The sequence below is a fragment of the Musca domestica genome, unplaced genomic scaffold, assembly GCF_030504385.1.
Source record: "Musca domestica strain aabys unplaced genomic scaffold, Musca_domestica.polishedcontigs.V.1.1 62, whole genome shotgun sequence".
NCBI lineage: Eukaryota > Metazoa > Arthropoda > Insecta > Diptera > Muscidae > Musca > Musca domestica.
Genome location: NW_026712369.1, coordinates 2,191,901 through 2,263,989, shown reverse-complemented (window position 1 = coordinate 2,263,989; position 72,089 = coordinate 2,191,901). Strand labels below are relative to the sequence as shown.

The window sequence follows — 72,089 nt, the reverse complement described above, 5'->3', positions numbered from 1 at the left end:
GAGCTCTATGTGATATTGAAAAGAAATAAAATTAAATTTATTTTCAGTAGTAGTATTAGCAGTATTTCTTTGAGTTTATACATTATTCTCCTACATAGCATTATTTTAGAAGGATAACGTCAAATACAAAAATGTTCTTCATCAAATTTCATTATGAGTCAAAGAAAAGAGTCAAAGAAAAGAAATCTATATTTCCACTGAATATTTCCAAAAAAAACGAAAATATTCACTAAAAGAATTTTTTATTGGACTTTTTTCGAGTTTAAGCCTTAAAGCAATATAAAATTTCGTTTTTGGCTCAAGGTGTCAACAAAAGAAATATTCTACACAAAATTTCACTATAAATCTCAGAACAAACTATATATCCAGGTATAATAGGTCTTGAGAGAATGAGATTTGAAAATTAATGAAAATTATGGCTTTGCTTTTTTACTCTTAATTTAAAACGTTTCCAATCCAAGTAAAAAATCTCCATCTGAACTTCATTTTTTGGGGAAAGTATCAAAGGAAGAATTATTCTCGATCAAAATTCATAAGGGGTCTCTGAACAAAAGAAATTTATATATTCAATATACACAATGGAAAATTATAACCAATTTTGATTTATTAAAAACAAACATATTTTGGATTTTAGTCAAATACTACTACTTCTGGTCAATTTATGCAAAATTCGTTTACAAAACGCCATTTAAGAAGGAAAACGTCAAAGACAAAAATATTCTTTATCAAATTTCAATATATGTCACTAAAGAAGAGAAATCTCTATTTCTACCGCACCTATAACAAATTTCATCAATTTTCAAAAAAAAAATATTTCCTCATTTTTTGGACATTTCTTCTGTCTTTTTTTGAATTGAAGCCTGAAAGTAATGTAAAATGTCGTTTTAGGCGAAATTTCTCAAGAGAAGAAATATTTTACACAACATTTCACTATAAGTCTCAGAATAATTCAAATCTCTAGGAAGAATAGTTTTTAAAGAAAATGACATTCAAAATTTATGTACTTAATGTGAAAATTGTGTATTTGCTTTTTTACTGTTAAATTAACACGTTTAAAATCCGAGTCAAAATGTCTTTCGAACCTCATTTTTTGGGGAAAGTACCAAAGAAAGAATTATTCTAGATCAAATTTCATTTGGCGTCTCCGAAGAAATGAAATTCAAATATTTAATATGTTCAATAGATAAATATCATCAATTATACTTATATGTTTTTTTCCGTCGCATTTGGGATTTTGACCGAATACTACTACTTTTTGTGAATTTATGCAAAATTCTTTTACAAAACATAATTTTAGAAGTATGACGTCAAAGACAAAAATATTCGTCATCAAATTTCACTATAAGTCACCAAAGAAAATAAATCCCTATTTCTAACGCATATATTAAAAAATGGCATCAATTAACAAAAAGTCGACAATATTTCCAATGTATTTTTTACGAATTTTACCTTGGACTTTTTTCGAATTGAGACCTGAAAGTGATGTAAAATTTCGTTTTAGGCGAAATTTGTCAAGAGAAGAAATATTCTACACAAAATTTCACTATCAATTCCAGAACAAAGTATATACCTGGTTATAATACGTTTTAAGAAAATTAGATTTAATTTTTATGTACTGATGGTGTACATTACGATTTTTATTTTTAATTTAACACATTTCCAATCCAAGTCCGAATCTCCCTTTAAACATGATTTTTTGGGGAAAATGTTAAAGGAAGAATTTTTCTAGATCAAATTTCATTGGGAGTCTCAGAAGAAACGAAATTCATATATTTAATATTTTCCATAGAAAAATATCATCAATTTTACTCATATTTATATTTTTTTGCCAAATTTGGTATTTTGACCGAATACTGCTACTTTCTGTCAATTTATGCAAAATTATTTTACAAAACATAATCTTAGAAGGATAACGTCAAAGACAACAATATTCTTCATCAAATTTCACTATAAGTCACCAGAGAAAAGAAATCTCTATTTCCACAGCATATATTAAAAGAAATTTCATCAATTTTCAAAAAAAAAAAAATTTCCTAATTTTTTAGACATTATTTTTCGGTCTTTTTTTGAGTTGAAGCCTGAAAGTAATATAAAATTACATTCTAGGCAGAAGTTCTCAGAAAAAGAAATTCATATATTTAATATCTTTCATAGAAAAATATAATAACTTTGGCTTATATTTTTTTTGTCAAATTTGAGATTTTGGCCGAATTTTACTATTTCTTGTCAATTTATGCAAAATTCTTTTACAAAATATCATTTTAGAAGGATGACGTCAAAGACAAAAATATTCTTCATCAGATTTCACTTTAAGTCACCACAGAAAAGAAATCCCTATTTCTACCGCAAATGTTAAAAAAACAAATCAATATTCCAAAAAAAATCTAAAATGTGTCCTTAATTTGTAAAACCTTTTCCCTCGATTTTTTTTTTCGAGTTGGTGCCTGAAAGTAATATAAAATTTCATTCTAGGTGAAGTTGTCAAAAGAAGAAATATTCTACACAACATTTCACTATAAGTCTCAGAATAAGCCATATCCCTAGGTAGAATAGTTTTTATCGAAAATTACATTCAAAATGTAAAGGTGTACGTTATATGCTTCATATTTTTCTATTAATTTAACACGTTTCCAATAAAGGTCAAAATCTCCCTTTCAACATGATTTTTTGTAGAAAGTGTCAAAGGATAAATTATTCTAGATCACATTTCAATAGGAGTCTCCGAAGAAACGAAATTCGTATATTCAAGATATACCGTGAAAAAGAGTAATCAATTTTTGTTTATAAAAAAAAAAAAAAAAACATTTTCTTCATATTTGGGATTTTGTCCGAATACTACTATTTCTTGTCAATTTATGCAAAATTCTTTAATAAAACATCATTTCAGAAGGATACCGTCAAAGAGAAAAATATTCTTCATCAAATTTCACTATAAGTCACTAAATAAAAGAAATCCCTATTTCTACCGAATATATTTAAAAAATGGCATCAATTAAAAAAATCGAAAATACTTTCTAAGTTTCTTTTATAAATTTTCCCTTGAACTTTTTTCGATTTGAGGCCTGAAAATAATGTAAAATTTCGTTTTAGGCAAAATTTATCAAGAGAAGAAATATTCTACACAAAATTTCACTGTAAGTTTCAGAATGAAGTATATACCTGAGTATAATAGGTTTGGAGAAAATTAGATATAATTTGTATGTACTGAAAGTGTACATTATGCTTTCAATTTTTTGACTGTTAATCTAACACGTTTCCAATCCAAGTCAAAATCTCCCTTTAAACATGATTTTTTGGGGAAAGTGTCAAAAGAAGAATTATTCTAGATCAAATTTCATTGGGAGTCTCCGAAGAAATGAAATTCCTATATTTAATATGTTCCATAGAAAAATATCACCAATTTTACTCATATAAATATTTTTTTTTAAAAATTTGGGATTTTGGCCGAATACTACTACTTCTTGTCAATTTATGCAAAATTATTTAATAAAACATCATTTCAGAAGGATACCGTCAAAGAAAAAAATATTCTTCATCAAATTTCACTAGTAGTTACCAAGGAAAAGAAATCGATATGTCCACAGTATATATAAAAAAATTGGAATTAAAAAAAAAACCGAAAATATTTCCTTAACTTTTGATAAACTTTTCTGCGGGTTTTTTTCGATTTGAGGCCTGAAAGTAATGTAAAGTTTCGTTCTAGGCTGATGTTGTCAAAAGAAGAAATATTCTACACAAAAATTCACTATCAATTTCAGAATAAAATATTTACCTGGGTATAATAGGTTTTGAGAAAGTTAGATTTAAATGTTATGTACTGAAGGTGTACATTATGTTTTCAATTTGTTGACTGTTAATCTAACACGTTTCCAATCCAAGTCCAAATCTCTCTTTAAAAATGATTTTTTGGGGAAAGTGTTAAAGGAAGAATTATTCTAAATCAAATTTCATTGGGAGCCTCCAAAGAAACGAAATTCATATATATTTTAAAATATCATAAATATTGCTTTTTTGGCCAAATTTGGTACTTTGGCCGAACATTACTACTTCTTGTCAATTTATGCAAAATTCTTTAACAAAACCTATTTTTAGAAGAATAACGCTAAAGACAAAAATATTTTTCATCAAATTTTACTAGTAGTCACCAAAGAAAAGAAATCGATATATCCACTCTGCATATAAAAAAATTGAAATCAATGTTCCAAAAAAAAAAAAAAGAAAATATTTCCTTAAATTTTTAATAAATTTTTCCGTGGGCTTTTTTCGATTTGAGGCCTGAAAGTAATGTAAAATTTCGTTTTAGGCAAAATTTATCAAGAGATGAAATATTCTACACAAAATTTCACCATCAATTTCAGAACAAAGTATCTACCTGGATATAATAGGTTCTGAGAAAATTAGATTTAATTTTTATGTACTAAAGGTGTACATTACGTTTTCCATTTTTTGAATGTTAATCTAACACATTTCCAATCCAAGTCCAAATCTCTCTTTAAACATGATTTTTTTGGGGTAAGTGTCAAAGGAAGAATTATTCTAGATCAAATTTCATTGAAAGTCTACGAAGAAATGAAATTCATATATTTAATATTTTTCAAAGAAAAATATAATAACTTTGGCTTTTAATTTTTTTTTTTTCGTCAAATTTGGGATTTTGGCCGAATACTAATACTTCTTGCCAATTTATGCAAAATTCTTTTACAAGCCATAATTTTAGAAGGATAACGTCAAAGACAAAAATATTCTTCATCAAATTCCACTACAAGTTGCTGAAGAAGAGAAATCTCTATTTCCACTTTATATATGAAAAAATTGGAATCAATGGTCCAAAAAAAAAAAAATATTTCCTTAAATTTTTGATAAATTTTTCCGCGGACTTTTTTCGATTTGAGCCCTGAAAGTAATATAAAATTTCATTCTAGGCGGAAGTTGCCAAAAGAAGAAATAGTCTATACAAAATTTCACCATCAATTTCAGAATAAAGTATGTACCTGGGTATAATAGGTTTTGAGAAAATTAGATTTAATTTTTATGTACTGCAGGAGTAAATTATGTTTTCAATTGTTTGACTGTCTATCTAACACATATCCAGTCCAAGTCAAAATCTCTCTTTAAACATGATATTTTGGGGAAAGTATCAAAGGAAGAATTATTCTAGATCAAATTTCATTGGGAGTCTCCGAAGAAATGAAATTCATATATTTAATATGTTCGATAGAAAAATATCATCAATTTTGCTTATATGTTTTTTTCGTCAAATTTGGAATTTTGGCCGAATACTACTACTTTTTGTGAATTTATGCAAAATTATTTAATAAAACATCATTTCAGAAGGATACCGTCAAAGAAAAAAATATTCTTCATCAAATTTCACTAGTAGTTACCAAGGAAAAGAAATCGATATGTCCACAGTATATATAAAAAAATTGGAATTAATATTCCAAAAAAAAAAAAACCGAAAATATTTCCTTAACTTTTGATAAACTTTTCTGCGGGCTTTTTTCGATTTGAGGCCTGAAAGTAATGTAAAGTTTCGTTCTAGGCTGATGTTGTCAAAAGAAGAAATATTCTACACAAAAATTCACTATCAATTTCAGAATAAAATATTTACCTGGGTATAATAGGTTTTGAGAAAGTTAGATTTAAATGTTATGTACTGAAGGTGTACATTATGTTTTCAATTTGTTGACTGTTAATCTAACACGTTTCCAATCCAAGTCCAAATCTCTCTTTAAAAATGATTTTTTGGGGAAAGTGTTAAAGGAAGAATTATTCTAAATCAAATTTCATTGGGAGCCTCCAAAGAAACGAAATTCATATATATTTTAAAATATCATAAATATTGCTTTTTTGGCCAAATTTGGTACTTTGGCCGAACATTACTACTTCTTGTCAATTTATGCAAAATTCTTTAACAAAACCTATTTTTAGAAGAATAACGCTAAAGACAAAAATATTTTTCATCAAATTTTACTAGTAGTCACCAAAGAAAAGAAATCGATATATCCACTCTGCATATAAAAAAATTGAAATCAATGTTCCAAAAAAAAAAAAAAAGAAAATATTTCCTTAAATTTTTAATAAATTTTTCCGTGGGCTTTTTTCGATTTGAGGCCTGAAAGTAATGTAAAATTTCGTTTTAGGCAAAATTTATCAAGAGATGAAATATTCTACACAAAATTTCACCATCAATTTCAGAACAAAGTATCTACCTGGATATAATAGGTTCTGAGAAAATTAGATTTAATTTTTATGTACTAAAGGTGTACATTACGTTTTCCATTTTTTGAATGTTAATCTAACACATTTCCAATCCAAGTCCAAATCTCTCTTTAAACATGATTTTTTTGGGGTAAGTGTCAAAGGAAGAATTATTCTAGATCAAATTTCATTGAAAGTCTACGAAGAAATGAAATTCATATATTTAATATTTTTCAAAGAAAAATATAATAACTTTGGCTTTTAATTTTTTTTTTTTCGTCAAATTTGGGATTTTGGCCGAATACTAATACTTCTTGCCAATTTATGCAAAATTCTTTTACAAGCCATAATTTTAGAAGGATAACGTCAAAGACAAAAATATTCTTCATCAAATTCCACTACAAGTTGCTGAAGAAGAGAAATCTCTATTTCCACTTTATATATGAAAAAATTGGAATCAATGGTCCAAAAAAAAAAAATATTTCCTTAAATTTTTGATAAATTTTTCCGCGGACTTTTTTCGATTTGAGCCCTGAAAGTAATATAAAATTTCATTCTAGGCGGAAGTTGCCAAAAGAAGAAATAGTCTATACAAAATTTCACCATCAATTTCAGAATAAAGTATGTACCTGGGTATAATAGGTTTTGAGAAAATTAGATTTAATTTTTATGTACTGCAGGAGTAAATTATGTTTTCAATTGTTTGACTGTCTATCTAACACATATCCAGTCCAAGTCAAAATCTCTCTTTAAACATGATATTTTGGGGAAGGTATCAAAGGAAGAATTATTCTAGATCAAATTTCATTGGGAGTCTCCGAAGAAATGAAATTCATATATTTAATATGTTCGATAGAAAAATATCATCAATTTTGCTTATATGTTTTTTTCGTCAAATTTGGAATTTTGGCCGAATACTACTACTTTTTGTGAATTTATGCAAAATTCTTTTACAAAACCTAATTTTAGAAGGATAACGTCAAGGACAAAAATATTCTTCATTATATTTCACTATAAGTCAGCGAAGAAAAGAAATCCTTATTTCTACCGCATATATTAAAAAATGGCATCAAAAAATCGAAAATATTCCATAATGCTTTTTTTTTATCAAATTTTCCTCGGACTTTTTTCGAGTTGACGCATAAAAGTAATATAAAATTTCATTTTAGGCGGAAGTTGTCAAAAGAAGAAATATTCTACACAAAACTCCACTATCAATTTCAGAATAAAATATATAACTGGGTATAACAGGTTTTGAGAAAATTACATTTAAAATTTATAACTAAAGGTGTACATTATATGTTTCATTATTTGACTGCTAACTTCAAATGTTTCAAATCCAAGTCAGAATCTCCCTTTAAACATAATTTTTTGGGGAAAGTGTCAAAGGAAGAATTATTTTAGATCAGATTTCATTGGGAGTCTCCGAAGAAATGAAATTCATATATTTAATATGTTCCATAGAAAAATATCATCAATTTTACTTATATTTTTGCCAAGGTTGGGACTTTGTCCGAACACTACTACTTCTTTTAAATTTATAAAAAAATCTTTTACAAAACATAATTTTAGAAGAATAACCTCAAAGACAAAAATATTCTTAATCAAATTTCACTATAAGTCACCAAAGAAAAGAAATCGATATGTCCACTGTATATATAAAAAAAATTGGAATCAATATTCCAAAAAAGAAATATAAAATATTTCCTTAAATTTTTGATAAATTTTTCCGCGGGCTTTTTTCGATTTGCGGCCTGAAAGTAATATAACATTTCATTTTAGGCGAAATTTATCAAGAGAAGAAATATTCTACACAAAATTTCACGATAAGTTTCAGAATAAGCCATATATCCAGGTAGAATAGTTTTTAAGGAAATTACATTCAAAATTTATGAACTAAATGTGAAAGTTATGTGTTTGCTTTTGTACTATTAATTTAACACATTTCCAATCCAAGTCCGAATCTCCCTTAAAACATGATTTTTTGGGGAAAGTGTCAAAGTAAGAATTATTCTGGATCAAATTTCATTAGGGGTCTCTGAACAAAAGAAATTTGTATATTCAAGACGTACCATGAAAAAAAATATTAATTTTGGTTAATAAAAAACCCTAGTTTTCAAAAATTTTGCACTTTTTCCCACATTTTTCTTTTTTGCTGCAATTTTTTTTTTTAATTTTTGTTTGAAAATTTCAATACGTATTCCTGGAGCACCATCCAAGCCCATATTTCAAAATAAAATGAGGAAATATAATTTTTCATATTTTTTTCAACTGACAGTTACTAGAGAACATTTCAAGATCATTTGCCTCGAATAATCTTACAAATCAAACATTGCACGAATCGGCGATGACGGAGGGACTACGAATGCATTCTCTATTTGATGAGGGGCTTATCAATGCTCTACATGAATGTGATTTGAAATGTGTAGATTTTTCTGTACTTTTTTTATTATTATTTTATTAACAACAACAAAAAAAGCCGTTTAACGCTAGTTCTTATCAGTTAACTAACAAAAACAACACAGATAATTTTGTCTGTCCATCAAGAAAAAATAAAAAAAAATTTGTAATCATTCAAAAAAAAAAAAAAAAAAAAACTATTACAAATTCTTATGTTTTTATTTACAAATAATTTTTTTTCAAATCATTTACCCCAAAAATTGTACTTTGTACTGGTACAATAATTGGGGGTTGGGGGTGTTTAATGTCTGGAGTCCCAATTTTTTTCCTTCACTTGATTCGTTCATGATGATGTTGATGATGATGAGATTTCGTTGGGTGACAAAACAAAAATCTTAGACATCGTTGTCGTTTCGGGATTATCAGACTTAGACTCGTCTCCGTAGTTGCTGTAGTTAGTTGAGTACATGGCTGTAGTTTTTTGTTTTATTCCAGAAATATCAACAGACGAAGGTACCCATTATTGGACGGGTCCAATAAAAATACATAATTGTAGTTTTGTTGATAAGATTTGGGTTCAACAGCAACAACAACAAAAATTGTTCGTTGTTGGTGGTATTGTTCAGAGCCGAATGTTGGCTGTTGTGTGGACAAAGTTTAATGGGAAATTTCGAGTGTTATCGTAGAGTTGCCCAGACGGTGAGAATTTGGGTGGGTTTATATGGATTACCTTTGAGGTTTGAGTTTTATAAATAATTTTTGTTCGATATCTGAAATTTTTAAACAATTAATGAAATTAGGAAAATTATTAAAAATGAAAGTCGTTATTATTTTCAATGCGTCATGTACTGTCTGGCAACAGCCCCAGCAAATAATTTTCGAATGGGTTCATATTTATGTGGAAAAATTTAGGAAGGTCAGATTATGGAATAAACTTCCCACCGCTTCTAGCCTTTACAGGGCGAGATGAAAAAAATTGCAACAAAGTCAAACGCCATCATTTTTACATTTTTTGCTAAATTTTATTGAATGCAAGCAAAAAATGTTGGAAATAGCATCACATTTTAGAATAAGTTTAGATTTGTTCGAATTGGCCACCTCTGGCACAGATTATGGCCTTCAAACGGCCAATGAAACCGTCACACGCTGCCCGAATGTTGCTCTGCGGTATTTTGACCAATTCCCGGCGATGCTCTTGCTTGAGGTGATCGACACTTTGGTATTTTTTAGTACCAACCTTGCTTTCCAAAATACTCCAGACACAATAGTCCAACGGCTTGGTATCCGGAGATTTAGGGGGACATTGGAAATGAAGCGAGGAATCTTATTTTGGAACCTTAATTTGTAGGAGTACGAATGATACGAAAATTTGTATACAGCAAAAAGTTTTTTTTTTAGAAAATTCGTACGGAAAGTACCAATAATAGTACTTTCAGCTCTATGTGATGAGAAAGAGGGAGGCTTCTATTTTTATTTATTTTATTTTTAGGCTTCTATATATAGGTCCACGATATCGTATATCCCCCTTCCGATATTTGGTATTTTGATGACTTTAGCGACATTTTCAATCGGAATTGATTCAAATTTCGTACTTGAAGTTCCTAGTAGGTACTACCATCTATGACTGAAAATTACTTCTGCAGGTTTATGTCTTCTTATTGGATTTTTGATGATTTTCCAAGAACAACCCCTGTCTATATAGGTCCAAGATATCGCATACCCCCAAACCCCCCGATATTCGGTTATTTGATAATTTTAGCGACAGTATTCACCGGAATTTTTTCAAATTTTGTATTTGAAGTTCGTAATGGGTACTTCAACCTATGACGGAAAATTCCTATACAGGTCCACGTCTTTATAAAGACCACATATAACGGCACCTACCTTTATTCGTCATTTTGATGGCATTAGCGACATTATTCATCGGGATTGTTTCAAATTTCGTATTTGAACTTCGTAATGTGTACTACAGCCGATGACAAAAAATAACTTATGAAGGACCACGTCTTCGTATAACCCCTTTGAGCGGTATCTTTCGACGGAAGTTTTTCCTTCCTTTTAAATGGTGAAGGGTATAAAAAGTTGCCTTTTCACTTTTTTTTTTAATATTTACATTTTCCCTCCAAATAGTGGAAGTGTGTGTGTTTTTTGCTTATATGAATTCCTGTCGTTTGAGTAAGATTCAGACTTTTGATGTATTCTGGGAATAGAATTTTATTCTCTACTAGTCCAGCCAAAGTCCACCTGAAATTTTTAAAAATTTATATTCGTTTCAACAGTTCATGTTTGGCCCTTTTGGATACTCAAAATAAACAATTTGTTAAATTTGGCGAAATTTTGTGATGAAAACGTCATACATCGTACTAAATTTGTAGACTTCTAAGGTTTTATATATTATTCAAGTTGTGCCTTTTTCGGAAAGAAAAATAGAAAAAATGTTTTTGTTTTTGGTTTAAAATTACCAAAAAGTCTTCAAAATATCACATATCGATCCATATTCTTTTTTTCTGCTCAAATCTCTTTCAATGTTTACATATGTAAACCCTAGAAACCAACAGTGACCTCAATGTCAAAATTCAAAACTTAAGCTTTATCCATTCCCCCATTACCATTTAGTACGCATATCCAAAATAATCTACATCTCTCATTCCTAGACACCAGCAGTGATCGAAATATAATACCTTATAGTACTTTCCCAACAATTATAGCACGCATTTACAGAACCACCAGACCTCAGAACCAAATGCTAACAGAGATCTCAGTAACAATTTTCGGGATTCCAGATCTATTCATTCTCTCAATACCAAATTTAGTTACATTTAGTACTTTTCGTATAATTTTAAAACTCATTCTCAAAACCTTATCCATATCTCAATCCTAGACACCAACAGTTGTCGCAATATATCATTTCATGGTTTCAGCTCTGTACCTTCACCCAATATCTTTATCCCAGTATCTTTTAGCACTTTTCTTACAAATGCATCCTTTCTGCATTTCGCCAAATCTCAATCTCTCAGAATTTTATTTCTATACCTTCACCCATTACCAAATACAGTACCATTCAGCATTTTTCGTACGATTTTAGTACACATTTACGAAACCAACATAAAAAAAACATATAAAAATATAAATAGTCTTGTTTTGCCTTTTAGTGCCTCTAGTACAAATTTCCAATTCTCAGAATTAAAGCTGTACAATTATAGAATTTGAGACGAAATTTAAAAGTTGACACATTTGTGGCACTTTTTGGTACCAAGAAAGTACTTTTCTCAAATAACGACATTCGAAGGAAATTTTTCTTTCGTCACTCAAACTTAAATCTTAATTTTCATAATGTTGACACAAACCGTACAATATTTAGTACAAATGTTCGCACGAACATAATTTCCCAATATGAACTTTTAAGTTTCCAGCTCTAAAATTGGAAGATTATATCTATAGACGTGTAAAATTTAGTCCAGACAACACAGCTTTTAGTGCCTTTCTTATTACGAATATTTAAATTTTACGAATCTATTCCTGATAGATTGGTACGGCCGAAACGTGCCTCATCGAAAGAACGATTTTAGACCCTAGCGCTGTTCGTCCGTCCGTCTGTCTGCCTGGCTTGTTCGCACGATAAAACTCGAAGGAGTATCCGAGTATTTTTCAAACTTTTCAAACTGGGTACATCGTAATATTGTACTCGAACTTAGATCGAGTTCGGAGATGGGCAATATCGGCTTACGCCTTCTGGTAACTCCACCACAAAAGGTCAAAATTTTCACTGCAGGGCAAGAGAAACAATATTCCGATTTTCTTCCAACTTTGCAAATCCTAATATTTACGTCAGTGCTATGTTAGGTGATAAAATGGACAATATCGGCCCAATCTATCAAGCACCTCCACCACAAAGGGTCAACATTTTAAAGAATTACAACTTTCATAAAATGTGATGTAAGAGTCCGATTGTCTTCAAAGTTCACAGATCCCAATATTTATATTAACCCAAGGTATGGTGTTAAGATGGAATATATCGGTCCACGCCTTCTGGTACCGCCCACACAAATGATCGAGATTTTCAAAAAAGTATATATTTTTTGCACAGATAGAGAAGCGATAATCCGATTTTGCTCCACATTTGCAAATCCTAATATTTGCATCAGTGCTAAGTAAGGTGCGAAAATGGACAATATCGGTCCACTCTATCAAGCACCTCCACCACAAAGGGTATGAAATGTGATGTAGGAGCCCGATTGTCTTCAAATTTCACACATCCTAATATTTTTTATAAACCCAAGGTTTGGTATTAAGACAGAATATATCGGTCCACTCCTTCTATAACCTCCCCCACAAGAGGTCGAAATTTTGAATATCCATTAAGGTCATAAAACGCGAAATTAACATCCGATTTCCATTCAGACTTGGCATATCTGAATACTTCTATCAACACAGGATCTGTTATAAAGGCGGTGGAAATCTGGCCATTCCTTCTGGTACCTCCCCCACAAAGGGTCAAAGTTTTGAATAACCAAAACGTTCATAAAATCCAAAGTAAGCATCAGGTTCTCCTTATATTCAACACATACAAACATTTTTTCTAACACAAAATCTGTTGTGGCGATGCTATATATCTACGAATCCCTTCTGGTACCTCACCCACAAAGGGTCTAGATTTTCAATCTTTTATTTGTCATAAATTGCGAAACAACTCAGCGATTCCTTCCAAGTCTCTATATCGAGTTATATGTCTCTCAACCAGAAACCTAAGGAGGAATTGGAATTTATGATTTTCCATAAATTAAAAATAAATGTTATATTTTCTTATTATTTTGGCCATACCACTATATTAAGATGTATTAGATGAAGTATGAAAATGGAAGACTTAGGTCGACTATATCTGGCAACTTATGCACACTTTAACATTTTCTAAAAATTAACGTATATGTCATGTAAAGTGAAGGAAGTTATCAATATAGTACAAACCTGGCACGTCGCAATATTTATATCATATTTATTTAGGTCCGATATGAAATGTCCAATATTGGCCCATTCTTTAGGAACCTACTCCACAGAGGGTCGATAATTTGAATAATCATAACAGAAGTCAAATTATATGTAAATAATCGAACATTATCTGAGGGTATACATTTTCGGCAAAACCGACGGATACTTTTTAACTTGTTTTTTTTTTTTTAATTTTATAAAAATGTAAATATAAATATATATAAATGATGGCAACCCTGCATAATTGGTGACAACTTTTCAATTTTTCTTGCAAGTGCTTGCTTTCATTTGCGCGTATTATTTTTGTTAATCTAATCTTGTTTACTTTCATTCTCTTTTGACCAAAGCAATTGTGCTCTTTGGAAAACACACACACACACACTCTCTCTCTTTCTCTTTGGCTTATCTCTTATCATCGGCTCTACCTTAATATTTTCCGTGGCGATTTAGCCAGTGTTGCCGTTTGAAATTTTTATTTCAGCCCAAATTTTTTCTAAAAACCGCCCAAAATCGACCATATCCGCCCAAACTGTAAAAAGTTGAATAATTTATATGTAGTTTGTATTTAAGTAAATTTTATTGAAAAATGTTCACTATACATAAAAAAGGTACTCAAGTTTTATTACATTCAATGTATTAAATACATTAGAGAAAATAAAAATTTGATTGTTATTTTACTTCAAGATTTTTTTATACCCTCCACCATACTATGGAGGGTATATTAACTTTGTCATTCCGTTTGTAACTCCTCGAAATACTCATATCAGACCCAACAAAGTATATATATTCTTGATCAGCGTAAAATTCTAAGTCGATTTAGCGATGTCCGTCTGTCTGCCTGTTGTAATCACGCTATCTTTCGAATGAATTGAGATAGATGGCTTAAATTTTGCACACATGTTTATTTTCCAGTAGGCAGGTTAAGTTTGTAAATGGGCCATGTAGGTCCACGTTTTCATATAGCCCCCATATAACGGTACCTCCCGATATTCGGTATTTTGATGATTTTAGCGACATTATTCACGGGAATTGTTTCAAATTTGGCATTTGAAGTTCAAAATGGATACTACACCATAAGACGGAAAATTGTCTGTGCAGGTCCACGTCTTCGTATAGCCCCCATATAACGGTACCTCCCGATATTCGGTATCTTGATGATTTTAGCGACATAATTCACGGGAATTGTTTCAAATTTGGTATTTGAAGTTCAAAATGGATACTACACCCTAAGACAGAAAATTTTCTGTGCAGGTCCACGTCTTCATATAGCCCCCATATAACGGGACCTCCCTATATTCGGTATTTTGATGATTTTAGCAACATTATTCACCGGAATTGTTTCAAGATTGGTATTTGAAGTTCGTTATGGGAACTACAGTCTGTGACAGAAAATTGTCTGTGCGGGTCCAGGTCTTCGTATAGGCCCCATATATTCGGTATTTTGACGATTTTAGGTACAATACCCAACGAAATTGTTTGAGATGTATTTTAGTTCGTAGTATTTTAAGTTCGTAATGGATGCTACAGCCTGTTACAAAAAATTGTCTATGCTGGTCCAGGTCTTCGCACAACTCCGATATAACGGCACCTCCTTATATACGATATTTTGATGATTTTAGCTACATTATTCACCGTTTATTTCAAGTTTCGAATTTGAATATGGTAATGGCTTATGACAAACAATGCCTATGTAAGTCCACGTCGTATAGACCCCAATATAACGGCTATATTCGGTATTTGTAAAATTTTAAAAGAATTTTTTAAGGATTTTATTTTTTAAAAATTTCCAAATTCGTTGCAAATGGTGGAGGGTATTAAAAGTTCGGCCCGGCCGAACTTACTGCTTTTTAACTTGTTATATATTATATATATATATATATATATATATATATATACATATATATATATATATATATATATATATATATATATATATATATATATATATATAATATATATATATATATATATATATATATATATATATATATATATATATATATATATATATATATATATATTTGAAAAAGTAACATAATACAAGAATTCAATGTATTAAATACATTAATTATTATTCAGGTTTTTATACCCTACAACACTATGTGTTGGGTGTATTATAACTTTGATTGGGCCAAAAATTGTGTAACACCACGAAATATTGTTTTTCCACATAGGAAAGTATATATGGATCTTCCTATCTCGCCGAGCTGAGTCGATCTAGCTATGTATGTCCGTCCGTCCGTCTGTCCATGTTAATTTGCAATCACTCTACAGGTCGCAATTATAGACCATTCGAAGCGAAAGTTAGCATGAGGCTAGAGCTTTGGGCTGGGCAGAAGCCTTCCAATGTTGATGGTCATCAGGTAATATTTAGTGGTTTAGTAGCATTTGTGATAAATAAAAGTCAATTTTTCCATTAAAACCCCGAATATTTTTACTGCCGGCGAAATCACAAATAGACGAACAGGTCAATTCTGACCGTTAAGTAGATGCCGATAGTAAAAATATTGGTTATATATAGCGTTATTTAGCGTTATTATTTATATACAGATTGCAATTATCGTTCGATGCTCACGAAATTTTTCACAAAGGTAGGGTTAGGCTCAGAAGGGCTTAGCCTTTTGTTTTCAAAGATGTCCGCAATATATTTAGGGGTTGAAATGGACCAGCAACTCAAAATGTTCCTGATTTTGCAGCCGTTATAAAGGTCCCAAATATAAACCTAAGGACACGAAATCTCGCATGAAGTTAGAGCTTAGGACAGCGGGTAGAATGGACCACTACTTTTGTGTAAAAAATACCAACATTACTTACAGGCGATACACAATAGGCGAACTTCTGGGTTTTTTATGCTGATTTCGTTGAAATATCGTAGACAAGCAAATCATATAGATGAGTCTAAATTTGGAGATACAGAGGGGCCTCTTGCTTTTGGAGATGATCGCAAAATATTTATTTAAAATTGAAGCCAATCGACACGCCTGAGAAGATAGTTAAGTACAGGGAAGAATTCTGCCAATTTGGATGACCATTGGAATATATAAAATGGACCACAAAAACTAACAGCACGACGGAGTGCATAAATATTGGGAAAATATCCCTGGTCAAAATGCTAAGGGTAATATGCTGGAGTGCTCCGTGACATAATTTCAAAAGCGAAATCTTCCAAAATGGATTTGGACATGAGCGGGCTTCTAACATATTGTAGTGTTGTAGGGTATCACATGGTCGGCCCCGCACGACTATAGCCTAATGTATTATATATATATATTATTAAAAAACTTAACAAAAATCTATAAAATAAAAAACGATTCATCTCAATAAAAAATATAAAATTCAGTTAGTAATAAAAAATCTAAATTACGTAAAAATAAACAATGAAAAAGAAATTTGTACCCAATATGGAAAAAATCCGCCCAAAATCCGCCCAAACCACAAAATGTATCTTTTTTCCGCCCAAATTTGGACGGAAACGCCCAAAACGGCAACACTGGATTTAGCTGTAAATAAAAAGCAAAACATTGTGTTTTGTTGTTGTCACTTGGACGAGCGACTGAGGCAGACATCGCACTTGGTGGCTCCCACAAACAGCAACAACAACAACAACACATCGACAGCAGCAACTCAAAAGAAAAGATCCTCAACGGCAGTGTTGTTGCTGCTTTGGCTGATTGCTTAGTCGACAACGTTGTTACAACAAGGCCCGCTCTGCTTTGCCTGTCGCCGCGGCTGTTGTTGCTGCCTAGCACACTTTTGTTCAGCCACTGACCTGTTTGAGGTGTCAGTCTTTTCATTAGCTCTGAGGCGTGTTGATCGTGAGTCGATGGTGGTAGCAGTGTTAGCTCCCAATTCAGTTTGAAAACGTGGATTGTGTTCACAAGGAAAAAATAGAAAAAAAAAAACAGAAGTGCATTCAAAACTGAAGAGCCGTTCTTCAAGTTTTCTTTGTAATAATTTAAAAAAATATATATAGTGCTTAAAAAGGTAAACATAAATAAATAATATTAATAAACAGAAATTAAAAAAAAAATAGTAAAAAATAAATAAAAGTGCAAAGATGACAGACAAAATGGAAAAAGGTCAAAGGACGAAACCAGTGATAAATACCCTTCAAATTATTGTTGGTAATAAACAAAAGACACGTGAAAAAGTCAATGAACTTTTTAATAAAAACCGTTTTGATTTTTTTTTTTTGGAAACAAAACTGAGAACAAACATGCAAAGCAAGAAACAAATATATTTTTTTGGAAAAATGTGTGACAAAAGTGTTTGGTGAAATTTGAATCGAATTTTGGGTCTTACCTTTGGTAAAATATTAAGGCAATTTATATCAATTCAAAAAGCTGGAAAAAGAAAAATATTATTTAAAAATAACCAGAAATTAATACCAATAATGAAAAATAATTTAAAATATTGAGGTGAAAATATGTACTGTCTTCAGGACTAAACTACTTTTATAACCTTGGACTAAACAAAATTATTAAATATCGGCATGTTATTCCAAAGCGCATTATTTTAAATAAATGGATTTTGAACAAAATATTCAGCTAAATTTACGACTCATAGAGTTAAATAATTCTTTGGAGACTTTGGAGACAGGACATTAAAATAACCCTACCTAATTTCAATAAAGGACGAACCCTATTGAAATCGGAGATAATCAGTCAAAATTTAGATATAGCTCCCATATATATCTTCGTACGATTTGGCTTTTATTGTGCACCAAACGTGTAATATCAGCCCGAATTGTGTGGAATTTTTCATATACACCCAAATTAGGCCTGAAAAAAGTATACCAAATTTGATCGAAATCGGTTCAGATATAGCTATAGCTCCCATATATATTGTTCATACGATTTGTTATTTTTGTCCTCCGCAGCTGTAATATGCACTCCGTGACAACGGTATTCGGGGAAATATATGAAATGCAGCTCAGAAATACCTTTGCTAAATTTTATCGAGATCGGTTCAGATTTGGATATAGCTCCCATATATAACTTCGTCCGATTTACCTTTTATTGTGCATCAAACGTCTAATATTTTCCCAAGTGGGATGGAATTTGGCACATACGACCGAATTGAGTCTAGAAGGTAGTATGCCAAATTTGGTGAAGATCGGTTCAGATATAGCTATAGCTTCCATATATATTGTTCATCTGATTTGTTATATTTGTTACCCCAAACGTAATATGCACTCCGTGACAACGATATTCAGGGAAATACAGCTCAGAAATATCTTTGCCAAATTTTATCGAGATCGGTTCAGATTTGGATATAGCTCCCATACATATTTTTATCCGATTTTAAATTATTTGTGCACCAAATGGGCAACATAAGTCCGAATTTAGAGTCAGAATAGAAGCCTATTGTTTTTGTAGATGATCGCAAAATATTTAGGGGATGAAATGGACCAAAAACAGAAGAATTTCGTGATTTTGCAACTGCTCTATATGTCGCAATTATAGACCAATTCACACGGAATTTAGCATGGGGCTAGAGTTTAAGCCTGGGCAGAAGCCTAACATTTTGTTTGGTCATCGGACAATATTTAGCGGGTAAAATAGACCACAACTTTTATGTGAAAAAAATACGACAATTTTCACAAAACCGCGAATATTTTCGATCGCAGCGAAATCACATATACTCTAAAATATGTCTTCTGATCGTTGTAGTGATACGCATGCCAAGATATTGTCTATGCAGGTCCACGTCGTCGTATAGACCCTAATATACGGGCTACATTCGGAATTTTTAAGATTTTCAGAGAATTTTTAACGGATTTTATTTTTTTTAAATTGCCAAATTTGTACCAGGTTAGGGTATTCAAAGTTCGGACCGGCCCGGAACTTACAGCTTTTTTACTTGTTTCATATCAGATTTTATGTTTATAGAAATATTGGGATGTACGAAATGTAAGGGCCATAGAAAATTTTATTGTAGATATGATTATTCAATTTTATATCCATTTTGGCGAAGTTACCAGAGGCAATGGGCCGATATATCTTATCTCCACACTAGATCTTGTGTTGGTCGAGATGTTATGATCTGCCAAGTTTAAAAAGAATCGGATAATTATTTCGGCATTTTATGAGTTTTGACCTGTTGTAGAGAGGTAACTGAGGGAGTAGGTTCATATCTAAAATTTTCACACCTGATCTTGTGTTGACAGACATATTGGGACATGTCGAGTTTGAAAATAATTGAATGCTCGTATGCCGTTTTATGAGCTTTATGGTTATTCAAAATGTTGGCCCTCTGTGGGAGAGGTACCACAAGGAGTGGACCCATGTATTCCATCATCACCACAAATCTTGTGTTTATAAAAATATTGGCATGTGTGAAATTCGAAGGCAATCGGACTCTTACATCACATTTTATAAGAGTTATAATTATTCCAAATTTTGACCCTTTGTGGGGGAGGTACTTCATGGAGTGGGTCGATATTGTCTATTTTCCCACCTGACGTAGCACTGATGCAAATATTAGCATTTGCAAAGTTTGTACAAGATCGAATGATACTTCCTCTTTTCAAGAGAAAATAATTTATTTTCTTTGAAAATGTTTACCTTTTGATGGGGAGGTACCAGAAGGAGTGGATCTATATTGCCCATCTCCGAACTCGATCTAAATTTGATAGTAATATTTCGATGCAACAAGTTTGGACCAAATCGGATACTCCTTTCGAGAGTTATCGTGCACCCCAGCCAGACAGACGGATGGACGGACATTGCTATATCGACTCCAAATGACCTGATACGGGTTTGGTCCAAAGAGACCTATGGTCTAAAACCTGTATTACGATGAGGCACGTTTTGGCCGTATGAAATGATCTATAACCTCCCCAGGGTATAATTACGAAAAATACATACTAGTACGAAATTGGGTATTTAGGAAGGAATAGAACTGGAAATCTTATATTAGTGTGTATTGAAATGTAAATTGTGGCCGCTTATTTAATAAATTCTCCTTGGGGTAAAAAAATCTCTTAATATGAGTTCCTAATTCCGCATATGAAGCACCTGGTACTTGTTATTTTAAAATAAATATATTTTAATTGCAAATATTAATTAATTGCAACAGCTAACAATCAGAGAACAAACTTGCAATGGTTTACAAGAGTTCATATCAAATTATAGGCGTATAGGGTATCATTTGGTCGGCTCCGCCCACTATGCAGATTTTGTCGACCAGTTTCTTTCTTTTTCTCGCCGTTGTTTTTCTTATTGTCATTTTAATGTTAAATGTTTTAACGGTTCACATGCCTTTGGGCTAATTATTATAATTACAAATCGACGTACGCACGCAATGGTCACACCGGCCTTTGTCCAGCTCTCAATCAGATCGTACGATTTTGAAGTGATAAACTATGTACTTTGTTTTGATTCAATTGCCACATTTCCTCAGAGTTCATCAGTTATTATCACTGTGATTGCAATCTCTCAGTCTCAAATCTATCAAATTGTCGTGTCGTTGAAGAGATAAGTACATACATACATACATACATTCATATATGTGTGCGAAATATAAGCTGTCAATACAAATGCAGTTTCATGAAACAATAAAAATGTATACCATAATATTATTTATTTATAAAAAAAATTATTAATGACATATGATTGTGAAATTTAAAATTTTGAAAAATAAAACATAACAATTGTCTTGAGGCTGGAAAATGAAAAAAATCCGCTCTACACAGACACGTGGCGTGACGCAGGCAATAATAATTTTTATTTCGTATTTTTCTTAGGGAATTTCCTTTTTATGCCCTACACCATATAGTGGTAAGGGTATTATGTCTTTGGGCATTTTTATGTAACATGGAGAAGGAAGCGAGTTGGACCCATGGTTACTTTTGAGAATCTTCATAGAATCACTTTCTGAATCGATTTAGGCATGTCCGTCCGTCCGTCTGGGCGTCTGTCCATGTATTTTTGTGTACGAAATGCAGGTCGCATTTATTATCCGATTGAGCTGAAATTTTCCAAAAAATATTTGTTTGCCCCCAGGTCGAACCCTATTGAAATTGGTGAGAATTTGTTCAAACTAAGAAATAGCTGCCACATATATCTTCAACCGATTTCGGGTTAATTGTGTACCAAATGGCCAATATAAGTCCAAATGACCTGAACTTTGGCAAATCCGACAGAATTCATACTAGAAAGAAATACTTCAAATTTGTTGAAAATCGGTTCAGATATAGCTATAGCTCCCATATATATGATTCATCCGATTTGAGGTTTTGAGTTCCTCACATGCGAAATATGCACTCCACAACCATAATCTTTGGTACCAGATATCAGATACAGCTCAGAAATAAGCTTTTTAAATTTTGTCAACATCGGTTCAGATTTAGATAGAGCTCTCATATATACCATTATCCCATTATCCGATTTCAGGGTTTTTTGTACACCAAATGGCTAATATCAGTCCAAATGACCTACATTTTGGTACATGCGACCGAATTCAGTCTTGAAGCAGGTACATGAAATTTGGTGAAAATCGGTTCAGATATAGCTATAGCTCCCATATATACGCTTCATCCGATTTGGGGTTTTAGGTTCCTCACATGCGTAATATGCATTCCACATGATTGATATTTGGTACCAGATATAAGATACATCTCAGAATTAGGTGCCCAAAATTTTGTCAAGATCGGTTCAGATTTGGATATAGCTCCCACATATATCTTTTGCCGATTTCAGGTTTTTGTGCACCAAACGGTCAATATCAGTCCAAATGATCTGAATTTTGGCACATACGACCGAATTCAGTCTAGAAGCAGGTACATCAAATTTGGTGAAATTCTGTTCAGATATAGCTATAGCTCACATATATATGCTTCATCCGATTTGGGGTTTTAGGTTCCTCACATGCGTAATATGCACTAAAGAAGATTGATATTTGGTACCAGATATCAAATGCAGCTCAGAAATAATCTTTTTTAATTTTGTCAAGATCGGTTCAGATTTGGATATAACTCTCATATATACCATTATCCGATTTTAGGGTTTTTTGTACACCAAATGGCTAATATCAGTCCAAATGACCTACATTTTGGTACATGCGACCGCAATCAATCTAGAAGCAGGTACATCAAATTTGGTGAAAATCGGTTCAGATATAGCTATGGCTCCCATATATATGCTTCACCCGATTTGGGGTTTTAGGTCCCTCACATGCGTAATATGCACTCCACAAGGTTGCAATTTGGTACCACATGTCAGATACAGTCCAGAAGTGCCTCGTCAAATTGTATCAAAATCTGTTCAGATTTAAGTATAGTTCCCACATACATCTTCGACCGATTTCGGGTTTATTATGCACCAAATGGCCAATATCAGTAAAAATGAGCTGAATTTCGGCACATCCGACCGAAATTTGGTGAAAATTGGTTCAGACGTAGCTATAGCCGCAAGTATATGTTTCATCCGATTTTGCGTGCGGGCTACACACGGCTGTAGTATCCATTACGAACTTCAAATACCACTTTTGAAACAATTCCGGTGAATAATGTTGCTTAAATTACCAAAATACCGAATATCGGGAGGTGTCGTTATAAGATGGCTATACGAAGACGTGGACCTGCACAGACAATTTTCTGATAATGGCTGTAGTATCCATTATGAACTTAAAATACCAAATTTTAAATTATCCCGGTGAATAATGTTGCTTAAATCACGAAAATACCGAATATCGGGAGGTACCATTATATGAGGTCTATACGAAGACGTGGACCTGCTCCGACAATTTTCGGTCTTAGGCTGTAGTATCCATTACGAACTTCAAATACCAAATTTGAAACAATTCCTGATCATAAAGTCGCTTAAATCGCCAGAATATCGAAATTAGGGAGGTACCATTATATGGTGGCTATACCAAAATGTGGACCTACATTTTCAATACCAAAAGTTCTGCAGATATAGTATACATTTGAGTAAAATTTTATCAAGCTACTTCATTTCGTTCGGGAGCTAGAGTGATTTCCACAGACGGACGGACGGACATCGCTAAATCGATATAGAATTCTATGCTGATCAATAAAATATATGTATTCCTTGTGGGGTCTAAAATGTATATTTCGAGGTGTTACAAACGGAATGACAAACCAAATATACCCTCCATACTATGATGGAGGGTATAAAAATTTTGTATTTCTCGAATTGAGACTCTTCACCTCGATCACCCCAATTCACCACATTTCACTTCAAGGCCTCCGTCTGTGTTTTGTCAACAAATTGTTTACATGGTGCACCACCCACACACAGCCAATACACCCTACCACCAAAATAATCTATTATCTCACTTTTTACATATCTTTATCCTATCTTTTAATTTTGTAAATGCCCTCGATAGTTCCTACTACTGTCGGCCAATTGGACTTTGTTCTAAATCGTGTGCATGCTGTAGGTACGTGTGTGTGTGTTTTCTTATTTTAAAAATAATATTGAGATGTTTCGCACGAAATTTGATTTCTAGTCAATCTTCAAAAAAAAAAAAAAAAAAAAAAAAACAGAAAACAACAACAAAACCCAACAGCAAAACTATTTAGGAAAATATGCTGACGTTTCAAATATGTTGCTGTTGTTGTTTTTTTTTTTTTTTTCAAATTGTCACGTCAACATACACTGCCAAACAAAGGAACGAGATTTTGAAAATTAAATACAACGGAATAAGAAATCGAAATTCATTTGAAAAAAAATTGCTTCTAGATCAGGAAATGAAAATTGGTTGGCGATATTACATTGCATTGCAAATTTCTGTTTAACTGGAGGACATTACTTTAGTGAAGACCCTCTTCCACAATGATTTTAGCTTTTCAAGGCAAGACACAGATTCGTGAAATATTACATAAAACATATTCTGCATCTAGTAAGAGATATGGAGGTGGTTTTGAAAATGTGAACTATATTTGTACGAAAAGTACTGAATGGTACTATTTTTGGTATTGGGTGAAAGGATAGGGCAGCAATCCCCAAAATTTATATCGAGGTCTCTGTTGGTGTCTATGGTTAGGACTTAGAGGTGTTTTTGAAAATGTGTACTATATTTGTACAAAAAGTACTAAATCTGGTATTTGGTTAAGGAAAGGAGCTGAAATCCCTACATTTGATCTTGAGGTCTTTGTTGGTATCTGGGATTGAGATATGGAGGTTTGGGAAATGTGTACTATAATTGTACGAAAATTACTAAATGATACTAATTTGGACCACTGTTGGCGTCATCGATAAATGTTACTAAATATGGTATTGGGTGAAGGAATAGAGCTGAAATTTGTAAAATCCACTTCTTCTGATATTGCACCCCTTGAGTATCCATTACGGGCCGTAAAAATCCACGCCTTTTGCCGTAATAGAACCCTCTAAAAATTCCTTAGAAAATCTACGCCTTTTGCTGTGATGTTCCCTTCAAAAATTCCTTAGAAAATCTACGCCTTTTGCTGTGATGTTCCCTCCAATAATTCCTTAAAAAATCCACGCCTTTTGCTTGATAGTTCCCTCCAAAATTTCCTTAAAAAATCCACGCTTTTTGCTGTCCCTTTCAAACATTCCTTAAAAAATCCAGTCTTTGGATGTTGCAGTCCTTTCCAAAAATTCCTTAAAAAATTCCACGCCTTGGGATGATGGAAGTCTCTTCAAAAATTCCTTAAAAAATTCCACGCCTTGGGATGATGGAAGTCTCTTCAAAAATTCCTTAAAAAATTCCACGCCTTGGGATGATGGAAGTCTCTTCCAAAATTCCTTAAAAAATCCACGCCTTTGAATATTGCAGTCCTCTCCAAAAATTCCTTAAAAAATCTAAACCTTAGGATGTTGCAGTCCTCTCCAAAAATTCCTTAAAAAATCCACGCCTTTGGATGTTGCAGTCCCCTCCAAAAATTCTTAAAAAATTCACGCCTTTGGATGATGGAAGTCTCTCCAAAACTTCCTTAAAAAAATCCTCGCCTTTTGCTATGATAGTCCCCTAAAAAATCCACGCCTCCTCACCAAAAAATCCCTTAAAAAATCCACGCCTACTCTCCAAAAAAAATCCTTAAAAACCTGTGCCTCCTCACCAAAAAATCGCTTGAAAATCTAAGCATCCCCTCCCAAAATTTCTTAAAAAATCCAAGCCTCCTCTCCAAAAATATCTTAAAAAAGACACGCTCCCCTTCCAACATTTCTTAAAAAATCCACGCCTTTGGAAGTAGCAGTCCTCTCTAAAAATTCCTTAAAAAATCCAAGCCTTTTGCTGTAATAGTCCCCCCAAAAATTCCTTAAAAAATCCACGACTTTTGAAATTTTACTCAAATGTGTGTTTCGTCTGCAGGACTTTTGGTATTGAAAATGGACGTTTAGGTATAGTCCCCATAAAACTATACCTCCCTATATTCTGTATTTTGATTAATTTAGCGACATTATTCACCTGAATTGTTTCAAATTTCGTATTTCAAGCTTATTATGAATACTACAGCCTGTGACAGGCCCAGTTCTTGGTATAGCCCCCATATAACGGTTCCTGCCTATTTTCGGTATATTTATGATTTTTCGGGATTTGTTTTTAAATTTCGTATTTGAAGTTTGTAATGGGTACTACAGCCTATGACTGAAAGTTGCCTATGCAGGTCCAGGTCTTTCTGTAGCCCCAATATAACGGTACCTCCCTATATTCGGTATTTTGCAGATTTCAGCGACATTATTTACCGCATCTTTTTCAAATTTCTATGCTGGTCAAGGTCTTCGTATAGACCCCCTGTAGCTCCCTTTATTCGGTATTTCTATGATTTTGCGCCATTAATCACCGGAATTGTTTCAAATTTCATACTTTCACTTCCTAATGTATACTACAGCCTGTGACAGAACATTTCGTATGCAGGTCCATGTTCTCGTATACTCACCTGATTTTTTTCAAATTTCGTATTGTAAATTCGCAATGGACACTACAGCCTGTGACAGGTCCAGTTCTTCGTATAGGCCCCATATATCGGTACCTCCCTATATTCGGTATTTAGAAGATTTCTGCGACATTATTCACCGGAATTGTTTTAAATTTTATATTTGACGTTCGTAATGAGTACTACAGACCATGACTAAAAATTACTTATGCAGGACCACGTCTTCGTATAGCCCCCTATATAAAGGGGTTTCATTTGAGAGGTATTTTTCAACAGATATTTCTTTTGAAAATTTGCAAGTTCCTTCCAAATTGTTGAGGATACTAAACATTTCGGCCCGGTCGAACTTAGTTGCTTTTTTACTTGATGCTTGTTATTATTACTACTTCTATTTAGTTTTGGAGCCATATTTCGATTTTTTTTATTTTTTTGTTTTTTTTTTTTTTTAATTTTTAATGAAGTCGAACTTAGCTTTTTTTACTTATTGCTTGTCATTATTACTACTTCTATTTTTAGAGCCATACTTCGATTTTTTTTATTTTTCTTTTTTTTTATTTTTTGTTTTTGTTTTTTTTTTTAATTTTTTAATAAAGTCTATTGCATTGTGGGTTTGTTTTCATGGTCAATTTTATGGATGTTGGCCAATAGCTCGATTTGATGGTATTACTCTCTTGCGGCCACTTTCAATAACCAACAACCTGCTGAAAACTATGGCATCGCATCAACAACTCCATAACGGGCCACAAACACTTGTTTTGGCCAACTTAAACGATGATTGTAGTTGGAGGGAGAGCAAGCCAACCGAAAAAAAGAAAAAAAATATTTTCACAGAAAGTTTAATTTAATGTTTTTTTTTGGTCGTTGTTGCTGCTGTTCATTACTTTCATTTGTTGCTGCCGTTGATTCTTTAGATCACGCCATTGAAGCAACAACTACAAACAACAAACTCTAAAGACGCTGGGTATTTGTTTTTAAACTCAAAACAAAAACAAAATAAACTATAAAAATAAAAAAACAAATTTATTCACAAAAAAAAAAAAAAAAAAAAAAAAAAAATAGTGAAAGAGCAATGAGTACAGAAAAACTGAACATAATTTGAAATCGTGACCAGTGTTGCTGGTGTCTGACGACAAGATTAAACCGGGCTCAATAGACTTTTAAACATTTCAACTTTTTGGAATTCTAAATTCTATTTTTAGAATTTGTTTTCCTAAAGTTCTATTCAAATGATAAGCCATGCTTATGGTACGAGGGTTGTTATTCCGAATTTATTTTCAATTTAAATATTTTATGACTTATACCCATTTGCATTGTAGCCACTTTCAAGAGCTTTAATATTTCAATTGTGATGACATTGCATTAAAGACAAAATTATTTTTTTCCTGCTCTCCGATAAAAAATACTGCTTATCTAAGCAATCGGACAAGCTCTCCAATGACTTTAGGATTTTTTTTTTTTTCAAAAATTTTCTATTTCATATTTAATTTTAAATAAGTTTTGAAATTATTTAGAAAAACATACTTAACAAAAACCAGTAGGGAAATGTTAAAAGTCGGGCGGGGCCGACCATATGATACCCTACATCACTTTGCGTATTTAGCAGAGCTTCCGGAACAAAAAAGTTTATATTGGGAATTTATGTAAAGTAGATCATACCAGCTATGAACCTTATTTGAAAGGGTATCATGGCTTTAGAAAAGTCTCAATTTGGGAACTATATCCAAATCTGAATCGATTTTCAACAAATCGGACAGAGGCTTCTTTTGAACCTCTAGTGCCAAATAACATTGCGGTATAGGGCATGACATGACTTCGATAAGGATTATATGAAACAAGTAAAAAAAGATTAAGTTCGGCCGGTCCGAACTTTTAATACCCTCCACCTTAGGGTAATGGAAACATTAGAACCTGTTATGACCCACAAATACCAATTCTCAAAAATCAAATCCGTGCAAAAATGTGGCAAAAATCATCAAAATACCGAATATCGGGAGGTACCGTTATATGGGGGCTCTGCCAAAACGTGGACTTATACATGCAATGTTTCGCCACCGGAGCTAGAACCTGTTATGACCTACAAATACCAATTCTCAGACAAATCCGTGAAAAAATGCGGCAAACATCAACAAAATACCGAATATCGGGAGGTACCGTTATATGGGGACTATACCAAAACGTGGACCTATACATACAATGTTTTGCCAACGGAGATAGAACCTATTATGACCTACAAATACCAATTTTCAGACAAATCCGTAAAAAAGTGTGACAAAAAACATCAAAATATCGAATATCGGGAGGTACCGTTATATGGGGGCTATACCGAAACGTGGACCTATACATACAATGTTTTGCCAACGGAGCTAGAACCCATTATGACCTGCAACTACCAATTTTCAGACAAATCCGTGATAAAATGTGGCAAAAATCATCCAAATACCGAATATCGGGAGGTACCGTTATATGGGGGCTATACCAAAACGTGGACCTATACATACAATGTTTTGCCACACGCACAGGGACCCGTTATGACCTACAAATACCAATTCTCAGACAAATCCGTGAAAAAATGTGGCAAAAATCATCCAAATACCGAATATCGGGAGGTACCGTTATATGGGGACTATACCAAAACGTGGACCGATATATCTCATTTTCAATACCAACCATCATAGAAACAATACAAATTATTCTGCTAAATTTTGACGCTCTACGTCAAATAATGTGGCCTGTATCGGCATTTCAACAGGCAGACAGACGGACAGACAGACAGACGAACTTAGAATTTTATGCCGATTATGAATATATACATTATGGGGTCTACGACGAATATTAAGACATGTTACAAACGGAATGACAAAGTTATTCCTTTCCAAGGTGGAGGGTAAATAAAAATATTTTTTGGGGCAATATATATACCGGACAGAGATTCACCAAGGGGAAATTTTTCGGAAAAATAACCTCAAAATGGTATGAAGATATATAACGAAGCTATATAAAAATCTGACCTGATCTCGATAAAATTTGGCAGATGAATTTTCGAGCACTATCTGATGGCCGGTATCAAATATAATTGTTGTGAAGGGCATATTACGCATGTGAGGGACTTAAAACCCCAAATCGGATGAAGTATATATATGGGAGCTATAGCTATATCTGAATCGATTTTCACCAAATTTGATGTACTTACTTCTATAGTGAATTGGGTCGGATGTGCCAAAATTCAGGTCATTTGGAGGGATGTTGGCCATTTGGTGCACAAAAAAACCTGAAATCGAATAATGATATATATAGGAGCTATATCTAAATCTGAACCGATCTTGACAAAATTTTAAACACTTATTCCGGAGTTGTATCTGATATCTGGTTCCAAATATCATTCTTGTGGAGGGCATATTACGCCTGTTAGGGACTTAAAACTCCAAATCGGATGAAACATATCTATGGGAGCTATAGCTATATCTGAACCGATTTTCACCAAATTTGATGTACTTACTTCTAGACTTAATTCGGTCGGATGTGCCAAAATTCAGGTCATTTGGTCATAAAGATATATATATATGGGAGCTATATCCAAATCTGAGCCGATTTTCTAAGACAACGTGGATTTTTTAAAAGTTATTTTTAGCGACTATAAGGCAACGTGCATTTTTTAAAAATATAGTTTTTAACAACTTTTAGGCAACGTGGATTTTTTTTAAAAATATCTTCAGCGACTATAAGGTAACGTGGATTTTTTAAAAATTTTTTTCAGCGACTACAAGGCAACGTGGATTTTTTAAAAATTATTTTCAGCGACTATAAGGCAACGTGAATTTTTTTAAAAATATCTTTAGCGACTATAAGGTAACGTGGATTTTTAAAAAATATATATTTTATCGACGTGGATTTTTTAAAAATTATTTTCAGCGACTATAAGGCAACGTGAATTTTTTTAAAAATATCTTTAGCGACTATAAGGTAACGTGGATTTTTAAAAAATATATATTTTATCGACTTTTTTTTTAAATATCTTCAGCGACTTTCAGGCAACGTGGATCTTTTTTAAAAATATATTTTTTAGCAACTTTTAGGCAACGTGGATTTTTTTAAAAATATCTTCAGCGACTTTCAGGCAACGTGGATTTTTTTTAAAAATATCTTCAGCGACTTTCAGGCAACGTAGATTTTTTAAAAATTATTTTCAGCGACTATAAGGCAACGTAGATTTTTTAAAAATTATTTTCATCGACTATAAGGCAACGTAGATTTTTTAAAAATTATTTTCAGCGACTATAAGGCAACGTAGATTTTTTAAAAATTATTTTCAGCGACTATAAGGCAACGTAGATTTTTTAAAAATTATTTTCAGCGACTATAAGGCAACGTAGATTTTTTAAAAATTATTTTCAGCGACTATAAGGCAACGTAGATTTTTTAAAAATTATTTTCAGCGACTATAAGGCAACGTAGATTTTTTAAAAATTATTTTCAGCGACTATAAGGCAACGTAGATTTTTTAAAAATTATTTTCAGCGACTATAAGGCAACGTAGATTTTTTAAAAATTATTTTCAGCGACTATAAGGCAACGTAGATTTTTTAAAAATTATTTTCAGCGACTATAAGGCAACGTAGATTTTTTAAAAATTATTTTCAGCGACTATAAGGCAACGTAGATTTTTTAAAAATTATTTTCAGCGACTATAAGGCAACGTAGATTTTTTAAAAATTATTTTCAGCGACTATAAGGCAACGTAGATTTTTTAAAAATTATTTTCAGCGACTATAAGGCAACGTAGATTTTTTAAAAATTATTTTCAGCGACTATAAGGCAACGTAGATTTTTTAAAAATTATTTTCAGCGACAATAAGGTAACGTAGATTTTTTAAAAATTATTTTCAGCGACTATAAGGCAACGTAGATTTTTTAAAAATTATTTTCATCGACTATAAGGCAACGTAGATTTTTTAAAAATTATTTTCAGCGACTATAAGGCAACGTAGATTTTTTAAAAATTATTTTCATCGACTATAAGGCAACGTAGATTTTTTAAAAAATTATTTTCAGCGACTATAAGGCAACGTAGATTTTTTAAAAATTATTTTCAGCGACTATAAGGCAACGTAGATTTTTTAAAAATTATTTTCAGCGACTATAAGGCAACGTAGATTTTTTAAAAATTATTTTCATCGACTATAAGGCAACGTAGATTTTTTAAAAATTATTTTCAGCGACTATAAGGCAACGTAGATTTTTTAAAAATTATTTTCAGCGACTGTAAGGCAACGTAGATTTTTTAAAAATTATTTTCAGCGACTACAAGGCAACGTGAATTTTTTTAAAAATATTTTCAGCGACTATAAGGCAACGTAGATTTTTTAAAAATTATTTTCAGCGACTATAAGGCAACGTAGATTTTTTATGCTGCCTCATTGGAACTATGAGTGAATCCCAATGTAATTTGATGAACTTGCTTCTAGACTATGTGGTGTAGGGTATATAGAAATGCTTACTTAAGCAATCAGACAAGCTCTCCTAAGACTTGAGAATATTTTTTTCAAGAATTTTCTATTTCGTATTTAATTCAAATAAATTTTGAAATTATTTAGAAAAACATACTTAGCAAAAAATTCTAGTTTCCATTCTCAAAAGACACATTTATTTAAAGTTATTTAAAAATTCTAAAAATAATCCCATATCGTATCGCGTCACATTTTGTCTGATAGATAAATAGCCATGGAAACTTAGAGTAGATTTCTGGGCCAACAAGTGTTCCTGTACCTACTATTCGGCTTTTGGGTACATTTGTACGTACCTGTTTTTTTTTTTTGGCTAGAAACCCACATTGTCTTTGGCTTTGATAGCTGCGAGCATTTTCGCTGACATCTAATTCCTAGTTGTTGTTGTTGTTTTTATTTTTTTTTGTTCACTTGTTGTTGTTGTTCACCTGAACTGACTGACCATGATTCAAGTTTGCTTTCTTCGAAAATACATTGTTCGACGCCACCTTCACTGTTGCGACGCCTCGTAGCGGATATTTATAACTCACGTTGTTTGTTGTTTTCATTATTATTTTTGTTTTTATCGTATGATTCGTAAATGTTTGTTTTTTTTTCTTTCACATTCTACGACCATTTGTTGTTGTTTTCTGCAATAGCACTGCCTGCCGTTGAAGCGAATAAAATGAGAGAGAAAGAAAAAAAAAACCTGAAATCCAATGAGTCAAGCTATGGCTTGTAAGCGGTCCGGCTGGCTAGCTGGCTGCCTCTAGCATTTATACCGAACACGTGAGGTGAAATGAATAATTTTGAAATATATTTTTTTTTTTTTGAAAAAATGTTCAGCATAGGCAAATGACATATTTATTGATACACGGGTGCTGAGGAGGTGTTGGCTTTGGGAAAAAATCTGTAAATTCGGAAAGGATTTACAAGGATATTTATGTTTTATTCGTGGTACAAAGATATACAACGTAAAATCTCCCATTATAGATGTGAGCCACCTAAAATAGCTGCGGGTAATTTTAGGAACCTTGAAGGCCCGCTTAGTCACTTTAAAATTTATTGGATACATTGAAACGCTAAGGTACCTCAATCAAGTCTTAATTCCTTAAAGAACCCTAAGCCATTCAATTTAGGCTTGGGTATTAAAAAAATGCTCCCTCGAACTTGAGGGCGAAATTCGCCTGAATTTGGGGCTTAAGGTAACGTAGATTTTTTAAAAATTATTTTCAGCGACTATAAGGCAACGTAGATTTTTTAAAAATTATTTTCATCGACTATAAGGCAACGTAGATTTTTTAAAAATTATTTTCAGCGACTATAAGGCAACGTAGATTTTTTAAAAATTATTTTCAGCGACTGTAAGGCAACGTAGATTTTTTAAAAATTATTTTCAGCGACTACAAGGCAACGTGAATTTTTTTAAAAATATTTTCAGCGACTATAAGGCAACGTAGATTTTTTAAAAATTATTTTCATCGACTATAAGGCAACGTAGATTTTTTAAAAATTATTTTCAGCGACTATAAGGCAACGTAGATTTTTTAAAAATTATTTTCATCGACTATAAGGCAACGTAGATTTTTTAAAAATTATTTTCAGCGACTATAAGGCAACGTAGATTTTTTAAAAATTATTTTCAGCGACTATAAGGCAACGTAGATTTTTTAAAAATTATTTTCAGCGACTATAAGGCAACGTAGATTTTTTAAAAATTATTTTCATCGACTATAAGGCAACGTAGATTTTTTAAAAATTATTTTCAGCGACTATAAGGCAACGTAGATTTTTTAAAAATTATTTTCAGCGACTGTAAGGCAACGTAGATTTTTTAAAAATTATTTTCAGCGACTACAAGGCAACGTGAATTTTTTTAAAAATATTTTCAGCGACTATAAGGCAACGTAGATTTTTTAAAAATTATTTTCAGCGACTATAAGGCAACGTAGATTTTTTATGCTGCCTCATTGGAACTATGAGTGAATCCCAATGTAATTTGATGAACTTGCTTCTAGACTATGTGGTGTAGGGTATATAGAAATGCTTACTTAAGCAATCAGACAAGCTCTCCTAAGACTTGAGAATATTTTTTTCAAGAATTTTCTATTTCGTATTTAATTCAAATAAATTTTGAAATTATTTAGAAAAACATACTTAGCAAAAAATTCTAGTTTCCATTCTCAAAAGACACATTTATTTAAAGTTATTTAAAAATTCTAAAAATAATCCCATATCGTATCGCGTCACATTTTGTCTGATAGATAAATAGCCATGGAAACTTAGAGTAGATTTCTGGGCCAACAAGTGTTCCTGTACCTACTATTCGGCTTTTGGGTACATTTGTACGTACCTGTTTTTTTTTTTGGCTAGAAACCCACATTGTCTTTGGCTTTGATAGCTGCGAGCATTTTCGCTGACATCTAATTCCTAGTTGTTGTTGTTGTTTTTATTTTTTTTTGTTCACTTGTTGTTGTTGTTCACCTGAACTGACTGACCATGATTCAAGTTTGCTTTCTTCGAAAATACATTGTTCGACGCCACCTTCACTGTTGCGACGCCTCGTAGCGGATATTTATAACTCACGTTGTTTGTTGTTTTCATTATTATTTTTGTTTTTATCGTATGATTCGTAAATGTTTGTTTTTTTTTCTTTCACATTCTACGACCATTTGTTGTTGTTTTCTGCAATAGCACTGCCTGCCGTTGAAGCGAATAAAATGAGAGAGAAAGAAAAAAAAAACCTGAAATCCAATGAGTCAAGCTATGGCTTGTAAGCGGTCCGGCTGGCTAGCTGGCTGCCTCTAGCATTTATACCGAACACGTGAGGTGAAATGAATAATTTTGAAATATATTTTTTTTTTTTGAAAAAATGTTCAGCATAGGCAAATGACATATTTATTGATACACGGGTGCTGAGGAGGTGTTGGCTTTGGGAAAAAATCTGTAAATTCGGAAAGGATTTACAAGGATATTTATGTTTTATTCGTGGTACAGAGATATACAACGTAAAATCTCCCATTATAGATGTGAGCCACCTAAAATAGCTGCGGGTAATTTTAGGAACCTTGAAGGCCCGCTTAGTCACTTTAAAATTTATTGGATACATTGAAACGCTAAGGTACCTCAATCAAGTCTTAATTCCTTAAAGAACCCTAAGCCATTCAATTTAGGCTTGGGTATTAAAAAAATGCTCCCTCGAACTTGAGGGCGAAATTCGCCTGAATTTGGGGCTTAACTCTGCTTTAGTAAGAACTCTCGGATTTTTTTTTTGATACATTGAAAGGCTAAGGTACTTCAATCAAGTCTTAATTCCTTAAAGAACCCTAAGCCATTAAAATAAGGCTTGGGTATTAAAAAAATGCTCCCTCGAACTTGAGGGGGAAATTCGGCCGAATTTGGAGCTTAACTCAGCTTTAGTAAGAACTCTCAGATTTTTTTTGAAATATTATCCAGAGATAGTTACTTGCCCCCTAATTCCCGGAAAGTATTTTCTTTTCTTTGGGGATGGACCCGAATACCCGGATATTTGTCCCAACCCGGGTCTTGGACCCGGATCTACAAAACCGACCGGTATCACTTGAAAGCTAACGAACATACCTATCCAATAAGGATTGGACATATCAATAAAAGAAAATTTGAAGCCACGACCAAAGGCCGGCTTCTTAAAACGATTATCAATTTTAGGAAAACTTTGGTTCACGTAGGCGGAATTGGAGAAAATGTCATGCCCCGCCGAAGACCGGCTATTTAAAAAAAAATTATAAAATATAGAAAAAAACTTTGGTAAGCGTAGCCGGTGTTGGACATACCCAGAGGAGATAATCTCAAGCCTCTGTCGAAGGCCGGCTACCCTAAACAGCATACGATTTAGAAAAACTGAACATAATCGGCTCGTCCGGTTTCAAAAACCCATCTCTGGATGCAATAAAGATAATAAGACATATTGTAGCATTTTGAAAAGCTTATAGTGACATAGATTTTGTGGACTCCCAAACAGGGGTCTTTTTGGATTTTTGGAGGATTTATTAAAAAATACGGTTGCAAAAATTCAAATAATTTCGATACAACTCCGGAACAGTTTCAATAACCCACTTGTGGGATAGGTATGTTCATTAGCTTTCATTACTCCAGTTAGTAAGTTTGGGTTTCGGAACCGGATCCGTCCCCCGATAAAAAAAATATTTTCCCGGAATCAGGATAAAAATATCTACCTGTAGAAAAAGATCCGAGAGCTTTTACTAATCTAGAGTTATTCCTCAGTCGGTTGTACCAACGGACTCCCATGAATGGGGCATTTATTGACTTTTGGAGGATTTAAAAAAAACCGGTTCCAAAAAATTAATCATTTCGATACATCTTCGGAATAGTTTTAAATAGCCCAATCATGTGGCCACTTGAGGGAGAGGTATGTTCATTAGCTTTCATTACTTTAGTTAGTAGGTTCGGGTCTTGGAACCGCGTCCGCCCACCAATAAAAAAAAATCCCGGAATCTGGGTAAAAATATCTACCTATAAAAAAATCCGAGAGTTTTCACTAATCTAGAGTTGTTCCTCAGTCGGTTGTGCCAACGGACTCCCATGAATGGGGCATTTATTGACTTTTGGAGGATTTAAAAACCCGGGTCCATAAAATTAATAATTTCGATACAACTCCGGAATAATTTTCAATAACCCAATCATGTGGCCACTTGTTGGAGAGGTATGCTCATTAGCTATCATTACTCCAGTTAGTAGGTTTGGGTCTTAGAACCGGGTCCGCCCCCCAAATAAAAAAAAATATTTTCCCAGAATCAGGGTAAAAATACCTACCTCTATAAAAAATCCGAAAGCTTTTACTAATCTAGAGTTGTTCCTCAGTCGGTTGTGCCAACGGACTCCCATTAATTGGGGCATTTATTGACTTTTGGAGGATTTTTTAAAAAACCGGTTCCAAAAAATTAAGCATTTCGATACAACTTCGGAATAGATTTAAATAATCCAATCATGTGGCCACTTGTTGGAGAGGTATGTTCATTAGCTTTCATTATTTTAGTTAGTAGATTCGGGTCTTGAAACCGGTTTCGTCCTCCAATAAAAAAATATTTTCCCGGAATCTGGGTAAAAATATCTACCTGTAGAACAAAATCCGACAGCTTTTACTAATCTAGAGTTGTTTCTCAGTCGGTTGTGCCAACGGACTCCCATTAATTGGGGCATTTATAGACTTTTGGACGATTTTTTAAAAAACCGGTTCCAAAAAATTAATCATTTCGGTACAACTCCGGAACAGTTTTAAATAACCCAATCATGTGACCACTTGTTGGATAGGTATTTTTATAAGCTTTCATTAACGGTTTAGTAGGTTCGTCCCACAAAAAAAAAAAATTTTCCCAGAATCAGAGGAAGGTATTTTTAGCTTCCTCTAGAAAAAAAAATCGAAAGCTTTTTTTTACCAATCTAGAGTTGTTCCTCAGTCGGTTTTGCCAACGGACTCCCATGAATGGGGCATTTATTGACTTTTGGAGGATTTAAAAAAAAACCGGTTCCAAAAAATCAATAATTTCGATACATCTTCGGAATTGTTTTCAATAACCCAATCATGTGGCCACTTGTTGGATAGGCATGTTCATTAGCTATCATTACTCCAGACAGTAGGTTCGGGTCTTGGAATCGGGTTCGTCCCCCAATAAAAAATATTTTCCCACAATCAGGCTAAAAATACCTTCCTCTAGAAAAAAAAATCGAAAGCTTTTTTTTACCAATCTAGAGTTGTTCCTCAGTCGGTTTTGCCAACAGACGTATACCCTCAGCCTATGTTCGTTTACTAAAATATATATCTTGACATGTGTTGTAGAGAGAAAATCTCATGCCCCGACCGAAAGAGCATAAAATTTAGAAAAACTAAACATAATCGGCTCGTCCGGTTTCAAAAATGCATCTCTGGATGCAAGAAAGATAATAACACATATTGTAGCATTTCGGAAAGCTTATGGTGTCAGCAATAATTAAGTATAATTTTTGTGGGCTCTCCAAATGGGACCTTTTTTTGATTTTTGGGGGATTTTTTAAAAAAAAGAAAAACCGGGCCAAAAAATTCTATAATTTCGATACAAATACCGAACAGTTTTATGTTTCAACCTAGAAAGATAATAACACACATTGTAGCATTTTGGAAATCGTATGGTGTCAACAGTAATTTTGCATAAATTTTGTGGGCACCCAAAATGGGGTCTTTTTTGAGTTTCAGGGGATTTTTAAAAAAATCCCGGGCCAAAAAATCAGTAATTTCGACACAAATCCCGAACAGTTTTAAAGAACCCCATCATGTGACCGCTTGTTGGATAGGTATTTTCATTAGATTTCATTAGTCCATATGGGTTTATTAGGTCCTGGTCTTACCCGGATCTTGGACCCGGATTTTTTAGTCAAATATCCGGATATCCGGGTTCATCCCCCAATAAAAAAAATATTTTCCCGGAATCAGGGTAAAAATACCTACCTCTCGAAAAAATATCCTAGAGTTTTTACTAATCCAGAGTTGTTCTTCATTCGCCTTTTCCGACAAATGTATACTTTCAGCCAATGTTCGATAATTTAAATATATTTTGACAAATTGTTGACCTTCTATTCAGTAGGTTCCGAAGGAATGTCCTAATATTGTCCATTTCTTATCGGACCTAAATAAATATGATATAAATATTGCGACGTGTCAGGTTCGGACGATATTGGCTACTTCCTTCAACAGGTAATGACAGATAAAAATATTAAAAATTGTGACCCTTTGTGGGTGTGGTACCCGAAGGGGCGAGTCGATGTCTATCATCTTCACGACAGATCTTGTGTTAGAAGAAAAATTATCGAGTACGAAATTTGAAGAGAATCGGATGCTTATTTCGGATTTTATGATCAATTTGGATATTCAAAATTTTGACTACTTTGTGGGGAGGTACAAATGGTTCGATCTCTACCATCTTTATAGCAGATCTTGTGGTGATGGAAATATTGAGATGTACAAAGTCTGAATGGAGTCGGATGTTAATTTGGCGTTTTATGAGCTTCATGAATATTCAAAATTTTGACCTTTTGTCGGTGAGATACCGGAAGGAGAGGACCGATGTATCCCATAATCATAGCAGATTTTTTGATGATAGAAATAATGAGATGTGTGAAATATGAAAAGAAACGGATGCTTATTTCGGATTTTATAATCGTTTTTGTAATTTGAAACTTTGACCCTTGTGGGGGAGGTACCAGAAGAAAAGGTCCGATCTCTACCATCTTTATAACAGATCATGTGTTGATAGAAATATTGCAATGTGCCACACCTGAATGGAGTCGGATGCTAATTCCTAATGTAATAAGTGTTTTTGGTTTTTCAAAATTTTGACCCGTTGTGGCGGAGGTACCAGAAGGTGTGGTCCGATATACCCCGTCTTCACGGCAGATCTTGTCCCCATAAAAATATTTTGATGTGGAAATTTTGAAGAGAATCGGATGCTCATTTCGCATTTTATAAACATTTTGGTTATTCAAAATTTTAACTCCTTTGTGGGGGAGTTATCAGAAGATGTGGACCGATATATTCCATCTTCTCATCAGATCTTGTGTTGGAGGAAATATTAGGATGTGCCGAATTTAAAAGGATTCCGATGATTATTTTGCATTTTAGGAGAGTTTTAATTATTCAAAATTTTGACCCGTTGTAGGGGAGGTAACAGAAGGACCGATCCGATCTGTACCATTTTAATACCAGATTTTGTATTGATGGAAATATTGACATGTTGTAAGTCTGTATAGAATCGAATGTTAATTTCGCGTTTTATGAGCTTCATGATTATTCAAAATTTTTAACCTCTTTGTGGGGGAGGTATCAGAAGGTGTGGACCGATATATTCCATTTTCACTCCAGATCTTGTGTTGGAAAAAATATTGGCATTTGAGAAATTTGAAGATAATCGGACACTTACATCACATTTTACAAATGCTATATGATATTCAAAATTTTGACCCTTTGTGGGGGAGGTGCTGGATGAAGTGGACCGATATTTTCCATTTTCGCACCCAACCTAGTACTGATGCAAATATTAGGATTTGCAAAGTCGGAGCAAAATAGGATTATCCTTTCTCTTTCTGTGCAAAAAATATATTTTTTGCAAATTTCGGCCTTTTGTGGGGGAGGTACCAGAAGGAGTGGAAAATTCAAGCGTGATGGTGTGATTTCTGGCTATTGTTAGAGCACTCCAGCATTTAAATGTAAATAAATCTGGTACTGGTAGCGTAGCCCGACGTCAAGGATGTGGAAGTTGACGGAAGAAAACAGCAACATCAGCAGAAATGGTTCGAAAAATAAAGAAGCGACTTGATCGAAACCCGTATCGCAGTGGCAGTCGCGAAAAATGGCTCGTCAGCTAAACATATCACAATATTCCATTCGGCAAATATCGAAAAATGAGTTCGGGGTAAAGCAATTGAAATTTCAAATTGAAATTCAAGAACTTACACCGCAACTGAAAGAAAATAGACTCAAAAGAGCTAAAGACTTGCCTCGCTTAGCCGAAAGTGGTGAACTGCCGAATTTGGTTTTCTCTCTCTCTCTCAGCAGTTTGTAAACAAACAAAATGGTTGTGCTTACTTGCCAAAGAGGTCAGCTGAAAATGTGCAACTTCGGTTGGCCTTGCCACCAGAACTCAAGCGCCGACCATGGTGATAGTGTGGGCCGCCATAACTGCAGATGATCGCTCTCCGCTCGTATTAATTGACCCGTGGCATCAGAATAAATGCCGAATATTATTGCGAAAATATTCTGGAGGGTGTATTAAAGCCTTGGGCATGAAAATATTTTGGCCGCAGTCCAAGAAAGGTTACAAAATGAGGATCCTCGCTGCATTTCCAGCGCACAATGGCCACCTAAATCTCCGGATACTAATCCGTTGGACTATTGTGTCTGAAGTATTTTGGAGAGCAAGGTTGGCACTAAAAAATACCAAAGTGTCGATCACCTCAAGCAAGCGCTTCGCCGGGAAAATACCGCAGAGCAACATTCGGGCAGCTTGTGACGGTTTCATTGGCCGTTCGAAGGCCATAATTCGTGCCAAAGGTGACCAATTCGAATAAATCTAAACTTATTCTAAAATCTGATGCTATTTCCGACATTTTTTGCTTTCATTCAATAAAATTTTTTTAAAAAATTTTAAAAATTAAGGCATTTGACTTTGTTGCAGTTTTTTTGTCTCATCCTGTATACCCTCTGGCTGAGGGTATAAAAAATGCTAAAATGATGTGTATAATCCCATTTATTTAAATTTAATCCCATTTATTATTTCAGCCATGTTAAGAAACTCTTTCTCGTCTTTTGTTCCGCCAAAGCCAAACTTGAACTCATTACGCTTCGCTTGGCCTTATTACAGATTGCAAATACGGTTATCAATTGTATTTAAGCAAATATTTATTTAAAAAAATGGAATTCCAAAAATCGTCATTCAGACAAAATGAAACCGTTTTTGACATTGTTATTCAAATTTGTTCGGTAAAATTGTGGGCAGGTGTTTTGAAACGGAAAGACAAACAGTTCAATGAACGGATGTAGACAAAAAAAAAAAAAAACAAAGAAATAATAAAATGTCAATACCGTTTGGGTAATGGGTACGAAAGTTTAAGCCAATTTGTTGTCAACATTTTTTAAAAATTTTGAAATAAATAAATTTTGAAATAAAAAAAAATGAATTGAAATAAAAAATTAAATTCTGTTACGATTTTCTCTCTCTCTCTCTCATTGCAGCCCATTTTATTTACACCCACTCACAACTACTAACACACACTACTCACAATGACCGTTGAAGCTCTCTACAATCGTCCCGGTCCCAATCGCCTCGTACAGTGTGATGTCTACAGGACGACAGATGTGACGCAAGCCGTCAAGTTGCGAATTGCCAAGGATGGTTTGGGTGCCGAAGAGCCCATTTCCATTCCCGGTCTGTTGAAACGTACCGTCAACAATTATCCCGATTTTCCTGCCTTGAGGACCAAGAATGCCAAAAAGGAATATACCACGGTGACTTATAGGTGAGTGGGTTTGAAAAAATTAAAAAAAATATTGGTGTAATAACTTCTCTCTTTCTCTTTCTCTCTCCCTCTCTCTCTCTTTATCTTCGATGACAGACAATATGAACAAAAAGTCCACCAGGTGGCCAAGGCTTTCATGAAGTTGGGCCTGGAACCCCATAATGCTGTCGGTGTTTTGGCCTTCAACTGTGCCGAATGGTTCTACTCGGCCATGGGCGCCATTCATGCTGGCGGTGTCATTGCCGGCATCTACACCACCAATTCGCCCGAAGCCTGCATGCATGTCCTTGAGGACTCACATGCCCAAATTGTTGTGGTCGATGATGCCAAACAAATGGAAAAAATCCATGCCATCAAAGATAAATTGCCCAACTTAAAGGCAGCCATTCAAATCCAGGAGCCCTATGCTCCATTCATGAAAAAGGAGGATGGCTATTACAGAGTAAGTGATTTTTGGTCAAACTTCAAATGAACTTCAGGATATTTTATTTACCCTCCTCCTCCCCCCCACTTCCCCCCTCCCCCCTTTCTTGCAGTGGTCCGAAATTGAAGCCATGAATGTTGCTGATATGGAAGATGAATTCAAGAAACGTTTGGAAAATATTGCCATCAATCAATGCTGCTGCCTGGTGTACACTGTAAGTTCTCCTCTTCACATCTTCATTTTTTTTTTCGTAACTGCGGGACATCCATTTCATGTGATTTATTCCCATTTGGCAATTCATTTCAAAAAGTTCCTCAATTCATTGCGGATTTTTTTTTTCATCTTTCTCTATTCTCTCTTCACTCCTCCTCCTCCTTTAGTCCGGCACCGTGGGCATGCCAAAGGGTGTCATGCTTAGCCACGATAATATCACCTATGATTGCCGTGCCATCACCAAATCATTGGAACGTGTTGTCGTTGGCTCTGAAGTCTTGGTCTCCTATTTGCCATTGTCGCATGTGGCTGCCCAGACGGTCGATATCTATACCATGTGTTCGATTGCCGGTTGCATCTATTTTGCCGACAAGGATGCCTTGAAAGGTACTTTGGTCAAATCATTGCAAGATGCTCGTCCAACGAGATTTATGGGTGTACCACGTGTCTATGAGAAATTCCAAGAACGCATGGTGGCCGTTTCATCGTCCAGTGGTAGCATGAAGAAAATGTTGGCCAGCTGGGCCAAGGGTGTCACATTGAAGCATTACATGGAGAGTCAGGGGTGAGTATTTTTTTTTTTATTTTTCGTTGAATGGAACTGAAATTGTTTTGAGAAATCAATAAATATTTGGTAATTGGAGATAAGTTAGGGGGAGGGGGGAGAAGAGGGGATTTGATATAGGGAAACAAAAGGAAAAAAAGGAGAGGACCGGGGCTTTATGCATATGAAACATAGGGATTATTAAAAGACCAGCTGAAGCAGAGGTTTATAGACCAGCGGGAGCGAGTCTCTATAGATCAGCGGGAGCTGATCTATAGAGACCAGCAGGAGCTGGCTTCCATAGGCCAGCTGGAGAGCTGGCTTCCATAGGCCAGCTGGAGAGCTGGTCTTCTATAGAGCAGCTGGAGAGCTGGTCTTCTATAGAGCAGCTGGAGAGCTGGTCTTCTATAGAGCAGCTGGAGAGCTGGTCTTCTATAGAGCAGCTGGAGAGCTGGTCTTCTATAGACCAGCTGGAGAGCTGGTCTTTTCCATAGACCAGCTGGAGAGCTGGTCTTTTCCATAGACCAGCTGGAGAGCTGGTCTTCTATAGAACAGCAGCTAGAGAGCTGGTCTTCTATAGAACAGCAGCTGGAGAGCTGGTCTTCTATAGAAGAGCAGCTGGAGAGCTGGTGTTCCATAGAACAGCAGCTGGAGAGCTGGTGTTCCATAGAACAGCAGCTGGAGAGCTGGTGTTCCATAGAACAGCAGCTGGAGAGCTGGTGTTCCATAGAACAGCAGCTGGAGAGCTGGTGTTCCATAGAACAGCAGCTGGAGAGCTGGTGTTCCATAGAACAACAGCTGGAGAGCTGGTCTTCTATATACCAGCTGGAGAGCTGGTCTTCTATAGACCAGCTGGAGAGCTGGTCTTCCATAGACCAGCTGGAGAGCAGCTGGTCTTCTATAGACCAGCTGGAGAGCAGCTGGTATTCTATAGACCAGCTGGAGAGCAGCTGGTATTCTATAGACCAGCTGGAGAGCAGCTGGTATTCTATAGACCAGCTGGAGAGCAGCTGGTATTCTATAGACCAGCTGGAGAGTAGCTGGTATTCTATAGACCAGCTGGAGAGTAGCTGGTATTCTATAGACCAGCTGGAGAGCATCTGTAATTCTATAGACCAGGTGGAGAGCAGCTGGTATTCTATAGACCAGCTGGAGAGCAGCTGGTCTTTTTCATAGACCAGCTGGAGAGCTGGTCTTTTCCATAGACCAGCTGGAGAGCTGGTCTCCTATATACCAGCTTAAGGCGAGATCTTCAATAGACGAGCTTAAGCCAAGGTCTTGTATATACCACCAGAAGCAGGGGTCTCTATAGACCAACTGAAGTCTGGTCTTCTTTAGACAAGCTTGGTGCTGATCTTCTATAGACCAGCTTAAGCCGGTCTTCCATACACCAGCTCTGATGTCGGAGTCTTCTTATACCAGCTCTAAAGCCGGGGTCACTACAGAAAGCTGAAGACGGGGTAACGGTCTTTTAGACCAGGTGAAGCCATGGTCTTTATAGAATAGGTTAAGCCGGTCTTCTGTAGACCAGCTGAGTCCGGCGACTCTATATACCAGCTCTGAAGTCGGTTTCTATAGTCTCTAGGCGAGCTGAAGATGGTCGTCTCTCCACACAAGCGGAAGGGAGCCTCTCTAGGCGAGCTGAAGGTCGCCTTTCTAGGTGAGTTATAGGTCGTCATTCTAGGCGAGCTAAAGCCTGGGTCTCTCAAGGAGAGCTGAAGGTCGTTTTTCTAGGCCAGATAAATATCGTCTCTAGACAAATCAAAGTTCGTCTCTAGGGGAGTCAAAGGTCGTCTCTTCAGACGAGTCAAATGTCGTCTCTTCAGACGAGCCAAATGTCTCTTTAGACGAGCTGAAAGCAGCCTCTATAGGACCAGCTGAAGCCGGTTCTATAGGTTCTCCGGGTTCTCTTAGGGAGCTGACGACCTTAAAACATCCTCCCTAATGGACTATTTTTCAAGTGAAAGTTCTCAGGCTATTATAATACAAGGTATCACCAGGTTAAACCTCTATGTGTGTGTGTTTGTTTGTGAATTCAATTTATCCTTGCTGCACAGCAACACTACCAAGGACATACTTCGTTGTGTTTGGGAAACTCCTATGGAATTTTAATGGGAACATCAGAGGAATTCCTTTTAGCTCTTCCACACACACACACACTCACACATTCAAAATACATAGTTTATGGAAATAGTTTCGGAGAGAAAACTCAAGCCGAGGAAGATGTAAATTTTTCCATGTTTCCCACAAAGCTGGGGAAGTTTAAATCGGAATACCACCGCACCACCACCACACAAACTTCCATCTCCGCAGCAAATAGTTAGCTGCACTTAGCTAGCAGTTACCTCTAAACGAAGTTCGTGACATTTCAGTAAACTGCAAATGACACGTGGTAGGTGGAGGCATGTCGTCCAGCTGGCTTTAAGATGTATGAGAGCAGCTCCATATGCAGTGATGTAGCGGAGTAGTAGAGGGCATCCAGAACTTCCCTGGCTGTGGTTTTTTTTTCCTGGAGAGTTCAAAGAAGATATTTGTATATCCTTCAGATGGCTCGACACAGCATAACCAACCATCGTCATTTGCATATGACAGCTGATGTTCATGTTGCGGTTTTAAATTGCTCTCTTTACTTTCGGTGTGTTTGTTGCTTTTACAGTTATTGCTGCTAGCCGCAACGTCCATGGCTTTCTTGCGGAGTAGATAGTCAGATAGTCATATACATATAAAATTTAGATGAGCATTTTGGATATTTTCTGCCAAACATTTGAGGTTTTAAGGCGAGGTTGATGGAAGGAGCAAGAGGAGGAGTATCTCTACAAGAACAGAGAGAAGCCAATATCTTCGATTAGTTTGATTGGGCGCCATTTGATAGATTTGCGATTATTTTTGAGGATTGTGGATCATTTGTTTGATTGGGCGCCATTTTTAAACCTTTTGAAGAACCCTTGGAGATCTAATCAGATTTTTTCATATACCGCTAGAAAGACTTCTAGGATAAAATAATGCCTCATAACTTCCTCATACTTCGTGATTTTGCAGAATCATTCTGGACCAGAAACTAATTTTTAAACTAATATTTAATTGCCTCTTCATTTCCAGCAAAAATGGCGGCTTCCGTTACAAGATTGCCAAATCGTTGGTCATGTCCAAGGTCAAACAAGCCTTGGGTTTGGATCGTGTCATTACATTGGTCAGTGCTGCCGCTCCCATGTCCCCAGAAACCAAAAAATATTTCCTCAGTTTGGATATGAAAATTTTGGATGCTTTCGGTATGTCTGAGACAGCCGGTTGCCATTCGCTGTGCTTGCCCGATACCACACAATTGACCTCCATTGGCAAGACATTGGGTGGCTGTGAAACCAAAATCATCAACAAGGATGACAATGGTCATGGCGAGGTGAGTAAATTGATAAAAAAATCACAAGAATATACAAATATAGGTAAAAAGGCAAGGGGCTATTGAGGGAAAGAACAATGTGTAATTTATGGAGGTAAGATAGCCAAGGGTTGTCTTCAAAGGTCCTTGAATTTTTTTTTAAAAAAATCCACATTTCTTGCCTTAAAGGTCCTTGAAAAAATATTCTTTAAAAAATCACGTTAGTGTCCTTAAAGGTCCTTGGAAAAAACTCTTAAATAAAATCCACGTTTCTTGGTCTGATGGTCCTTGGGAAAAAATGCTTTAAAAAATCCACGTTAGTGTCCTTAAAGGTCCTTGGAAAAATATTCTTTAAAAAATCCACGTATCTTCAACTGATGGTCCTTGGAAAAATATTCTTTAAAAAATCTGATGGTCCTTGGTCTGATGGTCCTTGAAAAAATATTCTTTAAAAAATCCACGTTTCTTGCCTCAAAGGTCCTTGAAAAGAAATTATTTAAAAAATCCACGTTTCTTGCCTCAAAGGTCCTTGGAAAAAAATTCTTTACAAAAATCCTTGGAAAAAAATTCTTTAAAAAATCCACGTTTGTTGCCTTAAAGGTCCTTGGAAAAAAATTCTTTAAAAAATCCACGTTTGTTGCCTTAAAGGTCCTTGGAAAAAAATTCTTTAAAAAATCCACGTTTGTTGCCTTAAAGGTCCTTGGAAAAAAATTCTTTAAAAAATCCACGTTTGTTGCCTTAAAGGTCCTTGGAAAAAAATTCTTTAAAAAATCCACGTTTGTTGCCTTAAAGGTCCTTGGAAAAAAATTCTTTAAAAAATCCACGTTTGTTGCCTTAAAGGTCCTTGGAAAAAAATTCTTTAAAAAATCCACGTTTGTTGCCTTAAAGGTCCTTGGAAAAAAATTCTTTAAAAAATCCACGTTTGTTGCCTTAAAGGTCCTTGGAAAAAAATTCTTTAAAAAATCCACGTTTGTTGCCTTAAAGGTCCTTGGAAAAAAATTCTTTAAAAAATCCACGTTTGTTGCCTTAAAGGTCCTTGGAAAAAAATTCTTTAAAAAATCCACGTTTGTTGCCTTAAAGGTCCTTGGAAAAAAATTCTTTAAAAAATCCACGTTTGTTGCCTTAAAGATCCTTGGAAAAAAATTCTTTACAAAAATCCTTGGAAAAAAATTCTTTAAAAAATCCACGTTTGTTGCCTTAAAGGTCCTTGGAAAAAAATTCTTTAAAAAATCCACGTTTGTTGCCTTAAAGGTCCTTGGAAAAAAATTCTTTAAAAAATCCACGTTTGTTGCCTTAAAGGTCCTTGGAAAAAAATTCTTTAAAAAATCCACGTTTGTTGCCTTAAAGGTCCTTGGAAAAAAATTCTTTAAAAAATCCACGTTTGTTGCCTTAAAGGTCCTTGGAAAAAAATTCTTTAAAAAATCCACGTTTGTTGCCTTAAAGGTCCTTGGAAAAAAATTCTTTAAAAAATCCACGTTTGTTGCCTTAAAGGTCCTTGGAAAAAAATTCTTTAAAAAATCCACGTTTGTTGCCTTAAAGGTCCTTGGAAAAAAATTCTTTAAAAAATCCACGTTTGTTGCCTTAAAGGTCCTTGGAAAAAAATTCTTTAAAAAATCCACGTTTGTTGCCTTAAAGGTCCTTGGAAAAAAATTCTTTAAAAAATCCACGTTTGTTGCCTTAAAGGTCCTTGGAAAAAAATTCTTTAAAAAATCCACGTTTGTTGCCTTAAAGGTCCTTGGAAAAAAATTCTTTAAAAAATCCACGTTTGTTGCCTTAAAGGTCCTTGGAAAAAATTGTTTAAAAAATCCACGTTTGTTGCCTTAAAGGTCCTTGGAAAAAAATTCTTTAAAAAATCCACGTTTGTTGCCTTAAAGGTCCTTGGAAAAAATTGTTTAAAAAATCCACGTTTGTTGCCTTAAAGGTCCTTGGAAAAAAATTCTTTAAAAAATCCACGTTTGTTGCCTTAAAGGTCCTTGGAAAAAAATTCTTTAAAAAATCCACGTTTCTTGCCTTAAAGGTCCTTGGAAAAAATTCTTTAAAAAATCCACGTTTCTTGCCTTAAAGGCCCTTGGAAAAAATTCTTTAAAAAATCCACGTTTCTTGCCTTAAAGGTCCTTGGAAAAAAATTCTTTAAAAAATCCACGTTTCTTGCCTTAAAGGTCCTTGGAAAAAAATTCTTTAAAAAATTCACGTTTGTTGCCTTAAAGGTCCTTGGAAAAAAATTCTTAAAAAAATCCACGTTTGTTGCCTTAAAGGTCCTTGGAAAAAAAATTCTTTAAAAAATCCACGTTTGTTGCCTTAAAGGTCCTTGGAAAAAAATTCTTTAAAAATCCACGTTTGTTGCCTTAAAGGTCCTTGGAAAAAAATTCTTTAAAAAATCCACGTTTGTTGCCTTAAAGGTCCTTGGAAAAAAATTCTTAAAAAAATACACGTTTGTTGCCTTAAAGGTCCTTGGAAAAAATTCTTTAAAAAATCCACGTTTGTTGCCTTAAAGGTCCTTGGAAAAAAATTCTTTAAAGAATCCACGTTTGCTGCCTTAAAGGTCCTTGGAAAAAAATTCTTTAAAAAATCCACGTTTCTTGCCTTAAAGGTCCTTGGAAAAATATTCTTTAAAAAATCCACGTTTCTTGGTCTGATGGTCCTTGAAAAAATATTCTTTAAAAAATCCACGTTTATTGCCTTAAAGGTCCTTGGAAAAAAATCTTTAAAAAAATCCACGTTTCTTGCCCTAAAGGTCCTTGAAAAAATATTCTTTAAAAAATCCACGTTTCTGATGGTCCTTGAAAAAATATTCTTTAAAAAATACACGTTTCTGATGGTCCTTGAAAAAATATTCTTTAAAAAATCCACGTTTCTGATGGTCCTTGAAAAAATATTCTTAAAAAATCAACGTTTCTGATGGTCCTTGAAAAAATATTCCTTAAAAAAAACACGTTTAGGGTCCTGGAAAAAATATTCTTTAACAATATTTCCCCTCTTTTTCTCTCCTTAGATCTGCATTCGTGGTCGCCACGTCTTCATGGGCTACATCAATAACAAGGAAAAGACCGAAGAGGCTTTGGATGATGAATGCTGGTTGCACTCCGGCGATGTGGGTTATGTCGATGACAAGGGTTATGTCTACATTACTGGCCGTTCCAAGGAAATCATCATCACGGCCGGTGGTGAAAATATTCCTCCCGTACACATTGAAAACTTGATCAAGAAGGAATGTGATGGTCTGTCCAATGCCTTCCTGGTTGGTGAACAACGTAAATATTTGACTGTGTTGGTGACAATTAAGGTGAGTTGTGGTCAAGAGAAATGAGGACGGGATTATTTAATAATTTTCAATTTTTTTGCCCACAGACCGAAATGGACAAGGATACCGGTGCTCCTTTGGATGAACTGACCCACGAGTCCCTGATGTGGATGAAATCTTTGGGTGTCAATCACAAGACCCTCAGCGACATCCTGAATGCCGGCCCCTGTCCCAAGGTGTTCAAATCCATCGAAGATGCCATTAAGCGCGCCAACAAACATTCCATTTCCAATGCCCAGAAGGTACAGAAATTCACCATCTTGCCACATGACTTCTCCATTCCAACCGGTGAGCTGGGACCCACTTTGAAGGTCAAACGTAATGTTGTCAACAAGCAATACGAAGATGTCATTGAGAAAATGTATGCCTAAGAGAGGCATAAGAAATACTGTGTATAGCTTCCCGTCCCTCCCTTAGCAAAAAAAAACAAAGTCCCCTCCCCCAAATTTTGGTTGCCAAAGAAAATATTTTTCTTGGGCCGCCAAGAAATAGAAAAAAAAACAACAACAACAACAACAACAAGAATTTGATTTTAAAACCAAAAAACCAAACGCCGGACATGGGTCTGGTATTTATTATTTATTACATAATTTTTTTTGACTATATAAATAAATATAAATATATATAATATAATTGTTATTAATTTTTGTATGAAATTGTTATGGATTTTTATACAGTCGTAATTAATTATAAATTAAAAAAAAAATGTTAATTAAATGAAATTTTGTTATTGATGAATTTACCAAAAAAATGAGAAGAGAAGAGAGAAAATGTAGAAATGTAAAGAACATCCTTCGAGGATGGTAAAAAATTCCGCCCGTTTAATGCCCTAATCACCCAAACACCAATACCAGCTTACCTTACACATTACCCAGAGTTGTGTGGTAATCACTGATTCCTTAGCCATGAAGACTTGTACCTCTCTTGTGAATAGGCTTAGTTAATTTCCTTTCCTTTTATTTTTGTTTTGCTCCATGATTTTAATTTTAAGTATATTACTTGGATATAGAAAAAAAAACAAATGTGTTTATTTTTTTGTTAAAAATAAAAACATTGAAATATAAAATTTTAATAAAAATTAAAACGAGTATTTTATTTTTAAAATTATTATGTCTGCTGGTACCCAAAAAATGTCTGAAATATATCAGAATTTAGCAAATTTCTTTATAAATAAATCGAAAAATTAATATTTTAACTTGAATTTCTCCAATTTCTTGGACGTTTTCGCCATGAAGGAAAGGATTTCGACAAAAACTGATAGTGGCGGAATTATACCTTAATAGGTCCTCATTGTATTTTCATAAAAAATAAAAATCTTAAAATTAATTGAAAGCTCGAACACCCTATCTTCAAATGTAATGTTAAAAATATATCAAAACATGGTATTTTCTAGATTCATGCGAATACGTTTACGTTCGTTACATGATGAAGGGAAGCAGTGAGGTACTAACTTATGGGGAACGAAATGTTGCTTAAGCTGTCCCCTTTATTTGCCAACAGCAACAAAAAAATCTTAAAATTATTTTACGCGCTCGAAACCACATTTTCAAAACAAAACTTTTTTAAGTAAATCGAAAAATTAATATTTTAACTTGAATTTCTCCAATTTCTTGGACGTTTTCGCCATGAAGGAAGGGATTTCGACAAAAACTGATAATGGCGGAATTATACCTTAATAGATCCTTATTGTATTTTCACATAAAATAAAAATCTTAAAATTAATTAAAAGCTCAAAAACCCTATCTTCAAATGCAAAGTGTAAACATATATCGAAAAAATGGTATATTCTAGGGAATAATTGCTTCATATTCGTTGGGAGATTTAGATGAAGAAGGAAATGAGGGAGGGGGTAACTTATAAGGAATGAAATTAAGCTTAAGCCCTTCCCTTAATTTCCAATAACAACAACAAAATCTTAAAATTATTTTAATCGCTCAAAACCACATTTCCAAAACAAAACTTTCTAAATATATCGAAAAATTAATATTTTCACTCGAATTCCTCCAATTTCTTGGACGTTTTCGGCATCAATAAAAGGATGTCGATAAAAAATTATAATGGAGGAAGTATATCGTAATAGGTACTTATTGTAAGTTCGGAAAAAATAAAAATCTTAAAATTAATTGAAAGCTCAAAAACCCTATCTTCAAATATAATGTGTAAAATATATATAAAAAAATTATATTTTCTAGAATCTAGGGAATAAATCCTTTACATTCGATGAGAGATTTACATGATGAAGGAAAGAAGGGAGGTGATAACTTGTAGGGAATGAAATTAAGCTCAAGCTGTCCCCTTTATTTGCCAATAACAACAAAAAATCTTAAAATTATTTTACGAGCTCAAAACCACGTTTCTACAACAAAACTTTTTTATGTATATCGGAAAATGATATTTTCCATTAATTTCTTCCAATTGCTCGGGTGTTTTTGCCATGAAGGAGAGGATATCGATAATAACTTATACTGGCGGAAATATACCTTAATAGGTCCTTATTGCATTTCCAGAAAAAATAAAAATCTAAAAATTAAATGAAGGCTCGAACACCTTATCTTCAAATATATCAAAAAATGGTATTTTCTAGAATCTAGGGAGTAAATGCTTTACATTCGTTGGGAGATTTACATAATGAAGGAAAGAAGTGAGGTGATAACTTATAAGCGTCGAAATGTAGCTTAAGCTGTCCCCTTTTCTGGCCAATAACAACAAAAAATCTTAAAATTATTTTAATCGCTCAAAACCATCTAAAAATTAAATGAAGGCTCGAACACCTTATCTTCAAATATATCAAAAAATGGTATTTTCTAGATTCTAGGGAATAAATGCTTTACATTCGTTGAGAGATTTACATGATGAAGGAAAAAAGTGAGGTGATAACTTATAAGCGTCGAAATGTAGCTTAAGCTGTCCCCTTTGCTGGCCAATAACAAGAAAAAATCTTAAAATTATTTTAATCGCTCAAAACCACATCTACAAAAACAAAACTTTTTTAAGTACCTCCGAAAATACAATTTTCAATGGAATTCTCCCAATTACTCGAACGTTTTTGCTATGAAGGAAAGGATATCGATAATAACATATAATAGCGGAAATATACCTTAATAGGTCTTTATTGTATTTTCACAAAAAATAAAAATCTTAAAATTAATTAAAAGCTCGAACACCCTATCTTCAAATGTAGTGCTTAAAACTATATCAAAAAATGGTATTTTCTAGATTCTAGGGAATTAATACTTTACATTCGTTGAGAGATTTACACAATGAAGGAAAGAAGTCAGATGATAACTTTTAAGGGACCAAGTTAAGCTTAAGCCGTCCCCTTTCTTTGCCAACAACAATAAAAAATCTAAAAATTATTTTAATCGCTCAAAACCACATTTGCAAAAACAAAACTTTTTTAAGTACCTTGGAAATACCATATTCAATGGAATTCTCCCAATTGCTCGGGCAGTTTTTGCCATTAAGGAGAGGATATCGATAATAACTTATATATATACCTTATAGGGTCCTTATTAGGTCCTTATTGTATTTTCAAAAAAAAAAAATAAATAAATAAAAATCTTAAAATTAATTGAAAGCTCGAACAGCCTATCCTCAAATGCAAAGTGTAAACATATATCAAAAATGGCATTTTCTAGATTCTAGGGAATAAGTGCTTTACATTCGAAGAGATTTACATGATGATGGAAAGAAGGAAGGTGACAACTTATAAGGAACGAAATTAAGACAAAGCTGTCCCCTTTACTGGCAAATAACAACAAAAATTCTTAAAATTATCTTACTCGGTCAAAACCACATTTATCAAAACCAAAACTTTTTTAAGTATCTCGGAAAATACCTTTTTAAATGCAATTCTTCCGATTGCTCGCGCGTTTTCGCCATGAAGGAAAGGATATCGATAATAACCTATAATGGCGGAAATATACCTTAATAGGTCCCTATTATATTTTCAGAATAAATAAAAATCTTAAAATTAATTGAAAGCTCAAAAACTCTATCTTCAAATGCAAAGTGTAAACATATTAAAAAATGGTATATTCTAGATTCAAGGGAATAATTGCTTTACATTCGTTAAGAGATTTACATGATGATGCAGGGAAGGGAGAAGGTAACTTATAAGGGACGAAATGTAGCTTATGCCGTCCCCTTTATTTGCCAAAAAAATCTTAAAATTATTTTAATCGCTCAAAACCACATTTATTTAAACCTAATTTTTTTAAGAATATCGGAAAAAATATTTTCAATGGAATTCTTTCAATTGCTCGGACAGTTTTTGTCATTAAGGAGAGGATATCGATAGTAACTTATAATGGCGGAATTATACCTTAATAGGTCCTTATTGTATTTTTACAAAAAATAAAAATCTTAAAATTTAATCTTCAAATCTTCAAATGTAATGTGTAAAAATATATAAAAATATTGTATTTTCTAGATTCTTGCGAATAAATGCTTTATATTCGATGACAGATTTACATGATGAAGGAAAGAAGGGAGATGATAACATATAGGGGACGAAATGTAGCATATGCCGTCCCCTTTATTTGCGAACAAAATAAAAAATCTTAAATTTATTTTACTCGCTCAAAACCACATTTCCAAAACAAAACATTTGTAGTATATCGAAAAACTAATATTTTCAATGGGATTCTACCAATTACTCGGACGTTTTTGCCATGAAGGAATGGATTTCGACAAAAACTGATAACGGCGGAAATATACCATAAGTCTTTATTTTATTTTCAGAAAAAATAAAAATCTTAAAATAATGGAAAGTTCGAATACCCTATCTTCAAATGCAATGTGTAAAAATATATAAAAAATGGTATTTTCTATATTGGATCGAAGGAAAGAAGGGAGGGAGTAACTTGTAAGGAACGAAATTAAGCTTAAGCTGTCCTCTTTATTTACTAACAACAACATAAAATCTTAAAATTATTTTACTCGCTCAAAACCACATTTACAAAAACAAAACCTTTTTAATTATATCAAGAAATTATATTTTCAATTTAGTTCTTACATTTGCTTGGACGTTCTTGCCATGAATAAAAGGTTGGCGATACCAGCTTATAATGGAGAAAATATACTTTGGTAGGTCCTTATTGTATATTCAGAAAAAATAAAAATCTTAAAATTAAATGAAGGCTCGAAAACACTATCTTCAAATGTAATGTGTAAAATATAAAAAATTGTATTTTCTAGATTCTTGAGGAATAGCCGAAATATTTTTTTGGATTGAGAAAAGTAATTAGGAGATTACTTCTCTTCGGCCAAATACATATCATTTTCCAACAACAATAAAAAATCTTAAAATTAATTATGCCGCTTAAAACCGTAAACATAACTAAAAAAAAGTTTAAAAAGCATATTTTTTTTTCATGTTTTAAAATTCATGATGAGGTTTCACCAAGAGGGAGAGGGGTAAGGTATTATCTTATAATGGAGAAAATTTGTCCCGAAGGACCCTCTTTGTTTGTCAATAACGGTAAAAAGTCTTAAAATTAATTTCACTTATTGGGGACGAAATATACATAAGTGTCCTTTCTATTAAATTAAAATAAACTTAAAATTTTTTTTGTTATTCCGTGTATTTTTTGAAGGATTCCAGGAATCATGGATTTTTAAAAGGATTCCAGGATCTACTAAAGTCCTTTAAAAGAATCCAGGAGCTTTAAAAGGATTTCAAAATGTAGATTTTTAGAAGGATTTCAAAATCTCTTAAGGGTTATAAAAAAGTGGATTTTTAAAAGAATTCCAGTATCTCTTAAGGGCCTTAAAAACGTGGATTTTTAAAAGGATTCCAGGATCTCTTCAGGGTCTTAAAAACGTGGATTTTTAAAAGAATTCCAGGATCTCTTCAGGGTCTTAAAAACGTGGATTTTTAAAAGAATTCCAGGATCTCTTCAGGGTCTTAAAAACGTGGATTTTTAAAAGAATTCCAGGATCTCTTCGGGGTCTTAAAAACGTGGATTTTTGAAAGAATTCCAGGATCTCTTTAGGGTCTTAAAAACGTGGATTTTTAAAAGAATTCCAGGATCTCTTCACTTTTTTAAAAAACGGGAATTTTTAAAAGAATTCCAGGATCTCTTCACTTTTTTAAAAAACGGGAATTTTTAAAAGAATTCCAGGATCTCCTTAAGGCCTTTAAAAGGAGTCCAGGACCTACTAATGGCCTTCAAAACGTTGATGTTTTAAGTGATTGTAGGATTTTTTAAGGGTTTTAGGAACGTGGATATTTTCAAGGATTTCAGGATCTCATAAAGTTTTTTAAAAGGAATCCAAGACCTATTAAAGGCCTTCAAAACGTTGTTTTTTTTTAAGGATTCCAGAATCTCTTAAGTGCTTTAAAAACGTGGATTTCCAAAAGGATTTTAGGATCTCTTAAGGGTCTTAAAAACGTGGATTTTCAAAAGGATTCCAGGATCTCCTAAAAGGAATCCATGAATATGGCCTTCAAAACTTTGATTTTTAAAGGATTCCAGGATTTATAAAGGGTTTTAAAAACATGGTGTTTTTTAAGGATTCCAGGATCTCCTGAAGTCCTTTAAAAGGAATCCAGGACCTATTAAAGACCTTCCAAACGTTGGTTTTTTAAAAGATTCCAGGATTTATATAGGGTTTTAGAACGTGGATTTTTTTAAGGATTCCAGGATCTCCTTAAGTCCTTTAAAGGACCTATTAAAGGCCTTCAAAACGATGATTTTTTAAAGAACTCTAGGATCTATTAAGGGTTTTAAAAACGTGGATTCCAGGACATCTTACGGGCCTTAAAAATCGCCGATTTATAAAATAGGTTTTGGACTTCCAAACCTCGAAAACGGAAATCTATAAAAGAAATCCACTAGATTTCTAAAAAAGTATACGACCCATAAAACTGTGTATTTTTCGATGAGCATTGGACCTCTTATACCTTAGCTTTTCAAGGAATCTATGACCTCTAGGAAACTTCAACTTTTAAAGGAGTCTAGCGCCTGTAAGAAATGGTTATTTTTAAATGGATATACAACCCCTAAACTGGACCTTTCAAAAGAAGTGCATGGCCTCTAAGAATCTGGGATTTTTAAACAGCTCTAGGACATCTAAAAGTGTGGATACTTGTCGTAGGACTTCAAAACAAACAAAAACATAATAATAAATAAATAAAAAATAAAAAAAAAGGATTTCCAAAAAAGTATAGCAACGCGTATTTTTAAACGAATCTACGGCCACTTTAACCGTGTCTCGTGCTTAAAGGTGTCTCGTACCTCTAAACAGAATACATTTTTTAAATGAGGACCTCTAAGACATATAGATTTTTTATCTGGTTTTAGAGTTTGGAACGGTGGATTTCAAGAGGGGTCTAGGAACTTCTAAAATCAGAAACTTAAAAAGAGGTCTAGGATCTCCAAAAACTTGTATTTTTAAATGAATCTAAAACCTCTAAAACCTCGTCTTTCAAAAGAAGTCTAAGACTTGTAAATAACTTGGCTTTTTGCAGAAGTCCATGGTTTTTATACCCCCAGCCATATGGCTAGAGAGGGTTTTTTTAGACCCTAGATCGCTTTGGACTAAATCCGTTTCAGGACATTTAGAATCGATCTAGCGATTTACGTCCGCCTGTCTGGCTGTCTGGAGCGCACGATAACTCTCAAAGGGAGTATCCGATTTGGTCCAAACTTGGTACATCGTAATATTACTATCAAACTTAGAACGAACTCGAAGATGGGCAATATCGGTCCTCTCCTTCTAGTACCTTCTTCACAAAAGATCGAAATGTTCAAAGAAATATTTTACTGCACAGAAAGAGAATGGATAATCCCATTTTGCTCCAACTTTGCAAATCCTAATATTTGCATCAGTGCTAAGTCAGGTGAGAAAATAGAGAATATCAGTTCACTCCATCAAGTACCTCCCCGTATCAAGTACACTGGCCGTATTCAATGATATATACCCTCTCTAGCCATATTGATTGCTGGGGTTAAAAATATGATATAATGCCACTGCTATTAAATATAAAGCCTACTTTTAGGCGAATTAAAAATGCATTTTTCATTTTTTCGATCGTATGAATGTCCATGAGGATAATCTGTCTATTTCACGGCCCTTAAAAAGCTTTCGAACAATTGAAAAAGTTTCCTGACAGTTCGAAATCCTCTGACTGGTCTTCTGTCCATAACAAAAATCTTGTAAAGCTACTGCGGAATTTTAGTAAGGTTTTCTTTTTTCAAGGAGCCATTAAAAATCGTGCAATATCTCCATTTTCTCTCATTTCTCTGTTGCCAGGTATTTAAATATTTTTGTCTATTTTTCCTCATAGATACCATAACAAATTTGGCCACTTTGTTATGAACTTTTGCCAAACAATATGCATTTGAATAAAATTTATTCAAAATTAAATGCAAAACATTTTTTAGAGCCGGACAGCAAAAAACACTGACCCATACAACATTTGACACTTTTCGGTTGTTGCTGTGCCAACCGACATCACTTTCAAAAGTCAATCACCACATGAAAAGTTCATTCTCCTTTTTTTATAAATATTATTTTTATTTTTAATAAATTATTTTAAATAAAATATTGTATTTTAATGGAATTTTAATAAAAATTTTATAATAAATTCAACAGGCTTCGAGGAAGCCATAGCAAGTCAGCTGGGCAAACATTTTGTATTTGGCAACAAGTTAGGAATTTGATTTTTTCGGTCGGTGATGAGAATCTTCCTCTGAATTTGTTATCGTCGGGTAGTGTGAGTATGTGTTGTTGTGGTTTGAAATTTTTGTAATACAATATGTGTGTGTGTGTGTTCGGTGTTTCATGTACGTCAAAATGTTTGTTTAAATATGTGCATTTTCATATGTAGGTTTATGTGCCAATAAAAATATATTTGGCTAAAATACCTAAAAATATCGCATATCCTGGAGCATGAGTTGAAAAACCAAAAAACTCTTGAAATTTTTCTATTGTGGGTTGAGGAAAATGCAGTATTTAACTTGTAGGTCAATAAAAATATTCAGATTATTTTTAAAATTAATTTTTGATTTCTTTTTAACGAAAATTAAAAAAAAAAATTGATTTATTTATTATTTTTTTGAAAGGAAATATGGTTGCCTCGAATCCTTGCTAAGCGTCGATCGATATTAGGTTCAATTAACGACTTCAAAACTTGGATTTTTAAATGGAGTTATAAGGTCTCTAAATGGTGGACTTTCAGAAGGAATCTAATACCACATAAACTTCAATAAAAATACTCTAAAATTTTAATAGGAGGGGAGGTCCATTAAAAGATGCCCAAAAATGATGATATCGATTTTTAAAGGTGTCTAGCCGTAAAGGCCTCCAAAAGTGCATTTTATAAGAGATATAGGTTCAATTAACGACTTTTAAACGCGGATTCTTAAAGGGTTAGTTATAGGGTCTCTAAATGGTGGACTTTCAGAAGGAATCTAATACCACTAAAACTTCAATAAAAAGACTCTAAAATGTGGATTTTAATAGGAGGGTAGGCCCATTAAGAGATCCCTAAAAATGATATTAAAAAAAATAGGCCCATTTTAGGACCTCCTAATGTGGATTCTTAATATGGGGATAGGGCCGTTAGAATGTGTCAAGATCTCTATATGTGGATTTTTTAAGTAGTCCAGGGCCTTTTGATTGTGATGTTTAAAAGATTTTGAGATTATCTGAAGGTTTCTCAAACGTGGGTTCATAAAAGGAGTTCAGGACCTCTTAAAGGTTCCTTAAATGTGGAATATTAAATGGAGTCCAAGAACTCTTAAATACCTCAATACAAATATTCAGATTATTTTTTTAAAATTAATATTTAATTTTTTTAACGAAAATTTGAAAAAAATTGATTTTTTTGAAAGGAAATATGGACCACTTGATTGCCTCGAATCCTTGATAGTCCTCGATTTACTTTTAAAGGTGTCTAGCCGTAAAGGCCTGCAAATGTGGATTTTTTAAGAGGTATAGGTTCACTTTACGACTTCTACACGAGGATTCTGAAAGGGATTTTTAAGGTCTTTAAATGGTGGACTCTCGGAAGGAATCTAATACCACTAAAAGTCCAATAGAAGGGCTCTAAAATGTGGATTTTAATAGGAGGGTAGGGCCATTAAAAGATGCCCAAAAATGTATTTTTAAAATAAGTCTAGGGCCACTTTAGGACCTCTTAATGTGGATTCCTAACATGGGAATAGGGCCGTTAGAATGTGTCAAGAGCTGTATATGTGGATATCTTTAACTAGTCCAGGGCCTTTTGATTGTGATTTTTTAAGATGTTAAGATTATCTGAAGGTCTCTCAAACGTGGGTTCATAAAAGGAGTTCAGGATCTCTTAAAGGTCTCTTAAATTAGGAATATTAAATGGAAATATTAAAAACCTCCAAAAACATAATTTTTTTCGATTTTTAAAGGAGTCCAGGATTTTCAAAAGACTTCTTAAAGTACTCCATAATCGCCAAGAAAGTCAATTTAATAGTGGATTTTGAAAAGGAATCCAGAACCTCCGAAAGACTTTCAAAACAAGGACTTTTAAATAGAATTCTGGACCTCCGAAAGGTTTTTAAAACATTGACTTCTCAAAGAAATCCTGAATCTAGTAAACGCCTTCAAAAGTGGATTTTTGAAAAGAATTTCAGGTTTTTTTTTGATTTTAAAAGGATTCTAGAATATCTTAAAGGACTTTAAAGTATAAGCGAGGATTTGAATCTTCATCGTTTAAGACGTGGATTTTTAAAATAAATTCTGGACCTCCTAGGCCTTAAAAACCTGAATTTTGAAGAAATCCAGAATCTTTTAAAAACTTGTATATTTTAAAGGATTCCAGGAACTCAGCCTTAAAAACGTGGAATTTTAAAAGGAAACTCATAAAAGCCTTAAAAACGTGGACTTTTAAAAAGATTTCAAGATCTCATAAAAAAGGCTTTAAAAACACGGATTTGTAGGAAACATTTAAAAGAATCTGGGACCTCTTAAAGGCATCAAAACGTAAAAAAAGTAGGACCACTTTAGGACCTCTTGATGTGAATGAGGATAGGGAGATTAAAATATGTCAAGAGCTCTATATGTGGATTTTTTGAATGTGATTTTTCTTTAAGATTATCTGAAGGTCCCCCAAACGTGGGTTCTTAAAAGGAATCCAGGACCTTTTAAAGGTCTCTTAAATGTGGAATATTAAATGGAGGGTTAGAACTCTTAAATACAAAAACATCAATTTTTAAACTGATTCTTTGAATGTCGATTTTTCAAAGGAGTCCAGGATTTTTCAAAGGACTTCTTAAAGTACTCCATAATCGACAAGAAAGTCAATTAAATAGCGGATTTTGAAAAGGAATCGAGGACTTTCGAAAGACCTTCAAAGCAAGGACTTTTAAAAGGAATACTCGATTTGGATTTTTAAAAGGATTAAAAAACCCAGGGCCTCCGAAAGGTCTTTAAAACGTGGATTTTAAAAAAGGAGCTTAACGCATTTTCAAAAGGTTTTCAGGATATTTTAAATGTCTTTAAAACATTGCCTTTTAAAAGGAATACTGAATCTAATAAATGCCTTTAAAAGTGGATTTTTGAAAAGAATCTCAGGACCTGTTCAAAACGGGAATTTTTGAAGGGATTCCAGGGTCTCCCAAATGACTTAAACACTTGGATTGAAAAAAAGGAAACCAAAATCTTTTAAAGTCCTGAGAGGCATCTGAGACCTATTAAAAAGCCTTAGATATAGATTATTAATAGAAGGTTATCTTCAAAGCCAGGTTAACTTATAAACCTTTATAAGGATTCCAGGACATTTTAAAGTCTTAAAAACTTGGATTTTAAAAAGGATTACAGGGTCTCTTAAATACCTTAAAACGTGGATATTTTAGAAGAAATCCAGATCCTTTTAAATGCCTTAAAACGTGGATTTCTAAAAGGAATGTAGTCTCTCTTAAAATCCTAAGAAACGTGGATTTTTAAAAGGATTCCAGGAGGATTCTCAAAGGCTTTAAAGCGTAAATTTTAAAAAATCAAGATCTTTCAAAGACCTTAAAACGTGGATTTTTAAAAGGATTCCAGGAGGATTCTCAAAGGCTTTAAAGCGTAAATTTTAAAAAATCAAGATCTTTTAAAGACCTTAAGACCTTTTAAAAGGAATCAAGGGGCTATTAAATTCGTTTAAAACGTGAATGTTTGAAAGGAATTCAGAATTTTTAAGTCCTTACAAATGTAGATTTCAAAAAGGAACCCAGGATCTCTTAAAGTAATAGAAGACGTGAAGGCCTCCAAAATACGGATTCATAAAAGAGGTTTTGGACCTCCAAAATTTAGAAAAGAAGAATAGGATATTTAAAACCGTGAACATGAGTCTAGGACCTCTTGAATCTTGGCTTTAAAGGAGTCTAAAATCTCCAAAATCGTGGAATTCAACTCTAGAAGAATCTAGGACTTTAAAAAAACGCAAATTTCAAAAGTGTCTAGAACCTCTAAGAAATGTGGATATTTTAAAACATTCTAGGGCCTTTAACTATTTTCGATCTTTAACGGAGTTGTAGACTTGTAGACTTCGTGGATTTCAAAAGAAGATTTGGACCTCTTAAGTCGTTTATTTTTAGATTAGTATGGGACCTTTAGAACCTCCAAAATCGCGGAATTCAAAATAAGTGTAGAACCTCAAAGAAATATTAATTTTTAAAGATTCTAGAAGCTATGAGAAATGTATATTTTAAAGGGAGTCTAGGAACTTTAAAATACCTAAATTTTTTGATGGAGTCTAAGACATTTAAACCGTGGATTGCAAAAAAGTCTAGAGCCTACAAACCCCCCGATTTCAATATATCTAGGACTAACAATTTCAAAGTCTAGTGAAGAGAACATCTGAAGGCCTAGAATTCAAAAGAGCTTTATGAAACCTCAAGTTCTTGGAAAGTTGAGGACCTCTATGAAATGTAGATTTTTAAAGGAAACATATTAACGGGGTCTTTGACTTATAGAAGCTCTAGAAAACTTGGAATTTTAGGCAGTCTAGAACCACGAAAACCCTATCCTTCAAGTGAAGTTTAAAACCACAGGCGTCTGTGATCAATCTATACATAGAGGTGGTTTTAAAAATGTGTACTATATTTTTACGAAAAATATCAAGTGGTACTAAATTGGATGTAGGTAAACAGATGTAGCTGGAGATTTAAAATATTGATATTGGGTATTGTTAGTGTGTGGGGTTGGTATTTGAGGGTGGTTTCGGAAATGTGTACTATAATTGTACATAAAGTACTGAAAGGTACTAAATTTGGTTTTTGTCGAGGGAATAGAGTTGGTATTGGAAATGTGTACTATATCTATACGAAAAGTACTAAATTGTACTAAAGTTGGTACTGGTTGAAGGAATCGAGCTGAATTCCTGAAATTCATTATAGATGTCACTGTTGGGGTCTGCGGGTAAAATATGGAGGTGGTTTTGCCAACGTGTACTGTAATTGTATGAAAAGTACTAAATGATATCAAATTGGGTATGGAATTGGGTGAAGGAATAGAGCTGAAGTCTTAAAATTTACTATAGACGTCGCTGTTGGTGTCTGTGGTTACGATATGAAGGAGGTTGTAGAAATGTTTACTATAACTTTTCAAAAAGTACGAAGTGGTATTACATTGGGTATTGGGTGAAGGGGTAAATCTTGAAATTTGATATTGAGGTCTCTTTTGGTATCTGGTGAATGGGTAGAGCAGAAATTTGATATTGATGTCACTGTTGGCTTCGAGGCGTAACATATGGAGACGTTGAAATATTTTTGGACAGGAAAAATGGGATGTGGCTCCATTGTGCAATATTTTTACTAATATCCTCCTCGGAAAACTTCAAATTGAAATATTTTGAAGACTTTTTATTGTAAAACGTATACATTTTCCTATTATTCTTTCCGAAAAAGGAAAAAACTTGAATACATTTTTAAACCTTGAATATGTGAAAATTTAGTGCGATGTTTGAAGTTTTGATATATAAACCAGTAAAGAAAGTCCTAAAGTCGGGCGGGGCCGATTTTATGATATCCTACTCCACTTTGCTAATTTAGTTGAGCTCCACTTAATAATTAAAAGTTTTTTTTTTTTTATGGGAGAATTCAATCATACACGGATGAACAATATATATGGGAGCTATAGCTATATCTGAACCGATCATCACCATTTGGCATACTACCTTCTAGGCTAAATTCGGTCGTATGTGCCAAATTCCATCCCATTTGGACAAATATTAGACGTTTGGTGCACAATAAATGGTAAATCGGACGAAGTTATATATGGGAGCTATATCCAAATCTGAACCGATCTCGATAAAATTTAGCGAAGGTATTTCTGAGCTGCATTTGATATATTTCCCCAAAAATTGTTGTTACAGAGTGCATATTACGGCTGCGGAGGACAAAAATAACAAATCGGATGAACAATATATATGGGAGCTATAGCTATATCTGAACCGATTTCGATCAAATTTGGCACATTTATTTTCATGCCTAATTTGGTTGTATGTGCAAAATTCCATACTATTCGGGCTGATATTACACGTTTGGTGCACAATAAAAGGCGAATCGGACGAAGATATATATGGGAGCTATATCTAAATTTTTACCGATTATATCCAGGGTTCGTCCTTGGGCCAAACAAATATTTTTTGGAAAATTTCATCTCAATCGCATAATAATTGCGACCTGCATTTTGTTCACAAGAATACATGGACAGACGGACGGACTGACTGACATGCATAAATCAACTCAGAAAGTGATTCTATGCAGATCATCAAAAGGGACTAAGGGTCTATCTCGTTTCCTTTTGCCTGCTACAAACAAATGCACAAAGACATAATGCCCTGACCACCTTGTGGTGTAGGGTATAAAAATACAAACATGGTTTCCTTTATTAAAAGAATCTACAAATAATTTTAAATTATTTCAGGTCGAATAAAATAACTAAAAATCAGAGACTCTACAAATATTTGAACCTGCCTTAATAACAATGACCTAAAAACAATTAATTTGAATACCCAATATATTGACATAGGCATATTCTTGGATTATTTCAAAGTCCATTTCCCTCCCCCCTAAAGTCAGTCAAATGGTGACTCGGCTAGACATAAAGTCTAGCGACAACCAAAACATACACCCGAACATACCCACAATCTTTTAAATATTTTGTTTAAATCAAATGTTTTACACATATCGACCATAGTAATATTGTATGTATTTGTATGTATGTCGATGTGTATTTGTATGTGTGTATATGGATTTATTTTCTATGGAGAATGCAGGCTGACTGGCAGGCCGGCAGGTTGTTTGTCTGTTTGTTTGTACGATGAATAGAAACAGTGACACGCAGTTGGAGAGATTAGAAAAGGCAGAATTCTGATACTGGCTGTTTGGTTGTTGGTTGAAGCGATGGGGAAAGGGGGGAGGGGGATGGGAGGAAATGAATATTTACTTGTTATTTTGTGGGGCTTTTGTTTTGTTTTTTTGTTATTGTTGTTTGAGGTTGATGTTATTTGTGTTGTGTTGTGTTTTTTCTTAGTTGCTCATATTATTATTATTCTTCTCCTGCTGCTTCTTCTTCGTCTTCCTTTTTTTGTGGAATAGACATATGTACATCTGTACATATGTATGTACAGATGTATTAAATATGACCATGTATGGAGCAAAAAAAAACCCCTCATTGTGGATCTACAATTTCAAATCATTGGAGTATTCTGTTCGCCTGGTAAAGTGACTCGTATGGCGTGTATATATTTTCTATAGGTATGTTTACATGTGTATGGCGTGTGTGTGAGTGTGCGTGTCATTCATTTAATAATAATCTGCATGATAAATGAATGTGGTTTCTTAGTCAGTCTGTCAGAGAGAAATGGATGAATGAATGAACGAACTCAAAAAAATGGTTTTTTTTCTTCCCCGATGGAAAGGTGTAATTATGTACACCCAGTAATATACAGGGTGAGGTAAAAAAAAACTACAAAAAAGTTAAACGGCATAATTTTTTAAAAAAAATTTTTGAATGAAAGCAAACAAGTAAAAAAGCTGTGAGTTCGGCCGGGACGAACTTTGAATACCCTCCACCATTTGGAACAAATTTGGAAATTTTCAAAAAATAAAATCCTTAAAAAATAAATGTTAAAATTTTAAAAATACCGGATATAGCCGTTATATTGGGGTCTATACGACGTGGACCTACATAGGCATTGTTTGTTATACGCCATTACCATATTTAAATTCGAAACTTGAAATAAACGGTGAATAATGTAGCTAAAATCATCAAAATATGGTATATATAGAGGTACCGTTATATCGGAGCCGTGCGAAGACCTGGACATGCACAGAAAATTGTCTGTCGTAGGCTGTAGTATCCACTACGAACTTCAAAAGCGAAATTTGAAACAATTCTGGTGAAAAAATGTCCATAAAATCATTAAAATACCGAATATGGGGAGGTAACGTTATATGTGGACTATACGAAGACGTGGACCTGCACAGACAATTTTCTGTCATAGGCTGTAGTATGCATTACAAACACCAAATACCTAATTTCTAAAAATGCCGGTGAAAAAATGTCCATAAAATCATTAAAATAATGCATATCGGAAGGTACCGTTACCGCTACGAAGACGTGGACCGGCACAGACAATTTTCTGTCATAGGCTGTAGCATCCATTACGAACTTTAAATACCAAATTTAAAACAATTCCGGGGAATAAATTCGTTAAAATCATCAAAATACCGGATATCGGGAGGTACCGTTATATGGGAGCTCTACGAAGACCTGGACCTGCACAGACAATTTTCTGTCTTAGGCTGCAGTATCCATTATGAACTTCAAATACCAAATTTGAAACTATTCCGGTAAATAATGTCGCTAAAATCATCAAAATACCGACTATAGGGAGATAACGTTATATGTGGGGCTATACGAAGACCTGGACCTGCACAGACAATTTTCAGTCTTAGGCTGTAGCATCCATTACGAACTTCTAATACCAAATTTGAAATTATTCCGGTTAATAATGTCGCTAAAACCATCAAAAAACCCGATATTCGGGAGGTACCGGTATGTGGGGGCTATACGAAGACATGCACCTGCACATACAATTTTCTGTGATAGGTTGAGCATTCATTACGAACTTCAAATACCAAAAAATGTCCATAAAATCATTAAAATATCGAATATCGGGAGGTAACGTTGTAAGGGGGCTCTGCGAAGAGGTGGACCTGCACAGACAATTTTCTGTCATAGGCTGTAGTATCCATTACGAACTTTAAATACAAAATTTGAAACAATTCCGGTGAATAATGTCGCTAAAATCATCAAAATACCGAATATCGGGAGGTACCGTTATGTGGGGGACTTACGAAGAGGTGGACCTGTACAGACAATTTTCTATCTTAGGCTGTAGTATCCATTACGAACTTCAACTACCAAAATTCCAGTGAATAAATTCGCTAAAATCATTAAAATACCGAATATCGGGAGCTACCATTATATGGGGGCTTTACGAAGAGGTGGACCTGCACAGACAATTTTCTGTCTTAGACTGTAGCATCCAATTTTCTGTCATAGAATGTTGTTCCCATTACGAACCCTAAATACGTAATTTGAAACTATTCCGCTATATAATGTCGCTAAAATCATCAAAATACCGAATATCGGGAGGTATGGGGGCTATACCAAGACTTGGACCTGTACAGACAATTTTCTGTCATATTCTGTAGTATCCATTACGAACTTCAAATGCGAAATTTGAAATAATTCCGGTAAATAAATTTGCTAAAATCATCAAAATACCGAATATCGGGAGATACCATTATATGGGGGCTTTACGAAGAGGTGGACCTGCACAGACAATTTTCTGTTGTGGGCTGTAGTATCCACTACGAACTTCAAATGCGACATTTGAAACTATTCCGGTGAATAAATTCGCCAAAATCATCAAAATACCGAATATCGGGAGGTACGGTTGTAAGGGGGCTCTGCGAAGAGGTGGACTTGCACCGACAATTTTCTGTCTTAAGCTGCAGTATCCATTATGAACTTCAAATACCGAATTTGAAACTATTCCGGTGAATAATGTCGCTGAAATCATCAAAATACCTAATGTCGGGAGGTACCGCTATAAGGGGGCTATACCAAAACGTGGACTTACATGGCCCATTTTCATTACCATAAGTCCTGCAGACATAACAGACATTTAAGCAAAAATTTATCAATCTACTTCAATTCGTTCGGAAGCCAGAGTGATTTCCACAGATGGACAGACGGTTAGACGGACGGACATCACTAAATCGGCATAGAATTTTGTGCTGATCAATATATGATATATATATATATATATATATACTTTATGGGGTCTGAAATGTGTATTTCGAGGTGTTACAAACGGAATGACAAACTTAATATACCCTCCATACTATGGTGGAGGGTATAAAAATGTCGGAAATAGCATCAACGTTTAGAATAAGTTTAGAGTTTTTCGAATTGGTCACCTTTGGCACAAATTATGGTCTTCAAACGGCCAATGAAACCGTCACATGCTGTTCGAATGTTGCTCTGCTGTATTTTGGCCCATTCCCGGCGAAGCGCTTGTTTGAGGTGATCGACACTTTGGTATTTTTAGCACCAACCTTGCTTTCCAAAATACTCCAGACACAATAGTCCAACGGATTGGTATCCGGAGATTTTGGTGGCCATTGTGCGCTGGAAATGCGAGGAAAGCGAGGATCTTCATTTTATTACCATTCTTGAGTGGCACGTGCTGAGTGCGACGGTGCTGAGTCCTGTTGGAATGTCCAAGGTCTGTGGCCAAAATGTTTGCCTGCCCGAAGCTTTAATACACCCTCCAGAATATTTTCTCGATAATCTTCGGCATTTATTCTGATGCCAAAGTCGATTAATTCGAGCGCAGAGCGACCATCGACTGTTATGGCGGCCCACACCATCACCATGGCCGGCGCTAGAGTTCTGTTGGCCAACCGATGGTGCACCTTTTCCAGCTGACCTCTTTGGCAAGTAAAGACGATCATTTTGTTTGTTTACGAACTGCTGGACAACGATTGTTTTCTTATCGGATCAAATCAAATCAAATTCGGCAGTTCACCACTTTCGGCTAAGCGAATCAACTCTTTTGCTCTTTTGAGTCTATTTTCTTTCTGTTGCGGTATAAGTTCTTGCACTTTATGGAATTTCAATGGCTTTATCCCGAGCTCATTTTTCAATATTTGCCGAATGGAATATGGGGAGCTCACGAGTTCAGCTCATGAGCCATTTTTCGGGCACTGCGATGCGGGTTTTGATCAAGTCGCTTCTTTACTTGTCGAACCATTTCTGCTGGTGTTACTGCTTTCTTCCGTCCACTTCTTAGACGTCGGGCGACTCTCACGAGAGCAGTATCACGGTAACGGTAACGATGGTTCGAGACACAAAAGATTTATTCACATTTAAATGCTGGAGTGCTCTAACGATAGCCACTTGTGGTTTCCAGCCAAATATAAAGAAATCACACTATCCCGCTTGATTTCTACCACGAATAGCATTCTTTCTGAAAAGTTCTCCCCAAAATGCTTTGGTACGCTTGTATATAATATAACGAGCTGTCACTGGAATAATTTTAACAGCTATCGGACGAGTGGCTTAGAAATGGCAGCAGACTGAAGTTGGTTGCCGTTTTTTCGTCGCAACCTGTATATGTATTAAATTAGCTGTTGTGACTAGGGGCAATTTATTCAGGAAACAAAAAAATAAATGTCAGTCTAACAGTCAACTACATACATTTTCTAACAGAGTGCCAGAAGTTGGCAGAAAGTTACCCAGCTAAGGAGAAAGGCATTGTGAGGGGATTGAAAAGATAAACCTGATGAGATGATAATTGTTGTAATTTGGGGTTTATTGACATCCATGACAAAAATATAACAATGTGTGTGTGTTTATTTTTATTACCATGAAAAATAATTAATATTATTATGGCATTTATATAAAAATAAATAAAGATAAAATCATGAAAACGTAATAATGAATCCAAAAAAGCTTACGCAGAAGTTCGTGGAGGTCAAAAAAATTATATATATATTTACAATAAACCTGGTTTTTTTAAAAATATTTTTTGAAGACCTACATTAAACCTGGATTTTTTAAAATATTTTTTTAAGACCTACAATAAACGTGGATTTTTTTAAAATATTTTTTTAACCACTTAAAATATAAGCGGATTTTTTTAAAATATTTTTTCAAGACCTACAATAAACGTGGATTTTTAAAAAAATATTTTTTGAAGACCTACCATAAACGTGGATTTTTTAAAAATATTTTTTGATGACCTACCATAAACATGGAGTTTTTAAAAAATATGTTTTGAAGACCTACCATAAACGTGGATTTTTTAAAAAATATTTTTAACCACTTACAATAAACGTGGATTTTTTTAAAATATTTTTTTAACCACTTAAAATATAAGCGGATTTTTTTAAAATATTTTTTCAAGACCTACAATAAACGTGGATTTTTTAAAAATATTTCTTGAAGACCTGTAACAAACGTGGATTTTTTAAAAATACTTCTTGAAGACCTGTAACAAACGTGGATTTTTTAAAAATATTTTTTCAAGGACCATCAATAAACGTGGATTTTTTAAAAATATTTCTTGAAGACCTGTAACAAACGTGGATTTTTTAAAAATATTTTTTCAAGGACCATCAATAAACGTGGATTTTTAAAAATATTTTTTCAAGGACCATCAATAAACGTGGTTTTTTAAAAATATTTTTTCAAGGACCGTCAATAAACGTGGATTTTTTAAAAAATATTTTTTCAAGACCTGTAACAAATGTGGATTTTTTAAAAATATTTTTTCAAGACCTGTAACAAATGTGGATTTTTTAAAAATATTTTTTTTTTAGACCTGTAACAGACGTGGATTAAAAATATTTTTTCAAGACCTGTAACAAATGTGGATTTTTTAAAAATATTTTTTTAGACCTGTAACAGACGTGGATTTTTTAAAAATATTTTTTCAAGACCTGTAACAAACGTGGATTTTTTAAAAAATATTTTTTCAGGACCTGTAACAAATGTGGATTTTTTAAAAATATTTTTTTTAGACCTGTAACAGACGTGGATTTTTTAAAAATATTTTTTCAAGACCTGTAACAAACGTGGATTTTTTAAAAAATATTTTTTCAAACCTACCATAAACGTGGATTTTTTAAAAAATATTTTTTCAAGACCTACCATAAACGTGGATTTTTTAAAAAATATTTTGGGATGACCTACTATAAACGACCTAACTATTAAAAAATATTTTTTGAAAACCTACCATAAACGTGGATTTTTTAAAAAATATTTTGGGAAGACCTACTATAAACGACCTAACTATTAAAAAATATTTTTTGAAGACCTACCATAAACGTGGATTTTTTAAAAAATATTTTTTGAAGACCTACCATAAACTTGAATTTTTTAAAAAATATTTTATGAAGACCTAACATAAAAGTGGATTTTTTAAAAATATTTTATGAAGACCTACCATAAAGTTTGATTTTTTAAAAAATGTTTTTTAAAGACCTAACATATACGTGGATTTTTTAAAATATATTTTTTGAAGACCTACCATAAACGTGGATTTTTTTAAAATACTTTTTTAAGACCTACCATAAACGTGGATTTTTTTAAAATACTTTTTTAAGACCTACCATAAACGTGGATTTTTTTAAAATACTTTTTGAAGACCTACCATAAACGTGGATTTTTTTAAAATACTTTTTCAAGAGCTCTAACAATGGTAGATTTTTAAAAAATATTTTTTCAAGACCTGCAACAAACGTGGATTTTTTAAAAAATATTTTTTCAAAACCTGTAACAAACGTGGATTTTTTAAAAATATTTTTTCAAGACCTGTAACAAACGTGGATTTTTTAAAAATATTTTTTCAAGACATGCAACAAACGTGGATTTTTTAAAAAATATTTTTTCAAAACCTCTAACAAACGTGGATTTTTTAAAAATATTTTTTCAAGACCTGTAACAAACGTGGATTTTTTAAAAATATTTTTTCAAGACCTGTAACAAACGTGGATTTTTAAAAATATTTTTTCAAGACCTGTAACAAACGTGGATTTTTTAAAATATTTTTTCAAGACCTGTAACAAACGTGGATTTTTAAAAACAATATTTTTTTCAAAACCTGTAACAAACGCGGATTTTTAAAAAAATATTTTTTCAAGACCTGTAACAAACGTGGATTTTTAAAAAAATAATTTTTCAAGACCTGTAACAAACG

At 33.8% G+C, this 72,089-nt stretch overlaps 1 protein-coding gene across 1 annotated transcript; it reads left to right on the top strand.

Moving 5' to 3' along the window:
* The first annotated feature begins 17,271 nt into the window (after positions 1-17,271).
* LOC101898324 (very long-chain-fatty-acid--CoA ligase bubblegum) lies at positions 17,272-50,835 on the top strand. Its single transcript, XM_059129532.1, has 8 exons — positions 17,272-17,571; positions 41,699-41,982; positions 42,079-42,424; positions 42,519-42,620; positions 42,787-43,184; positions 46,263-46,560; positions 49,532-49,822; positions 49,888-50,835. Exons 2-8 carry the CDS (start codon positions 41,747-41,749, stop codon positions 50,209-50,211), a joined length of 1,995 nt encoding a protein of 664 aa, XP_058985515.1. The 5' UTR covers positions 17,272-17,571; positions 41,699-41,746; the 3' UTR covers positions 50,212-50,835.
* Positions 50,836-72,089: the final 21,254 nt, after the last annotated feature.

Excerpts from the sequence above, each read along its gene's own strand:
- LOC101898324 (XM_059129532.1), top strand. The coding sequence starts at position 41,747 with ATGACCGTTGAAGCTCTCTACAATCGTCCCGGTCCCAATCGCCTCGTA. Across the intron at positions 41,983-42,078 it reads TATACCACGGTGACTTATAG|ACAATATGAACAAAAAGTCC; the intron begins GTGAGTGGGTTT and ends CTTCGATGACAG. Across the intron at positions 49,823-49,887 it reads CTGTGTTGGTGACAATTAAG|ACCGAAATGGACAAGGATAC; the intron begins GTGAGTTGTGGT and ends TTTTGCCCACAG.